Source organism: Jaculus jaculus, chromosome 10 (genome assembly GCF_020740685.1).
Source record: "Jaculus jaculus isolate mJacJac1 chromosome 10, mJacJac1.mat.Y.cur, whole genome shotgun sequence".
NCBI lineage: Eukaryota > Metazoa > Chordata > Mammalia > Rodentia > Dipodidae > Jaculus > Jaculus jaculus.
The window spans coordinates 11773147-11843566 of record NC_059111.1 but is presented as its reverse complement, the minus strand read 5'-3'; the positions used below and the strand labels follow the sequence as shown (position 1 = coordinate 11843566).

Here is a 70420-nt window from a genome sequence, read left to right as displayed (position 1 = left end):
GAGAGAGGGGAGAGGGAGGGAGAGAGAGAATGGATTCACTTGGGCCTCCAGCCACTGCAAAGAACTCCAGATGCATGTGCCATTTTGTGTATCTGGCTTCCGTGGGTCTTGGAGAATCAAACTGGGATCCTTTTGGCTTTGCAGACAAAAGTCTTAACTGCTAAGCCATCTTTCCAGCCCCAGATTTTTTTTTTTTTTTCGAGGTAGGGTCTCACTCTAGCCCAGGCTGACCTAGAATTATGTAGTTTCAGGGTGGCCTCGAACTCACAGCGATCCTCCTACCTCTGCCTCCTGAGTGCTGAGATTAAAGGCATGCGCCACCAGGCCCGGCTCCCACATTTCTTTTTTTAATTTCATTTTTTTTGTTTTTGTTTTTGTGAGGTAGGGTCTTGTTCTAGCCCAGGCAGATCTAGAATTCACTATGTAGTCTCAGGCTGGCCTTGAGCTCGGTGATCCTTCTACCTTGGCCTCCTGAGTACAGGGGATTAAAGGTGTGTGTCACCACACCCAGCCCGTGCATATTTCTTAACTTCTCTGTACCCCTCATGAAAATCATTGCTGATTATAAGCATTTCTCCAGCTACTCAGATACCCTACAACAATGCTAAAAAAGGATGGGCAGAACCCTTCCCCCCCAAAAATAAGTCACCTCCTTAGTGCCAAACAATTCAGAAGAAAGGCCAATTAGGCTCTGAGGCAACAGGAACCAGGATGAGGGATTATTAAAGAGGTCCACTGAACATGGCTGTGGAGGCCAGGCCATTATCTATGGAGAAGTTACATCCAGAAGACAAATTTGGGTTTCTTTTTGATCATAAAATCTATTTGCCACTACCTGGCCAGTCTTTAGGCTCCGGAGGCAAGAGGCTTAACTGTTAAGCTCTCTCTCCAAGCCCCATGTATTTGAGAGTGACGGGGGGGGGGGGGGGGGGGGGGGGGGGGGGGGGGATGGGCACACCAGGGCCTCCAGCCACAGCAAATGAAATCCAAATGCAAGTGCCCCTTTGTGTATCTATACCTTACAAGGGGCCTGAGGAATTGAGCCTCAAACTGGGGTCCTTCGGCTTCACAGGCAAGAGCTTAATTGCTAAGCCATCTCTCCAGCCTTTTTTTTTTTTTTTTTTTTCTCCCTTCAAGGGTGGTCTCACTCTAACCCAGGCTGACCTGGAATTCACTCAGTAGTTTCAGGGTGGCCTTGAACTCTGCTTATCAAGTGCACCACCATGCCTGGCTTTTTTTTTTTTAAAGATTTGTTTGTTTTTCAAGGTAAGGTCTCACTTTAGTCTAGGCTGACCTGGAATTAACTCTGTAGTCTCAGGGTGGCCTTGAACTCATGATCATCCTCCTACCTCTGCCTCCCGAGTGCTGGGATTAAAGGTGTGTATCACCACCACCCGGCTATTTTTTTTTTTAATTTAATTTTTATTTTTATTTATTTGAGAACGACAGACACAGAGAGAAAGACAGATAGAGGGAGACAGAGAGAATGGGCGTGCCAGGGCTTCCAGCCTCTGCAAACGAACTCCAGACGCGTGCGCCCCCTTGTGCATCTGGCTAACATGGGACCTGGGGAACCGAGCCTTGAACCGGGGTCCTTAGGCTTCACAGGCAAGCACTTAACTGCTAAGCCATCTCTCCAGCCCTTTTTAAAGATTTTTAATAAATTTTGTTTATTAGAGAGAGAGAGAATGGACATGCCAGGGTCTCTAGCCACTGCAAACAAACTCCAAACACATGCACCACCATGTGCATGTGGCTTACATGGATTCTGGGGAATTGAACCAGGGTCCTTAGCAAGTTCCCTAACTGCTTAGCCATCTCTCTAGCCCTAGCTTTGGGTTTAACTGGAGGGCAACTTGCACTTCCTAAGTGTCACCTCATTTGACTGTACACAACCATAAGGAGCAGATACTATCCCTCCATTTCACAAAGGAGGAAAGCAAGGCTAATTATATTAGAGTCCCTAGCCTATGCTCCAAGTCATAGAAACAAATATAAAAGGCAACAAGTACAGGCCTAGCCCAGCCCAGAACTTGGAAGTTCTAACTATTCTGTAAGAAATCAGATCAGGCTGATGGTACACACCTTTCATCCCAGCACTCAGGAGGCAGGGGTAGGAGGATCGCTGTGAGTTCAAGGCCAGCCTGAGACTACATAGTGAATTCCAGGTCAGCCTGGGCTAGTGTGCAACCTTACCTTGAAAAACAAAACAAAGGAAGGAAGAAAAGACTGGAGGCCCTGGCATGCTCATTCTCTCAATCTGTCTCTCTTCTTCTCTGTCAAATAAACAAACAAGTAAATAAAAACATTAAAAAAAGGAAAGAAATCGTGGCCCGTGCGTTTGGAGTCTGTCTGCAGCACAACAAAGTCCCAGCACGTCCATTCACTCTCTTAAATAAGTAAGTCAACAAATAAAATACTTACAAAAAGAAAATGTGTGTGTGTGTTGTGGGGGGTGGGGGTGGGGCTGGTGAAGAGATGGCTCAGCAGTTAAGGAGTTTGTCTGTGAAGCTTAAGGACATTGGTTTGATTCCCCAGGACCCACATAAGGCAGATGCACAAGGTGGTGCATGCATCTGGAGTGGGTTTCCAGTGGCAGGAAGCCCTGGTGTGCCTATTCTCTTTCTCTTTCTCGCTGGACCCCCTTCTCAAATATATAAATAAAAATGTTAAAAATGCCGGGTATGGCCATGCATGCCTATAACTGCAGTGCTGGGGTGGGGGCGGGGGCAGTGGAAACAGGAGGATCACTGAGGTCCTTGGTCAGCCAATCTAGCCAGAAAACAGTGAGCTCCAGACTGTCTCACAGCAATGAGGCAGTAGAGTGACAGAGGAAGATACCTGAGCTCGTCCTCTAACAAAGAAGGTACCACCAGGCATCACCTGCAAACAATCCTTCTATCAACTACAGCAACTGGGGGTGTGGCAGTAAGAGGAACTTGGGGGGGGGGACCATAAACTCCATTTTAGGTTGAAGCTGGGCAACTTTTGGTTGGAGATTCAAATGTTGGGTACAGACAGTTATTATTATGATTTTTTTAATTCAATTCCCAGAGTTTCCACTTGCTAGGACACAAGAGAATTTCCTAGGTTCACCTCCCAGGCATTTAAATGCATTATGAGGCAGGCCCCAGGAACTTAATTTTTTCCCTCCAAAAGTAATTCTGGTCTGCAGACAAGAGTGGGATGGGCTAGTTTGAATGACAGTTAGGGTCCCTTTGATATAGATTCTGTGATCTGCTGTGCCCTACACCCAATGCTGGGGAAGCTCTTGGATTAGGTTATTGTAAGAGTTCCCCATCATATGTTCTTCTGGGGAATTAATATAGCAGTAAAGATAGATAAGTCAATTGTGGTGGCACACGCCTTTAGTCCCAGCACTCGGGAGGCAGAGGTATGAGGATTGCTGTGAGTTCAAGGCCACCCTGAGACTGTATAGTGAATTCCAGGTCAGCCTGAGCTAGAGCGAGACCCTACCTACCTCCAAAAGGAAAAATAAATAAATAAATAAAGAAGAAAAAGAAAGAGGACACAGGAACCACACTGGCACCTTCCTTCAGTAGTGGAGTGGGCTGTCACTTGCCCCATTGCACAATGGTCAAGCATAATGATTCCTACTTCAAGTCTCTTGGCCTTTCCTGAAAACTCACCCTCTCAGAGCCAACCTGCCACATCTGCCAGAAAGTTCTGTAGTCTTACCTAAGGGAGAAGGTGCATTTTCCAAGGCTCTGGAGACAGGGACGCCAGTCAGGCAAGCAGGCCAAAGAGGGGCTTTCAGTGACCTTTGGTGAAAGCTTAGTAAGTACTGTTTAGTGGATGCCAGAACTTAAAATGCATTTCTCTTTTTTAATATATTTTTTTGTTGTTCATTTTTATTTATTTAGTTGTGAGTGACAGAGAGAGAGAGAGAGAGAGAGAGAGAGAGAGAGAGAGAGAGAGGGAGGGGGAGAGAGGGAGAGAGGGAGGGAGGGAAGGAGAATGGGTGCGCCAGGGCCTCCAGCCACTGCAAACTAACTCCAGATGCGTGCACCCCCTTGTGCATCTGGCTAATGTGGGTCCTGGGGAATGGAGCCTTGAACCAGGGTCCTTAGGCTTCACAGGCAAGCGCTTAACCGCTAAGCCATCTCTCCAGCCCTTAAAACGCATTTCAAACAAAAACCCACACACACTATCTAGATAAAAGATTACTCAGGGTTCCATACAAAAAGATCTTTGGGGGCTGGTGGTTAAAGACACCTACCCACACAGCTCCACACTCTGGGTTCAATTCCCCCGTAAAGCTACGTGCACAAAGTGGCACATGCATCTGGAGTTTTTGCAGTGGTCAGAGCCCCTGGTATACCCCTTTCATATTCTCTCTCTGTGTGTGCTTATAAATAAATAGATTAAATAACAAACAAACATGCTAGGGATGTGGCTCAGTTGCCTAGCAGGCATTAAGACCTTTAACTACAGTACTCAGGAGGCAGAGGGAGGAGTTTGAGGCCACCTGAGAATACACAGTGAATTCCAGATCAGCCTGGGCTAGAGTGAGATCCTACCTGGGGTGGGGGGTGGGGGAGGAACCTGAGTTCAATTTCTAGTACCACATAAACTGGAAGTGGTGGTGCTGTAATCTCAGCATTTGGGAGGTGGATGCATGAGAATTACAAACCCAAGGTTATCCTCAGGTACACATCAAGTTCCATGCCAGCCTAGTTAGTATATATGAGACCCTGTTGTACTTTGCTTATGGTTCTAGAGGCTAAGAAGTCTCAGGACATTGTAGTTGCACAGAAACTCACAGGGGAGAAGAGTAGGGGTGCTGGGTGCTGAGAGGTTCAAGTAGGTAGCTCAGTGTTGGGGCCAGAAACCTTTGGCTTGCTTAGACATTCCTTTTGGGCCTTTCTTTCGAGGTAGGGTTTCACTCTAGCTCAGGCTGACCTAGAATTTACTATGTAATCTCAGGGTGGCCTCGAACTCATGGAGATCCTACCTCTGCCTCCTAAGTGCTGGGATTGAACATGTTCAACACCACGCCCGGCTGGGTTTTTCTATATTATGGTATTTCTTCACTTTCTTATTTTTTTAATATTTTATTTTATTTATTTGAGAGAGGGAAAGAGCAAGCGAGCAAGCAAGCGAGCGAGAGAGAGAGAGAATAGGCGTGCCAGAGCTACCAACCACTGCAAACAAACTCCAGATGCACATGCCACCTTGTGCATCTGGCTTACGTGGGTACTGGGGAATAAAACTGAGGTCCTTTGGCTTTGCTGGCAAGCGAACGCTAAGCCATATCTCCAGCCCCCCCCCCTTTTTTTGGTGGTGGTTGTTTTTGAGATAGGGTCTCCTCTGGCCTAGGTTGACCTAGAATTCACTATGTAATCTCAGACTGGCCTTGAACTTTTTTTTTTTTGGGGGGGGGGGAGAGCTTCATTCTAGTCCAGGCTGACCTGGAATTCACTATGTAGTGTCAGGGTGGCCTTGAATTCATGGTGATCCTCCTACCTCTGCCTCCCAAGTGCTGGGATTAAAGGGGTGCGCCACCATGCCCAACTTAAAACAGTATTTATTTGACACAGAGTTTGAGTGAGCCAGGGCCTCCACGCCCGGCTTTGTGTTGCTCTTTTTTTTGAAAAGGGTCTCCAACTGGCCTGGAGCTCACTAATCAGACTAGAATGGCCAGTGAGTGAGCTGGAGGGTTCCTCAGCATCTCCAGGGTGGGATTACAAGGTGGGCTGTGCCCCGCCCGGCATTCTACCTGGATACTGAGAATTCAGTTCAGGTTCTCATGGTTGTAAGGCAGGCACTTTACTGACTGAGCCATTTCCCCAGACCTTCTATGTGCTTTTTCTGTCCAGGTTCCTAGTATTCCTTTCTCTGTCCCATTTGGGGTTGAGGAAAGCATACACTGACATGTTAGTATAAAAATACTTTTCCTGGGGCTGGAGGAGAGATAGATGGCTTAAAGTTAAGGCACTTGCCTGCGAAGCCTAAGGACCCAGGTCTGATTCCCCAGTACCTACTTAAGCCAGATGCACCAGGTGGCGCACGCATCTGGAGTTCATTTGCAGCAGCTAGAGGCCCTGGTACACCTATCCTCCCTCTTTCTGCCTCTTCCTCAAAAATACTTTACAGGGGCTGGAGAGATGGCTCAATGGTTAAGCTGCTTCCCTGCAAAGCCCAAAGATCTGGGTTTGATTCCCCAGTACCCATGTAAAGCAAGATGCACAAGGTGGTACATGTGTCTGGAGTTCATTTGCAGTGGTTAGAGGCCATGGTGGGTCCACTGTCTCTCTCATATAAGTAAACTAAAATTAAAAAAGGGGGGCTGGAGGAATGGGTTAGCAGTTAAGGCATTTGCCTACAAAGTCAAAGAACCCAGGTTCGATTCCCCAGAACCCATGTAAGCCAGATGCACAAGGGGGCACATGAGTCTGGAGTTCGTTTGCAGTGGCTGGAGGCCCTGGCATGTCCATTCCTCTCTCTCCCTCCCTTTCTCTGGCAAAAAAGAAAAAGAAAATCAATGGGCACGGTAGCCTTTAATCCCAGCACTTGGGAGGCAGAAGTAGAAGGATCTCTATGAGTTCAAGGCCCCCTTGAGACTACATAGTTAATTCCAGGTCAGCCTGGGCCAGAGTGAGACCCTACCTCAAAAAAACAAAAAAAGAATTTTTTTTTTTGGCTTGGTCTGGCGACTCATGCCTGTAACCCCAGCACTTGAAAGACTGAAGTAGGAGAATGGTCCTGAGTTCTAGGCCAGGCTGACCTGCAAGATGAGTTCCAGGTCAGGCTGGTTTAGAGTGAGACTGCCTCAAATCTGAAAATAAGCTAGAACAAGAAAACTCTTTCTCAGTGACTTTTCCATGGAAACATTCTGATTCTCCTGCTGCCTCCACCCAAGCACTGAGATTACAGGCGTACACCAAGCACAGAATGTGGTGCTGGGGATAAAACCAAGACCTCACGAGGGATGAGTCTGAGCTGCAAGGACCCAGCTCTCTGACCTTGACCTACAACTAGAAGTAGGATCAAGGGCAATGATGACAACCAGGAAGAATTACATTAATGTCCCCCTTTTACAGGATGGGCACTTGGCTAGTTAGTAACTCACGGAACTTCCCACAACCAGAGCCCCACCTAAAGTTCCCCTCTAGCTTTCTAAGCCATGCAATGCCATCTATAGCTGGGAGACTTCCTGCAATTCTTATGAACAAGTTTTCTAATCTATAAACTAGAGATTACAGGACAATGGAGGGATTAGGCGAAATGGCATTTTAACTGTGTAGGTGGGACAGAATCTTGTCCCCTTCCCCTTGCCTTCCTGTAAGTAAAAGGGCAAAGTCAACTTTACTTTTTTTTTTTTGGTTTTTCGAGGTAGGGTCTCACTCTGGCCCAGACTGACCTGGAATTCAGTATGGAGTCTCAGGGTGGCCTTGAACTCATGGCGATCCTCCTACCTCTGCCTCTGGAGTGCTGGGATTAAAGGCGTGCACCACCACGCCCGGCCAAAGTCAATTTTTCAACAACAAAGAAAAGTAAGCCCAGGAACACCTACCCTTCAGCCTCAAGGTCATCCTCTCTCCCCACACTCTATCAGGCCTTCCTGGTGGGAAGGAACTCAAGTCAGAAGGGAGGGTTTGCCCTGGAATTCACCTACCTAAGAATGCAGTATGAAATACGTACAGACACGAGCCAGAGAAAGCGTCAGACACCAGGTAATCCTGAAGCCTCAGAGCAGTCCTCTTTTCATTCCAACAAAGGTTTGTTGGAGATGTGCTAGAGAAATAGCCTCCTCCAGGTCTTTGCTGGAGGCTGGGGCACTGCAGAGGGTTCACACTCCTTCAGAGGGAGAGAGCTTCCCAAGGTAGCCCAGACTTCAAAGACAAGACACCCCCGTCACAGACTCAGCAAGCAGAGAAGGCACTGCGGGCCTAGGGGAGGAAAGTGAGTGCTGAGGCAGGGCAGCCGGTGTGGGCGTCTCTCCAACCCAAAGGGAGTCAGGACGTGAGCTCAGAGGTGACCTGGAGCTGGGCACTGGGGAAGGGGGCAGCAGAAAAGGCCTCCTTTCTGCTGGAGGCTGGGCTACTGGGTCACAGCTGGGGTAGATACAAGTTCCCAACCTGCAAGCAGGCAGCCAGAGTTGTAACCCCCGAATTCCTATCTCCAGCCCCACCAGGATCACCCAGGCAAACAGCCTCACAGGTCCTCAAGAGTGTGCTGGGCTGGAGGACTATCGCGCTTAGAGGAAGCTTCTGGGGCACTGAGAAACCTCATAAAAAGTGCTGCTAAACCGGGCGTGGTGGCGCACGCCTTTAATCCCAGCACTCGGGAAGCAGAGGTAGGAGGATTGCCATGAGTTCGAGGCCATCCTGAGACTAAATAGTGAATTCCAGGTCAGCCTGGGCCAAAGTGAGACCCTACCTCGAAAAAAACAAACCAAAAACAAAAAACTGAAAAAAGAAATAATACAAATGCCAAACAATATAGGTGAAATAAAGGCAAGACAATGAAGTTTAAATAACCATTTTTTTCCAGTGGTCAAGTAGTCAAGTGCTGCTTCCCCAACCCCAACTACTAATCAGGATTAGGACTTCAAGAGTGTTCTCACATACAAAGCAAGTTCCATGTCAGCCCTGGCTACATGATACCTTTACACAAAAAAAAAAAAAAAAAAAAGTGAGAAAAAAAAAAAAACGAGTGAAGAACTTAAAAAAAAAAAATCAAGGGACAAAAAACCCTCTTAATGTTCAGAAAAGATTGTAATTTTGGTTTTTAAAATATGTATAGCCGGGCGTGGTGGCACACGCCTTTAATCCCAGCACTCAGGAGGCAGAGGTAGGAGCGAGCATTGCAGTGAGTTGGAGGCCACCCTGAGACTACACAGTGAATTCCAACTCAGCCCGGGCTAGAGTGAGAGCCTACCGAAACCAAAAAACAGGGGGAAAAATGTATAGAGCGCAGGGCAGATGGCTCAGTGGTAAAAAGCACTTGCTTGCAAAGCCTGGCCTCCTGGGTTTGATTCCCCAGTATCCAAGTAACAGGCAGATGCACAGTGGCTCATATGTGGAGTACGTTAAGAGGCAAGAGGCCATGGCATGCCCATACTCACTCACTCACTCACTCAAGTAAATGTTTTAAAAATATATATGCATAGGACTGGAGAGATGGCTCAGCAGTTAAAGGTGCTTGCCTGTAAAGCCTAATGGCCTGGGTTCAATTCCCTAGTTTCCACATACAGCCTGATGTAAAAGGTAGCACATGCATTTGGAGTTCGTTTGTAGGGGCAAGAGGCCTTCGCATACCCATTCTCTTTCCTACCTCTATGTTTGCAATAAACATAAAAATAAGTATTTTAAAAAAAATTAACACGGATGTATAGAAGAGAAACTAGAAGTAAATAATTTTGTTGTTGTTGTTGTTTTTCGAGGTAGGGTCTCACTCTGGCCCAGGCTGACCGGGAATTCACTATGTAGTCTCAGGGTGGCCTCACCTCTGCCCCCCAACTGCTGGGATTAAAGACGTGCACCACCACGCCTGGCCTGGAAATTATAATCATCAGAAGGCAGAATTGATCTCTAAACTATTCCATACTTCTAGTATTTACAAAGACTGTTTTATGTCATTAGAAAGTAAATGAATATTATTTTTAAGGCATCCTCAGCCCAGCTTCCTATCATGGAAGATGTTCTGGGTGGGTCCATAGCGGTCCCTATGCCATTTGTCACTTCTTTGGGTCTCAGCTTCCCACCCGTAAAAGGAGACTGCAATACAAAGTGAAGACCCTGTCTGTCTCTGAAAATTTCCAATCCACCATGTGGGCTCTTCCTGTGGGGAAAAAACAGGGCCACAGACATATTTGAGGGCAAGAGAAAATGGGAAAATTCCTCTTTAGCAAAGCAAGGAAGGAGAGAAGAAAGAACATTCTTGGGCCCGACAGTGGGGATGATCTGCTGGAAGGATTGGGGGGGGGGCGGAATAAAGCCAGACAGGGCGGACGACTGTGAAAGACAGCGGTGCCCCTTGAAAAGGCTGGAAAAGTTGGCACAGCACCCATAACGGATTGATAACGGATTGAACCAAATGCTAACAATGGGGTGATGGAAAACTAGGGTGTGCCTGGCCTTTTCATCAGTTTTAAGTACAGAGTGGTCCCCAGGCAACAATTTTTGCCTGGTGAAAGATATGTCATGGGGAAAGACACTGCCCGTTTTTAATCCTCAATGTGCTTACCTGTGAGATGACAGGTTAGGATGGGATGCTAAAATTACCGGGGAGACCAAACCACTGAAGACGCTCTCAGGTACGGTGGGGCAAACCTTGCTTACCAGGTCTGCCCACAGTATTCTCTGGGGCATCCTAAGAGATTCAAGAATGCGAACCCAGGTTTTCCAGCGCAGCTGTGGGCGGCTTCCCGCCCCAAAGCCAGGCACGGACACATCTGGCTCGCCCGGGGTTAGGTCCGGGAAGAAAGGTTTACACCCGGAGCACATCTGACCCGGGTCCCCCGTCCCTTTACCTCTGGGTGGCAGCTCCTTCAGGTCGGGGTTGGGGGGGAGACTCCGGGTCGGGGATCCCCCGGATCTCAGCAGGAATTCACAGTCCCGGGCATCTGCCCGGTCCCCAGGCGGCTCCGCCCGACAGCCCCGAGCCTCCACCCAGCAGCGGGCGGGGGTCCCATCCCGACCGGCATCACCGACGCAAACTCCAAATCCAGCCCACCAACGGCGTGTGTGTGTGTGTGTGTGTGTGTGTGGGGGGGGGTGTCTCCCATCCCCCAGCGAACTGGAGCGGACAAGGCTTGGGAAGTGAGAAGACCCGAAAGTGGGGGGTGCGGGCGGCGAACGGGACCTTCTAGATCATTCCAGGCTACTCTCTTAATAACCATTAGGGAAGGGGTCTCCTCCTCACCCTCACGCCGGGACCACAGAGAGAGAGAGCCGGGAAGGAGCTTGCATTTCTAATTCCCACCCCCTGGGCTGGAAGCCCGAGGCCACGGAGGGGAAGTGATTTCTTCAAGGTCACCCAGTTTGGAAAACAAGGCCGAGCCGGGGCTAAAGATCAGGTGTTCGCTACCCTTCCTCCCTCCCTCCCCCCGCTCCCCACCACCCAGCCTTCATCACCCCGGAGCCCCGCGCCCCGCAGCGCGGGCGCAGAGGAGGAAGACTTAAGATGGGACGGGGCAAGTGATGTTGGGGAGGGGGGTGTGAACCGAAGTGCACAGAACAGATAAGCCCCAGATCAGGCCACAGACCAGAGACCACGACCCCCACCACTACGAAACAAACAAAACAAAACAGAAAAAAACCCTAGCGGCGGATGCGCGCGGGATGCCCAAGCGCCGGGCAAAGCCCGCTCCAACCTCCCTCGCAGGCTGGATCGGGCGCGGCGGCTCCTTTAAGAAAGTTCTCCGAGCGAGTTCATCCAAGTTTAAAAAACTTTTTTTTTTTCCTCTCTCCCCGAGAGGGAATGGTGGAAGGAAACGGGGGGGGGGGGCGAGAAGAGAAAAAAAGAGAGGAGAGAGGACTTACCAAAGGGTCCGACCGCGCACCCCACGCGGCCGGCGCGCCCGCGGCCCCGGAGCCGGGGCGAGCCCGCAGTGGGCGGCGGGGATTGGCTGCGCGTTCCCCGGGAGACCGCGGGAGGGCGGGGGAGGGGCTGGCCGGGCCCCAGCTGAGGCCGGTTCCGGCGTCCGCCCCCCGCCCCCTCCTCCTCCTCCTCCTCCACGGACGGACGGACGGACGGACGGACGGACTCTCGGGCCGCAGTGAAAAAAGGCAGAGGCGGCGGGCGCGCGGGGCTGCGCTGCGCACCCCGGTGTCTCTCTCCCCACCCTTCCCTCGTCCGCCCGCCCGCGCCGCACCCGTGCACACTTTGATGTGACGACCCCCCCCCACCGCGCACCCCACCCCACCCGGCTCCCCGACACTCGCGCCGCCCGACGCCGCGGCTCGGCCGGCCTCCCTCCCCGCACCTCCCGGGGAGGGGGAGGGCGCGCACCGCCCGCCTCGCCCACCTCCCCTCGGCGCCGGGGGTTCGAGCTCGTCCTCCTGACCCCCGTTCACCATGAGCAGCAACCTGAAGCCGGACGGCGAGCTCTGCACCGGCACGGGCTCCGGCGGCGGCGTTGGCGGCGGCGCCCTGGACGAGGAGGTGAGTCCGCCCCGCGCGGGGTGCCGGCGGCTCGCGGAGCGGCACGAGGAGCAGGGCGCGCCGGGCAGGCGAGGGGCGGAGGACGCGGTGTGTTTGCGCGGGGTGTTTGGGGGGAAAGGACACCCCCCAGGACCTTGGCGCGCCGGGCCAGGTCGCCTTCCCCGGAGGAGCCTGCCCGCTCGCCCGCTCGCCCTTCGCCCCCGGGGAGGAGCGGCCCGTGGTCCGGCGTGCGGGGGGCGGGGGCACCGCGCGGCCTGCACCGGGCGTCCCGCGCCGGGGGTTCACCCGCCCGCCGGCCCGCGGCGCCCTCACCTCGGACTCCGGCCCCACCCCGCCCCCACCGCTTCCTCCCCGCCGTTGCACCTTTGGGGTGCCCTGGGCATCCTCACCGTCCACCCTTTTTTTTTTTTTTTTTTTCCTTTTCCCTTGCACTTCCCGACCCCTTCCTCATGACCTTGGAAGCCCGGCCGGCCCTCACCTTGATTCACTAGGACTGTGATGCAGGGTGGCGAACGGGCTCTCCTTTCTCTCTGGAGCATGACTTGGGCTTTGGCCGGGATGAACAGGAGATTTAATTAAATTAAGAGTTTGGAAAAGAGGTGAATAAACACACCCAAGCCTAGCCAGGACCCCGAAACACTGGGAGCTGCGTGGGATCTTCCAAGGAGAGGTGACATGGTCTTGTTCACCCACCCTGTGCTTTTTTTTTTTTTTTTTTTTTGAGAGGGGTGTGAGATGGCCTCGTGGAATACTTGCTAGCCGCCTGGAGATTTATTTTAATGGGATGGGGAAAAGGACGCGTCCTAGGGAGTGGATAAAAGGACTTGAAGGTATCAGGGAATGAGCTAGGCAGGCAGAAGTGGCATGGAAAGGGGACAGGGTTTTTTTGTTTGGTGGGTTGGTTGGTTTTTTTTTTCGGTCTCACTGTTGCCCAGGCTGACCTCGTATTCACTATGCAGTCACGGTGGCCTCGAACTCACGGCGAACCTCCTACCTCCGCCTCCCGAGTGCTGGGATTAAAGGAGTGCGCCACCACGCCCGGCTTTTTAAAATTATTATTATTTTTTATTATTTTGTTCCCTCCAGCTTCTGCTGTGTCACTCCTGAGCTGAGAGACCCTTCCTGCCCCGCCCTGGCATGTTTTTTGCCCAGGAAACCAAGGGTCACTTATCCAGCCTGAGCTCCTTTCCCCTTGGTCTGGGCTAGAAACCGCAGGGGCCCTGGTACTGCAAACCCGTGGTGCCCAATGGACGCGTTGCTGGGCTGGGCCCAGCACGGCCAGCTTCCTCCTACCCTCAGCAATTCAGAGGCCAGCTACCAGCCCCAGTCCACCAATGAATGGCGTGCCATGTTGAGAATCTAGGTCCCTACTCCTGCTTTCCCTGGGAGAAGGCTGGGCATTAAGAGGCAGCTCTTCACTCCGAAGGTGGCTTTGGCTTCTGTGGGCTTTGTCTTTGGACCTAAATGCCTCCAGGCCAAGGCGTTCGGCCCTTCTCCCACCCCATCCTGATGCTTCATGGTTGCTCTGAATCTCCCCTTGGGATATGAGGGAGTAACAGGGTTACTGGAGTATTTGGGGGGGTCCCTGCTTGCTTTGGGTTGAAGTTGGACCAGGACGCTGAATGCCACTTAAGCAGGGACTTCCTACTGTACCTGTCCCTCGGACACCCGCTGCTTAGTGAACCATATAGCCAACGTTAGAGTTTTGGAAAAAGGTATTGAAGGTCTTGATCACTTTTTTCTAATTGCCTTTTGGGGAGGCACACCTCCTTTGTAGCAGGGGAACCCCCCCCCCCATTCCCATCTCAGCTGGATGGAGCAGCTGCAGTCCTAAGAGCTACCATCCAAAGACTGTGTTGGCAGTGGTGGTCCGTGTACAATGGCATGGCTGGCCCAGGCCGAGTGTTCATCGATAGCCGTCGGAGGTTAGCTAGAGCCAGCCTGGAAAGCTGGGAACTTGTTGGGCCTCTTGACGCTCGCCTTAGATCCCGGCACTTGGGAGGCAGAGGTTGGAGGATTGCTTGTGAGTTCAAGGCTAGCCTGGGACTACACGCAGTAAGTTCCAGGTGAGCCTGGGCTAGAGTGAGACTCTGTGGGTTGTGGAGGGGGGAGCGACTAGGAAATTTCTGCACCCTACAAGACCTCCTTTCCCTAAAGGTATTTGAGGCTGTGGGGAGCTACCCCTGGAGTTCCCAGCTAGCTCCTGCCCTGCCCTTGGGGCTTCACCCATGCCACAAGCATTGGGCTCTTAGTCTGGATCAAAGGTTAGGAATGCTAGTGAAAAGCTTGCAAGCCAGTGGTGTGGAGGACTTGCCAGGAAGTGGTGGTGTGTTGAACACAATGGGATGTTGGTTCCATGAGGTTGGAGGAGAATGCTCCTTGAGATGTGGGTGAGTGGGGAAGGTGTACTCTCAAATCGGAAGCAAGATGATTCCAGGTTAAATGCCAGCCTGGGTTACATAGTAAGAACCTGTCTCCAAAAAAAGAAAAAAAGCTAGGGAACAAGATGTGGGTTGTGGGAGCTCATGGCTTGTTTGGTAGCTACCAGTGGTTTAATGTGTTGCAGCAGTGACCAAAGGGCCTCATTATGAAGAGCCTGAGATCATATGGAGTGAGGAAGAATTGCCATTTTCCTGCCACTTGGGAAGGAGATGTGTTAAAAGCTTTGATGCCCTTTTGAAAGCCAAGGAGACCGCAGCGGGTACGAATGCGCTGTTCAGTCTAAGGTGATTTCCATCCTCCAAGAGCACCAGATGAGACAACAGAGCCTGAAAGCCCTCCTCCAGGCAGCTGAATCCCAGGCCTCAGTGTGTCCCATCTTAATGACTCCTTGTGGCTGGGGAGGGATGGCTGGGGAGCAGTGAGGGTGACCATGGATGTAGGGATTTATTGCCACGATCGATCTTGGTACTTAGTCCAGGCCGGTCTGGAGCTCAACAGTGTAGCCCCCTCAAATTCTTTATCCTCCCACCTTAGTCTGGTAACTGCTGGGATTACAGGTAAATGCTACTGTGCTTGGCTGGTCTTTTTAAAAATTTTATTTATTTATTTAAGAGAGAGGGAGAGAATGGGCACACCAGGGCTTCTAGCCCTTACTAATGAATTCCAGACACATGCTGCGCCACCTTGTACATCTGGCTTATGTGGGATCTGGGGAATGGAACCTGTGTTCTTAGGCTTCACAGGCAAGTGCCTTAACTGCTAAGGCTGTTTTTTTTTTTTTAAGCTACTTTATTGAGACATGATTGACATGCTGATATATTTAACATACATAATTTGGTGAGTGTGGAGATTTTTTTTTTGTTTGTTTGTTTTGTTTTGTTTTAGTTGCTAGGAATTGAGCCCATGCTAGACAAGTGATTTATTGCTGAGCTACATCCCAGCTCCTACAGTAGCTTTTTTTTTTTTTTTTTTTTTTTTGAGGGGATGGGGGTTGGAAGTAGGGTTTCACTCTAGCCCAGGCTGGAATTCACTATATAGGCTCGTGGTGGCCTCTAACTCACAACGATCCTCCTACCTCTGCCTCTCCAAGTGCTGGGACTAAAGTCATGCAACAATTTTTTTTTTTTGTTTGGGGCAGTATTCACTGTAGCCCAGGCTGTCTTGAAATTCACTCTGGTTTGGAATTCATGATGATCCTCCTGCCTCTACCTCCCTAGTGCTGGTACTACAGGCATAGCGACCACATGTAGGCTGGCCTCGAACTCATAATGATTCTCCTGCCTCTCCCTCTCGAGTGCTGGGATTAAAGGTTTGTGTCACCACGCCTGGTTTATGGTAATTTTTAATTAGGGAGAATCACTGGTTAGTGGGGGGTGTGATATTGGATTCTTGAGTTATCAGAAGTTTCTTGCAAACTGTGAAAAGGCAGAAGTTAATGGCAGCTACAAATTGACCTATGGTTACTGCCTCCCCCGGGGTAGCTGGGACTAGAGGATGTGTCCTCAGAGAGATGTCAGGAGACTGCCAGGCCCCTGATGCGATATCCTCGCTAGGATGGGTAAGAGTGTTAGGTCCCCCAGGGTGGTGGATGGAAAGGCCAGGGTTAGTCTAGATGAGTATAAAGGAGTTTCAGGGCCAAATGTGTGACTTGGGCACTCAATCCTTTTATTTTCTCCGATAGCAAACACTTTTGAGAGGCTGTGAAGAGATTGCCAGAGGTGCTTGCTTGCAAAAGCCTGCCAGGCTGGGTTCAGTTCCACAGCCACACGTGTAAAGCTGGACAGGCATTGATTCACAGCAGTGAGACATCCCAGTGTGCCCACACACACATGAATAAATACAAATTAAAATTTTGCTTTTGTAGTTAGAAAGCTGAGTGTAAGTAGCCACACCTGTAGTCCCAGCACTCAGAAAGCTGAGGCAGGATTGACTCAAATTGAGGGCAGCCTGAGCAACCCAAGAGATGCCAAGCCAGCATGGGGCTACATAGATTCTGTCCCCCACATCCACTCCCCCCACCCCCCCCCAGAAAAAGCCAGCCCATAGCTATAGTCCCAACATAAAGAGGCTGAGGAAGTGGTAAAAATCGCCATAGGTTTCATGGCACATGCTTACCATCCCCACACTTGGGAGGCAGAGGCAGAAAGATTAGGATTTTAAGGTCATTCGTGGCTATCTTATCAAGTTAGGAGCCGGCATGGGCTACAAAAGATCACTCTTGAGCAAAAAACAACAAAAGAGACCACATACATTTTGTTGACAGGCTTTTGAGTGTGAGAGCAGAGACATTTCTATGCTTCTGGGCACTTACCTAGTATCCTGGTCCAGACGGGGACCACCAGGATGGATTCTGGGAAGAGGTCAGGTCCCCCTCTCTAGGGGTTTTAGGGTGCATCCTCTCTGCTTAAATAAGCTAGTGGAGAGACTGCACTGCTAATAGCACACCTGCCTAAGGTGTTAATGTCAAGCACTGTGTTGAGCACACCTCCACCTTAACTCCAGCCTTCCCAACCCTGTGAAGTACACATTACCGCCACTTCTGCCAACGAGGAGGCTGAAGCAAGGGCGCTTAGGCGATGTTCATAGACCTATTGAGTGAGGAGGTTAAGATTTGAGCCCACAGTTAGGATTTAGTTACATACCGTGTCTGCGTTCTGTTTTACAGTACAGTTTTGTGAGGTGGGATGGAGTGGGGAGGAAAAGATGTCAGGTTTGTTTGTTTTCTGTTTTTCTTTTAAGCTTTTACTATTTTATTTTTTTAAATTTTTTAATTTTTTTTTCTCAATTTTTATTAACATTTTCCATGACTATAAAAAATATCCCATTTTTTTATAATCATGGAAAATGTTAATAAAAATTTAAAAATTAAAAAAAATATCCCATGGTAATACCCTCCCTCCCCCCTTTTTTCCAGTTTTTCTAGGTAGGGTGTCACTGTAGCTCAGGCTGACGTGGAATTCATCTGTAGTCTCCGGGTGGCCTCGAACTCATGGTGATCCTCTTACCTCTGCATCTGAGTACTGGGATTAAAGGTGTGCACCACCACACACCGCTTTTTTTTTTCTTTTGAGGGTGGAGGGGGTCTCGAGGTAGGGTCTTGCTCTAGCCCTGGCTGGCCTGGAACTCAACAGCAATCCTCCCACCTCTGTCTCCCGACTGCTGGGATTAAAGCCGGGCATTACACCTGGTAGCAGACTTTCTTTCTTTTTTCTTTTTTTTTCTTCTGTGCTAGAGAGCAGATGCAGAGCATCGTGCGTGCTAGGCAAATGCTCTGTGTCTGAGCCGCACCTCCAGTCCCACAGCCAGAGTTTTAAAGTGTGGACCTCTGAGCAATGCCTGGGAGGCGGTTTTCTTAGGCTGGTAGCATGCCAGGACTGGACACATCAGGTGTCTTCCTCTCTTGTTCTCCCCATGTCTCTGAGACAGTGTCACTGAGCCCGACGATACCCTTTCTCCAATCAGATTACTGCCTCGTGAGCCCCAAGGATTCTCACTCTGATCCCACAGGATTGGGGTTGTAGGTGTGCATGGCCACACCCCACTGTTCACATGGGTGCTGGGGAATCAGACCCTCATGCTTGTGTGCGGGCCTCCAGCCACTGCAAATTAACTCCAGACACGCCCCCCCTTATGCATCTGGCTAATGTGGGTCCTGGGGAATCAAGCCTCGAACTGGGGGTACTTAGACTTCATAGGCAAGTGCTTAACCGCTAAGCCATCTATTCAGCCCCTCAGCCTCTTTTAGGTAAGGGTGTGTATAATGTAGTTGAGTGCAGGCACCTGGGTGTTGGTCATTGCCTTTGAGGCAGAGTCTTGAGTTTGCCTGGCCCTGAGCTTCCCTTCCGGCAGATTCTGTCTCTTAATTCCCTTCTGGCCCTAGGGTCCTTTCTGCCTTAGGTGCCTGGGGTCACAGGCATTAGCACAACAATGTCTGCCTTTATGTGGGTTCTGGGAATCCAAACTCAGGTGCTGCACACTTGACCAGTGATGCTTTATCCCCTGAGGTATGTCCCCATCTCCACTACGGGCATTCTAACTAAAGAAAGTGGGTGGTGCTTATTCTCAAGTGAGTGACTGTCTTTCTGGAGACCTCCTTTTTCTCTCCTTTCCCACCTGTGGGCAGCCTGGCTAGTGTGCTCCTGAGAGAGACAGCTTTTAAATCCCACTCAGCATTTGAGCATTGTGGCTTCCTTTGTCCCCCCTCGCCGGGTTGGCCCAGGCAAGTCCCATACATAGGGACACAACATGGCTGAAGAGGCCACCTTGGACAGGTGGGTCGAGAAGTCAGTCCCTCCTGCCCCAACAGGCCTTTGCTGCTAGCTTCCCCTGTGCCATTGGTCGTGGGCAGCAGCCACATCCATCAGGTGCTACCCAGAGCTGACCGTGGCTACCCCGGAAGGTCTTCACACCTCAGCACTGCAGAAATCCTGCTGCTCTGAGGTGTGACGCACATCTGCGTGCCAGGAACCCGCATGGCCTCCCGTATTCCTCCCCTGCATGGAACTTAGTAAACTCTGAGACGAGTTAGCTGACAGAAGAGGCCTGAGTGGATCCAGATGTGCCACGACAGGATGGACCCCTTCCACCTGTCAGGACCACCCAGGGCCCAGTGGGATGAGTGACTCAGGAGTACAGAGGTGGAAGGATTTGCTTGGGCCGTTGGATGCTCACAGCCGGTTGAGCAGAGAGACTGTCGACAATCCTGAGCCATCAATGCAGCATTGGCGCCTAGATCCCTCAGGGAGGTGGGGCAGGGCCTGAGCTGGACCAGGCCGTGGTAGAGATGTCTGGAGTACTTAGCCCTTGGTGGTTGTCTGTCATCTTCCTCCACACACAAATGGACCTTGTGCTTTTATTAGGGTTTTGGGGAGAGAAGAATCCATAGCATATTAGAAAGAAGTTAAGACCAATTTTTGGGAACCCTTTTTTATGTTTTGAAAAAAAATTGTGTGTGCGTGTGTGTGTGACAGGTGGAAGGGGTCCGTCCTGTTGTGGCACATCTGGATCCACTCAGGCCTCTTCTGTCACACACACACACACACACACACACACGTACATATATACATGTAATTTTTTTGAGGTAGGGTTTTGCTCTAGCCCAGGGTGGCCTCAAACTCACCACGATCTTCCTACCTCTCTGCCTCTGTAAGTGCTGGGATTAAAGGCATGTGCCACCATGTCCAGCTGTTTATATATATAATTTATTGGAGAGAGAGGCAGATAAAAGAGAGAATGGGCTTGCCAGGGCCACCAGCCACTGCAAACATACTCTAGATGCATGTGACACCTTGGGCATCTGGTTTACATGGGTACTAAGCTCTCTCTCTAGCCCTGTTCCCCCCCCTTTTTTTTTTCCGAGATGGAGTCTCAGGGTGGCCTCGAACCCACAGTGATCCTCCTACCTCTGCCTCCCGAGTGCTGGGATTAAGGTGTGCGCCACCACACCTGGCTGCCCTACTCCCTCTTGATGTAGAGTTGTTCATATCCAGGTGCTGTTGGAATGGAGGATGCTAACAAGTGAGTGACAGAGGAGCCCAGAAGCAGTTTCTGCCTGGGAACAGAAACCCTCTCCTGTCAGGAGCTTCACTGCCTTCGTTCAAGGGCTCAGCAGGTGTGGGGCTCAGCTCTGTGTGTGCAGAATGATGGCGTGGCATCATGTGCTTTAAGAGTTGGCACTGGGCGCTAGGGAGATGGGTTAGTCAAGTGCTTGTTTTCCAAGCGTGAAGACCCGCGTTCAGTCCCCAGAACCCACATCAAAATGGGCACATGGTATTGTGCTCTTGTAATCCCAGCCCTGGGAAGGTGGAGACTGGCTTCTCCCTGGTGCTCAGTGGCTGGCCTGCCCGGTGAGTTGTAGGCCAGTGAGAGGGCCTGTCTCAAGCAGAGGAGAAGGAATGACACCTGAAGTTACCCTCGTCCACATGCACATGCCCCCCCCCCACGTAGATGCACACTTGAACACACACATTTTTAAAATACTTTGTTTTTATTTATTTATTTTGATAGAGAAAGAGGGTGGGAGAGAGAATGGGCGCACCTGGACCTCCAGCCACTGCAAACAAACTCCAGACATGCCTACCCCCTTGTGCATCTGGCTAATATGGGTCCTGGGGAGTCAAACCTGGGTCCTTTGGCTTTGCAGGCGAACACCTTATCCGCTGAGCCATCCCTCCAGCCTAAACACATACATTTTAAAAACGTTCATGGAACCGGGAGGTAGGATTGCCATGAGTTCAAGGCCACCCTTAGACTACATAGTGAATGCTAGGTCAGCCTGAGCTAGAGTGAGAAAAAAACAAACAAAAGTTCTGTTACTGAATTGGGAACCAGTCCCTCCTGGGAGGCAGTGTGTAGCAGCGTCAGGAGCTGCTGCTATGCCAGGCCCATAGGCAGGTTACACCTCCACTCTGAATCTGGCCCCTGGCTCTGTCTGGAACCACATGGAACATCGACTCCAGCCAGCCTGCTGAGGCTCTTGGTGTTTGCTGTGAATGAAGCACGGGTCATGCACAGGATGGGCTTTGGCCGGGTGTGTGCTCACAGAACACAAACCCTTCTCTTCCCAAAGCTGGGAGTAGCTTGAGGAAGGAGCTCCAAAGCCACCTTACTTAGTGCTTTGTGACCCACCATGTCACGCCCCTTAGACAATTTATCCCCTCAGCCTGGTTCTGCCCAGTCTCTGCTACCTCCAAGATATAGCGGAGAAGCCCCAAACATTGCATGAGACTTGGATTTAAGTCTCCAGCTCTGCCACTGGCCAGCCAGGTATCTAATCCCTGAGCTGGTCTCTTTGTCTGTAAAATGGAGGCCCATACCTGTTCCACCTGCTCCATGAAAGGGGCATCATGTTCAAGAACCAGAGGTTGGTTTGTGTGAATGAATGTCACTTACAAAGTGTGGCCTAGAATGGGACCTCACACTCAGCCCAGCCTCTGATGACTGTGATCTGGGGTTGGAGTTCACAGGGTGGGGGAAAGCCTGAGGACAGAGCCTGTTAGCCCCACTTCACACAGGGTTGGGTCTAGCGGTGGTACACTGTGGGTTGGGGTGTAATTTGGGTAGACACTGCCTGGAAAAGATGCAGACGGTGTCTTAAGAGACCACCGAGCCACCCCAGAGCTCCTTGAAGGAGCCAGGGCAGCATGTCAACAGCACTGGCGTCCAGGGAACGCACGTCTCTAGATTCGCGTCCCCTCTGGCTGCGTGCCTCTTGCTTTCTCTCCCTGTGTCCTTGTTTAGTGCCTTATAAGTCCTGGGTCTGCAGGCCATGTTGCCACATTCCATCCACCTCGCGTCAAGTGGCCCCACTGAGAAGGCCGCCTTTCCCCTGGGAGGGGTGAGGGCAACCTGCTGTGCCAAGCAGAAGCCTGGGACCCAGGCAGAGCCCTGTTTCACCCCAAGAAGAAACGTGGCCACCGAGAGCGCGGGTGTGACTGCTCTTGGGCCAGCAGTGACTACACACACACACACACACACACACACACACACACACACACACACCCTCCCTCTCTTTCTTTCCCTCTCTCCCCCCCATCTGTCTGTCTCTCCCTCTGTCTGTCTCCCTCTCCCTCCCTCCCCGCGCTTGCTCTCTCTCTCTCCCTTCTTGTGTGTCTCCCTCCCCCCACTCTCTCTCCCTCGCCCCCTCCCCCCTGCCCTCCCTCCTCTCTCCCCCTCCCTCCTCTCTTCCCCTCCCCCCCCCCCTCTATGTCCTGGCCCTGGCTTCTGCCTTCTTAGCTTTTTTTTTTTTTCTTTGTGGGCAGAAGGAAGCATTGAAGCTCTTGGTAGATGACCTTTAGACTCAGTTGTAATCGCCATCTACCTCCACACCAAGAGTCAGGTAAGATAGGCTCCGGAGCACAGGGGGACCTCTCAGGTCCATGAGTTGAGGGGCTGTCTAGGGAACACGGTGAAACCCCATCCTGAAGAGGAAAGAATGCTGGAGGGGGAGGAAGCAGGCAGCGTCGCCCGACGGGAGAGAAGGCCATGGCCGCCATCCCTGGCTGGTGACAGCTGGGACTTCACTCGAAGCTTCTTGGTAACTGTTGAAGCCTGAGCGTGGTGTCTTGGTTCTCAGTGGGAGCTCTTTGCCTTGGGGGAGCCACATCAGATCTGAGTTGAATGATGACATCTTGCAGCTCATAAAGCCCTGTGGTCTGAGGCCACCTGAGCCTCATCCTGCATATCCATCACCACCCCAAATCCCTGGCACCTGCCCAGAATCAGTGGGCACAAGGCAGCTCACACACAGTGGGTGGGACAGTCAGTCTTTCCTTTGATCTTATTTTTATTATTACTTGCAGGGGAGGGGTCTGAGACAAGAGCTTACTATGTGGCCTCAAACTCATGATAGTTCTGCCTAGCTTCCTGAATGCTTATTACAGTGTGAGCTACCGTCCTGAAACCAGCTCTGTTTCGGACTAAGCACAGCATTGCCCCCACCTCTCATTGTTTAGAAAGGTGCTGTGGGGCTGGAGAGATGGATGATGGCTTAGTGATTAAGGCACTTGCTTGTGGAGCCAAAGGACCCAGCTTCGATTCCCCAGGACACACATGAGCTAGATGTACAAGGTGGCACATGTGTCTGGAGTTTGTTTGCAGTGGCTGAAGGCCCTGAAGTGCCCATTTTCTCACTCAAATAAAAATAAAATGTTTTGAAAAAAGAAACACAGGTGTTGTGTCTGCTAAAGGCAATGGGCATGGTGGTGCAAGCCTTTAATCCCAGCAGAGGTAGGAGAATGGCTGTGAGTTCCAGGCCACTCTGAGGCTACATAGTGAACTCCAGGTCAGCCTGGGCTAGAAGGAAACACTACTTGGGGGGTGGGGGGGAGCTCAAGGGTGCCTGAGGCCTATCCCACTGGGGTCTGAGGAAATTAGCATAAAATCAAGGTCTGCTAAAGAGCATTGACTGAGGAGCCAACCACCTGGGATCCTGAAGCTACTACCTCTTACATGTGCAGTGACTGGACCCCTGGGCTGGGTTTCTTCCAGCTCAGATAGTCTTTATTTGGGTTGCTGCTGAGGGTTAGGAGTGGGGGAAGGATAGGAAGGGTTTTAAGGGTCTTGTTTTTCAAGTTTGGTGTCCCCCCCTCCCCCACCCCCTTCCAAGTAGTGTTTTCCACCCGGGAGACCTCACTCCCGGCTGTGCGTTGGCAGACCTGGAGCCAGTAGTTGCTAGAAACTTGATGGAGTGGAGGAGGGCTCAGCATTTTTTTCCTTTCCAATTTGAATTCTAACTTTTAGAGATGCTAAAAGATTTCTGGGGGTGTAGCTCAGTGGGGGGGGGGGAGCGCTTGCCTAATATGCACAAGGCCTTGGGTTCAATCCCCAACACTACTGGAGACAAAAAAAAAAGGTAAAATCAAAACAAGGGGAAATTTAGCCAGGGCGTGGTGTCTAAGGTAGGAGGATCGCCTTGAGTTCGAGGCCACCCTGAGACTCCACAGTAAATTCCAGGTCAGCCTGGACTAGAGTGAAACCAAACAAGGGGGAAAAAAAAGAGAAGAAAGAAATTGAAAGAATCTGTGTTCTCTCCTCTCCTCTTGGTTCACTCTGACAGGATATTAGATATTACTGTGTAGCCCAAGCTATCCTGGATCCTCTTCCTCCAGCTTCACAACTGCACTACCATACCCAGTTTAAGAATCAGGTTTCATTAAAAAGGAGGGGGGCGGGGAATCAGGTTTCATTGCCGGGTGAGGTAATGCAGGCCTTTAATTCCAGCACATGGGAGGCAGAGGCATGAGAATCTTTGTGAATTCAAGGCCACCCTGAGACTACAGAGTGAATTCCAGGTCACCCTGGGCTAGTGAGAGACCCTACCTAGTGGGGTGAGAAAGAGCAATTTTCAGAGTTGGGCTGTGTTGTGGCTCACACCCCCCCCCCCCCAGGTACAGTCTTGTTTCTATTTTATTTATTTGCAAGCCAAAAAAAGACAGAAGGGATGTGCCAGGGCCTCTAACCACTGCAAACGAACTCCAGATGCATGTGCCACCTTGTGTATCTGGCTTAGATGGGTACTGGGGAATGGAACCTGGATCTTTAGGCTTCACAGACAAGCTCCTTAACCACTAAGTCATCTGTCCAGCCCTCGAGGTAGAGTCTTGCTCTAGTCCAGGCTTACCTGGAATACACTGTTTAGTTTTCAGGGTGGTCTTGAACTCACAGTGATCCTCCAAGTGCTAGGATTAAAGGTGTGTATCACTATGCCAGTCTGTGGCTCATAAATTTATAATCTTAGCACTCACGCTGGGGAGACTGAGGATTGCCATGACTACAGAATGAATCCCAGGTCAGACAGGAATAGATTGAGACCCTGCCTAAAAAAAAAAAAAAAATTAAAAAGATTACCAATTTTCAAAAATCATGGTTTAGCAGTGAACCCACATAAGCCAGATGCACAAGGGGCACATGTGTCTGGAGTTCATTTGCAGTGGCTAAAGATCCTAGCGTGCCCATTCTCTCTGCTGCTCCCTCCCTCCCTCCCTCCCTCCCTCCCTCCCTCCCTCCCTCCCTCCCTCCCTCCTCCCTCCCTCCCCCCCTTTCAAATAAGTAAATAAAATATTTTTTAAAATAATCATTTTTAAGCCAGGCATGGTGGTGCATTTCTTTAATCCCAGCACTTGGGAGGCAGAGGTAGGAGGATCACCTTGAGTTCAAGAGTGAATTCCAGGTCAGCCTGGGCTAGAGTGAGACCCTACCTTGAAAAACAAAAATCATTTTTAGGGCTGGAGAGATAGATGCCGTGACAATTAAGGTGTTTGCCTGCAAAGCCAAAGGGACCTCTGTTGATTTCCCCAGGACCCACATATGCCAGATGCACAAGGTGGTACACGTATCTGGAATAGGCTGGAGACCCTGGTGTGCCCATCCTCCCTCCTTCCCTCCCCTCTCTCACTCTCTCAAATAAATAAATAAAATTTAAAAATCATTTTTAGCCAGATGTGGTGGTGCACACTTTAATCCCAGCATTCGGGAGACCCTACGCTCGAGGTTAAGACCTACGGAGGGCAGACTGCTACCTAATGTGTTGGTGGGATTTTGAAGGTGCCGAGTAGCTCTGGTGGTGATCTTCAGCATCCTTGTGGTGAGGGGTCTGTCTGTGCTATACATCATGGTCCCTTGAGTCCAAGGTAGCTGTCTTGCCCTTGCTGTGGCCAGGGTTTGAAGATGGCCGTAGTTGTCTGTCCTTCAGAGTTAAAGGAGAAGGTTTACTGATCATGGGTGTAGTACCACTGGATTTTTTTGTTGTTTGTTGGTTTGTTTGTTTTTTGGTTTTTCAAGGTAGGGTCTCACTGTAGCCCAGACTGACCTGGAATTCACTATGGGGTCTCAAGGTGGCCTTGAACTCACGATGATCCTCCTACCTCTGCCTCCCGAGTGCTGGGATGAAAGATGTGTGCCGCCACGCCCAGCTGAGCCACTGTTTTTAAGAGCAGTTTTTACCTATCACTAACAAAATCTGGCGTTTAAAGAATTTATCATCTTGGGCTGGAGAGATGGCTTAGTGGTTAAGCATTTGCCTGTGAAGCATAAGGACCCCGGTTTGGGGCTCAATTCCCCAGGACCCACGTTAGCCAGATGCACAAGGGGGCGCACGCGTCTGGAGTTTGTTTGCAGTGGCTGGAAGCCCTGGTGCGCCCATTCTCTGTTTCTCTCTGCCTCTTTCTCTGTCACTATCAAGTAAATAAATAAATAATTAAAAAAAGATTCATCCTCTTAAGCTACAATAATTGAACATTAAATGTTTAATGCTTGTTATGAAGGAGGCCTTTGAGGTGTGAAAGGTGAGAGAGAATGGGTATGCCAGGGCTTCTAGCTGTTGATGAACTCCAGACGCATGTACCGCCTTAGGTATCTGGCTTTATGTGGGCACTGGGGAATTGAGCTCAGGTTGTTAGGTGTTGCAGGCAAGTACCTTAGCCACTGATCTATCTCACCAGCCCATGGTTCAGTTATTTTCTTCCAGGTAGTTCATTCCTCTTCCTCCCCTGCAGGGCCCTGCGTGAGAAGTGTCTGCTGGGCTGATTAAAAACAAAAACAAAACTATATCCTGCCTGGAAACCTGCTTCACACAAACCCGAATTTGTACTGTTAGACAGGAACCTTGGGGGTCACTAACACCTTGTTTGTGAAAGCATGTGTTTCTTGAAAGCTTTAATCTTTCCTTAAGCTCTTTAAACAAATGTGAGTTTCTCTGAAGGGAGACTTCACTGACCTTTCCATGTGGGCCTGTTCACTAGAAAGTGAATCAAAGCGGCACACACCTCTAGCCCCGCACTTAGGAGGTGAAGGCATGAAGATCCAGGAGTTTGAGGCCAGCCTGGGCTGTTTGAAATCCTGTCTTTGGCCAGAGAGGTGCTTAGAAGTTAGGGCATTTGCCTGTGAAGTTTAAGGATTGAGGCTCGATTCCGCACTGCTGGCACACACATCTGGAGTTGTGTGCAGCAGCTAAAGGCCCTGGAGCACCCATGCATATTCATTCATTCATTCACTCCCTCCCCCCCCCCCCCAGTAGAAATAAAATGTTAAAAAGTATATTAAACAGAAATCCTTTGTCTGTCATGGAGGAAATCAACCATTCTCTAATTAGACTGGAGGCCTACTCCCCGGGAGGGAATACGCGCCTGATGCTGAAAAAACAGAGCTTGGGCCAGGCACATGCCTTTAATCTTTTGTGGGTTTTTTTTGAGGGGAGGTTGCCTTTCCAGGTAGAGTTTTGCTCTAGCCCAGGCTGACCCAGAATTCACTGTGTAGTCTCAGGGTGGCCTGGAACTCACAGCAGTCCCCCTACCTCTGCCTCCTGAGTGCTGGAATTAAAGGCGTGCACCACCACCAGCAGAGGAAGGAGGATTGCCAGGATTTTAAGGCCACCCTGAGACTACATAGTGAATTCCGGGTCAGCCTGGGCTAGAACAAGACCCAACCTTGAAAAAAAAAATAACAACAACAGAGCTTGGGCTCTCTCTTTCTTTACCTTTCTCTAATAAATAATATTTTAATCTGGGTATGGCGCATGCCTTTAATCCCAGCACTCGGGAGGCAGAAGTAGTTGGATCGCCGTGAGTTCCAGGCCACCCTGAGACTCCATAGTGAATTTCAGGTCAGCCTGGGCTAGAGTGAGACCCTACCTCAAAATACAAAACAAAACAAAATGTATTTTAAAAAAATGAAAACTACCGAGCTGGGTGTGGTAGAACAAGCCTTTAATCCCTTCGAGGCCAGCCTGAGGCTAACAGTAAGTTCCAGGTCAGCACAGTAGATGGTCTTTGGCAGGAGTGGTTGCTTTGAAAAAAAGAGACACCTCAATGTTAGCCTGCCTTTTGTGCTTTATGAGAAAAGGGCTAGGCAGTGAGGGAGCCTCAAAGATCTAGAATACCCCAGAAATCAACCAACAAGGGGCAGCCTGCCGTCCGCACTTCACTGGTGGGAACTGCCCAGGAAAAGGACCTAGCAGGCTTGTGTAAGAGGCAAGCAGCCTGGGGAGTCCCAGAGCCTCCGGGCAGGGATGTAGCCATGGCATAATTGGTTGTTCCTGTCTGCTCCAGACCCGTCCTTCCTGAGGCCTTATGTTTCTCCTTCCATTCCTCTGCTCACTCCACCACGGGCCCAGCACTGTCTGTTCTTACCCGCCCTGAAGGCCACCATTCTGAAAAGTCTGTGGTCCGCCATTTATTTTCAGTGTAGGAAGGACACAACGATCCCATGTGCTGATGGCAATGCAGAAGCACGAGTGAGAAAGAGGGACCCAAGGAAAATGAGTGGTACGTGTATTTTATTTATTTATTTGTTTGTTTATTTGAGAGAGAGAGAGAGAGAGAGAAAGAGGCAGATAGGGAATGGACGCATCAGGACCTCCATCCACTGCAAATGAGCTCCAGATGCATGCTCCGTGTTGTGCCATCGGGTTTACGTGGGTCCTGGGGAGTGGAACCTGGGTCCTTTGGCTTTGCAGGCAAATGCTTTAACCACTAAGCCATCTCCACCTCATTTGGTACTACCTAGCAGCCTGGGAGTTGTGAACCACCCTCATACTTTCTTTAAGTACTTTAAAACTTTTTATGTGTTCACTTTTTTTTTTTTTTTTTTAAAGATAGGATTTCACTCTAGCTCCAGGATGACCTTGAACTTCTGATCTTCAGGTCTCCTGTCTCCCAAGTGCTTAGATTACCAACAAGTCCTGCTACAACTAGTTTTATGTGATGCTTATCATGGTAGGAGGTTTTTGGGGGGGGGGTTGGCTTTTTTTGTTGTGGCATCAACAAGCCAAATCTTCTGATGCATCCCACCCACCCCCTTCTGATAGCAAGCCCAGTTAGCACGCTGAGGCTGGCTCCACCACCTAACACCAGAGGAATGGTGATGGTTGGCCAGGCCTTGAGAGATGGCTATCTATTCTGAAAGATCTTGTCTGTACCATCTACTTTTGTTGTTTTTTTTTTAAGGTAGGGTCTCGCTCTAGCCCAGGCTGACCTAGAATTCACTCAGTAGTCTCAGGGTGGCCTTGCACTCACAGTGATCCTCCTACCTCTGCCTCCCGAGTGCTGGAATTAAAGGCATGACGCTTTTGATACTTTTGAAGAAATTAAGTGACAAGAGAGTGCTTAGGACATTGTAGGGATGAAACACCACGCCTGCCTCCATCTGCTCTTTTGTCCCACTGTTCTGAGTGCCATCTTTCCCTCAACTGGAGCTAGATGATCTTGATACTTTTAACCTGGGACATTGCCCCCTGGGGAAGAGGAAAATTTAAAGAATCCAGTAACCACCTAAGGTTGTCTGCAGACTGACCTGGTCCTGGAGCAGCCTTACTAGACAACCTTGGAAAACAAGGACCCTAACAGTGAGGACCTCGGGCAAGTACATGCTTAGGCAGCTGGAAAGAAAGAAAGCATGTATCTCACTGAGCCTGTGGTGTGCATCTAGAGAGGGAAGCTGCTGGCCTTGGAAGTGGGCGGTTGACAGATGAGCAGAAAGAGGAAGCCATTTCCCCCAGGCCAAGCCTACAGCTGGGGTGCTTACAACCTGCTTGCTTTCCCACTTGCGGTGCCATTCCCCTGTGCTGGGCCTCCTGTGGGTCGTTGGAAGGCACAAGTGCAGAGACAGGGAGACCTTGGATGACAAGGTTTGACTGGAAGAATCTTGACACTAGGCTCCTGGCTCTTAAGGCTTTATGGGGTTCAGGAGTCAGCTTAGGCTGGCGGCAACCTTGGGAGACCAGGGCCCCTGCGGGACTTCAGGGGAAGGAAAGGGGTGTGAAGGAGGGATGGCCTTCAGCTAAGGGGCACCGAAGGGCTGGGCAGGGAGGGGCAGTGCCGACAGCTGCCGCGAGGTGGGCTGTGTGTTGGTGACCCGGAGTGCATGGTGCCTCTGTGTGGTCCGATGGAGTTAGAAACGGACACTGGGTGGCTCTGGAACTCTCTGCAGCCTGTCCAGTGTCTGTCTGGTCACACCAGCCTTACCGTCGTAAGGAATAAGGGCCATGTGAACTCACTGGTTACTGAATGGGTCCTGACAAGTCTGCACCCTGCTATGAGCTGACGCGGCTGCCCAGACCGATTGCTGGTGGCACAGCCATCAGTCAGGTACCCGCTCTGGCCCTTGAACTAAGCTGCAAGTGACTAAAACCTGGCTTGGTGACAGGAATATGAGTCAGAGTCTACCTGCAAAGCTTAAGGACCCAGGTTCCATTCCCCAGTACCCACGTAAATCCAGATGCACAAGGTGGAACATGCATCTGTAATTTGTGGCTAGAGGTCCTGGCACACCTGTTCCCCCCCCCCCTTTCTCTGCCTTGCTTTCTGTCAAATAAATAAAACAAAAAGTTAAGAAAAAAAAAAGCAAGGCATGGTGGTACATGCTTTTAATCTCAGCACCACTTGGGAGGCAGAGGAAGGAGGGTCACCATGATGAGTTGGAGGCTGCCTTGAGCCTATATAGTGAATTCCAGATCAGCCTGGGCTACAGTGAAACCCTACCTAAAAAAAAAAAAGACAAAAACAAACAAAAGGCTGGAGAGATAGTCTAGTGGTTAAAGCAGTTGCCTGCAAAGCCAAAGGACCCAGGTTCAATTCCCCAGTACCCATGTAAAGCCAGATGCACAAAGTGGTACCTGCATTTGGAGTTCATTTGCAGTGGTTAGAAGCTCTGGTGCACCCATTCTCTGTTCTCTCTCTCCCTCCCTCCCTTTCTCAAATACTAGTGTATACTGGGATTAGCAGCAAAAGTATCACCTGTTCCCAGGTACTAGTGCATCTTCGGCTAATAGAGCTCACCAGGGTTTGTGGTCTCAGAAAGAATGGTGCATTTACCCATCTTACCTCTGACCCCAGCAGGGTCTATACCAAGGTATTGAGCAGATGCTTGATGAATGAGCCCTCCAGCGTGACCCTGTAGAAAGGAAGGTGTACTGGAAGGACTTGGACAGATTCAAAGCTATGAAGCTGGTGTTGAGAGGAGGCCCAGCGCATAGTGAATTCCTTTCTGCTCTAGAATAAGCATCCCAGAATAGCTTTTTTTTTTTTTTTTTTTAAATTAGTTTATTTGAGAAGGAGAGAGAGAGAGAGAATGGGCACACCAGGGCCTGTAGCCACTGCAAATGAACTCCAGACACATGCACCACCTTGTGCATCTGGCTTACGTGGGAACTGGAGAATCAAACCAGGGTCCTTAAGGCTTCTCATGCATGTGCCTTAACTGCTAAGCCACTTCTCCATCCCGCTTTTTAAAAAATACGTATTATTTATCTGACAGAGAAAGAGGGAGGAGGAGAGAGAATGGGTGTGTGTGCGCCCCCTTGTATATCTGACTAACGTGGATCCTGGGTAGTCTAACCTGGGTCCTTTGGCCTTGTAGGCAGACACCTTACCCACTAAGCCATCCCTTCAGCCCCCAGAATAGCTTGAATTGGGCCCAACACATTTGTAGGTGAGTGTCATACCACAGTGACAAGGTTGGACAGCCCTGCTCTAGAAGGATTCTGGGTTCCTGCGTGATGGAAGGGGAGTTACCCCCACCCTTCCTGACCACTGTGGTCTCTGCCTCCAGGTCCGGACACTGTTCGTCAGTGGTCTCCCTGTGGACATTAAGCCCAGAGAACTCTACTTGCTTTTCCGGCCGTTCAAGGTGAGATGCCCCTAATATTGGGGCCAAGCAGTAAGAAATGGATGTGGTGTGGATTGAGTTCCATGAAGGCATATCAGAAACTGGTCACAGGCTTGGCTTTGTCTGGTTTTCCTGAATCACTTGTCTTCCACCACTCTGTTTACTCATCTGTAGGGTCTGTAAAGAATCCTCATAGGAGCCGGGTGTGGTGGCGCACGCCTTTAATCCTAGCATTCGGGAGGCAGAGGTAGGAGGATCGCTGTGAGTCAGAGGCCAGCCTGAGACTACATAGTTAATTCCTGGTTAGCCTGGGCAACAATGAGACCCTACCTAGGGGGAAAAATAAAAAGGAATCTTCATGGGCTGAGGAGATGGCTCGGTGGTGAAAGGTGGTTGTTTGCAAGCCTGGCAGCCAAGGTTCAGTTCTCCACTATTCACTTTAAGCCTGATGAGACAGTGTTGCGTGTCTGTAGCATTTATCTGCAATGGCAAGAGAACCTGGCACACCCCAAAACACTCACACATGCACAAGTTTAAATAAAAAAATCCTCTAATAGTCTTTGTAGCCATGTGAAGAATCCTTGAGATTCAGTGTAACCTTTTCCATTTATAGACGAGAAAACTGAAAGTGAGGCCTCTGCTCTGGGATTACAAGTTAGTAGAGCACGCGGGAGCTGACACATGAAATGATGAGTGCCCCGCGTGCTGTTAGGCCATGTGATTTGGAACACAAGGGCAGCAGCCTGACGGGTGCAGGTCAGAGCAGCTCATCTCTGGGGAGAAAGATGTGAGGGTATTGGAAACTCTGGGGAAAGATGAGGCTGATGCCATGGGCAGGGTGCTCCTGACCCCTGTAATGTCCACCTCTTTTCACAGGGCTACGAAGGGTCCCTGATCAAGCTCACCTCGAGACAGGTAATTTCTCTCCTAGATTTTCTTCCTTCCAGCCCAGGCTAACCGCTGAGTTGAACATGGAACTGATGTTTCCCTGTTGTTTGAAAGACATCTGACAGACTTCCTCGCTGTCTTGCTTCTGCCCTGCACTGACAGGACAGTCTCCACACGGGTCCCTTTGCCTCTTTTTTTAAAGTTTATTTTAATTTTATTTATTAGTGAGAGAGGGAGAATGAGAATGAATTGGCACATCAGGGCCTCTAGCCACTGCAAATGAACTCCAGACATATGTGCCACTATGTGCATCTGGCTTATGTGGGACCTGGGGAATTGAACCTGGGTCCTTAAGCTTCACAGGCAAGCACCTTAACAGTTAAGCCATCTCTCCAGCTCCCTCCCCCCCCCCCCTTGCCTTTTCACCAGCTGACTGGGCCCATTCAGTGTCTGTTCTCTGTGGCTCTGGATTTAAAGATCACTGTCTGGACCCCATGGCTGATGACCGTGGAGATGGTAGCCAAGTGCTGCCCTGCAGGGGGACAGGATCCATAGCCCTCAGACCACTAGGAGTTCTGGAGTTAAAAGTTTGCAACCTTACTTTTATGCATTTAATCCCAGCTGAGGTAGGAGGGTAGTCTTGAATTTAATACCAGTCTGGAGCTACAAGAGTTCCAGATTAGCCTAGACTAGTGTGGAACCAATTTTGGGGAAAAACAAGCAAATAATTAAATAGATACATAGGTAGGTACGTAGGTTGTTTCTGTGCTGGGAAGATAGCTCAACTGGTAATCTTACCTCACAAGCATGAAGATTTGAGGTCAGTCGCCAGCACCCAGGTAAAATTCTGGGCATGGTAATTACACATGCTTATAATCCTACTATTGGGAAGGCAGAAGCAGGATGATCCCTGGGGCTTTTTCTAGCCAAATTGATGAGTTCCAGGTTGATAGAGACCCTACCTAAAAAAAGAAAAGACAAGTTAAAAGAGCAGACCTCTAGATTCCACGTGCATGCACACCACGTGAAGATACATATGCACCCAAAGTCGTCCACTAGGGCTGAGGGTGTAGTTTGTGGTGGAGACCTGCCTCGCACATGCCAGCTCCTAGGTGGTAACCGGTGGGAGACTCTTCTTTGTGGCTGGGGCTCCAACCCCAGACTTCGCATATACCAGGCAAGCACTGCCCTCTGAGCTACAACTCCAGCCCTGTGAAGAAGCCGGGCGAGGTGCAATGCGGGGGGAGAGATCAGGATGTTCTTTTCTTTCTTTCCACCAGCCCGTTGGTTTTGTGATCTTTGACAGCCGGGCAGGAGCAGAAGCAGCCAAAAATGCATTGAACGTGAGTAGGCCTAGCGCACTCCTGTCTCTGACCCACAGACCTCTCAGGCAGCGAACGCCGCGCTGTCCTCTGCAGATCACCTTCCCCTCTGCACACTCAGATGCGTAGACTTTATGTTTTAGCCTGCCCATGGCGGGGTTGCTGCCTCCTGGACATGTGACAGTGCCGTTACTCAAGAGGTCAGCAGCGTGGCCTCTGTATGAAAGTCTTTGGTTTGAGCCTGTTTCTGGGGCCTTTTGTATGGATGACACTTGACAGTATGGGCTGGTAGAGGAGTGTCCCCCCCCCCCCACTTTTTTTGTATATTTTATTTATTTATTTATTTATTTGGGAGAGAGGGAGGCAGATAGAGGAGCATGGGCATGCCAGGGCCCATAGCTACTGCCATCAAACTCCAGACAGATAGACTTACATGGCACTGGAGAGAGATTGAACTTGGGTCCTTAGGCTTCGCAGGCAAGCACCTTAACCACTGAGCAATCCTTCCAGCCCTCTTTTCTTTTTCTTTTTTATATTTTATTTATTTGAGGGGGGCCAGATAGAGAATGGGCACGCCAGGGCCTCCAGTCACTGCAGACAAACTTCAGATGCATGTGTCCCCTTATGTGGTACACCTGGCTTGTGTGGATACTGGAGAATCGAACCTGGGTCCTTAGATTTTTCAGGCAATACCCTTAACCACTAAGCCATCTCCCCAGCCCTTCCTTTCTCTCCCTTTTCTTCCTGCGTATGCAGGGTATTCGCTTTGATCCTGAGAATCCACAGACCCTGAGGCTAGAGTTTGCCAAAGCCAACACCAAGATGGCCAAGAGCAAGCTGATGGCAACGCCGAACCCCAGCAGCGCCCACCCTGCCCTAGGAGCGCATTTGATCGCCCGAGACCCCTGTGAGTGACACCTGAGCTAGCTGTCTTCTCCTGCCTTTTGGCTTCACGCTGGGGGAATTGCACATGTTGACATCCTTAAGAGAGTCAGCTGTAGCTGTCTGCCCCTTTGAGGGGAGCGGGGAGTCACTTTTTATCCAGTCTGTAAAGACTTCCTGGCATGTTTCTTCCACATAGACTTGGCTGGATCTCAGGAGGACTGGGCTCCTGACCTGTCAGGAGGGTTGCCCAACTTCCTTGAAGCCTATTGCTGTTTCTCTTACTTGAGGTGGGCGAAGACCTGCCTGAGAGCTTCTGGAAGCAGATAATGTGTTCCCCATGCTAGACCAAGTTCAGAGGGCTTCCTTCCAGGACTTGGGGGTTGGTGAATCTAGTCAGCTATAATTCTGGAAGGGGGGGCTGGAGAGGAGACCGGTGTTCTGACAGTGGAGGCTGTTGTCTCCTGTTGCAGATGACCTGATGGGGACTGCTCTGATCCCTGCATCCCCAGATGCCTGGGCCCCTTACCCTCTCTACACCACAGAGCTGACCCCGGCCATTTCACACACTGCGTTCACCTATCCAGCGGCCACTGCCGCCGCCGCCGCCCTCCATGCTCAGGTAAGTGCTTTGGGTGAAGAAGTGGGAGGCTTTATGCCAGTGGGACCTGCCTGCCTGGTCATGCACTCCTGTGTCTAGCTGCGGGCGTGAGCCACCACCACGCCAGCTTCTCTGGCTTTGATGATGCTCAGACACTGTCCACTTGGCAGGAAGAGGGTGCAGGCACCTGTAGGGGGAGGAGGGGCCCCAGGCCAGGAATTCTCTGTCAAGTGCTATCAGTTTTCCGCTGCTGGCCACATAGACCTTTACTGTGGTCTGGCTTGGCTGAAGGTGCAGGTTCTGGAATAAACTATAGGGAGAGGTTTCATCGTGTGTGTGTGTGTGTGTGTGTGTGTGTGTGTGTGTGTGTGTACACGTGTGTAAGAGCCCTCACAGTGGCCATGTTAGGACATGTCCAGGCAGCCACAGGAAGGAGATCAAGGGGCAGTCCCAAGCCCACCCCAGCCTCTGGTCAGGCCAGTGACAGAGAACTGAGCCTCAGAGTGGTGAGCCTTACCAGGTGGGGACTGTTGTGTTGGCAAGAGGGAACACATGTCTCCACCTGGCCTGGGCAGCAGGGGAGGGGACAGGAAGGAGAGGACAGAAGAAGCCAGAAAGCAGAAGCCACAGGTTGGAAAAGCTGAAGGCTCCGCCCGTGAGCTGAGTGTGTCTGTCCGTTTTCAGACCCTTCGCACTGTACTGATGTAGAAATTTCGGGCCAGCTGCCCCTTGTCTTGGGAGGCTTTACCTCCAGCAGGGAGATCTTCCTGGCCACCACAACTTTTTTTTTTAATATATTTTATTTATCTGAGAGAGAGAAGGAGGCTGATAGAGAGGGGATAGGTGTTTCAGGGCCTCCAGCTACTGCAAATGAACTCCAGATGCATGTGCCTCCTTGTGCGTCTGGCTTACGTGGGTCCTGGGGAATTGAACCGAGGTCCTTTGGCTTTGCAGGCAAGTGCCTTAACCGCTAAGCCCTCTTTCCAGCCCCACCATGACTTTGGATTGTAGCACAAACAGGTGGCACATATGGTGGCTTAGAGAGAAGGCCCGGGTATTAACACAGGAGTGGAAGGTGGGGAGCAGGGAAGTGTCCCCTGCGTGTGCAAGCGGGGCAGGCTGGGGCTCTAACTGCGGGGCCTTGGAGCTGCTGGGTGGAACCACCCTCCTCACGGGGCTCCTCATCTGTGATCCCAGCTCTGCCACCAAGTAGCTGCGTGATCTTTACCCCTGGACCTCTGCGTCCTCATCTGTAAAATGAGAGGACTGCACTGGGCCGGGTGTTTGGGAGCCAGGGACAGCGGTCTGTCACATGAGCCTGGGGAGACGCCCTTGCCCTGATGGTTGGGCTGGTACCCTGCTCCCTGCTCTGAGCCTCTGCAGCCCCCGTTTCCTTCTCAGGTTCCTCTGCTCTGCAACTCCAGTCTAGGTCCTGGCTCTGTCTCAACGACTGTGTGACCTTTGACAACTAGTTGAACTGACGAAACGAGTATCTACTTAGTGATGGAGTGTGATGTGTCTGTATTTCTGTAGGATCTTTTGCTGCTGCAAACAAAAGCCAGACTATTGTACCTTTGTCTGTCTGTCTGTCTGTCTCTCTTTTACATGGCACTTTGCATTTGGCATTAGGTGGGTTCTGAGGAATTAAACCCAGGCCAGCAGACTTTGCAAGCAAGGTTCTTTAGCTGTGGAGCCATCTCTCAAGCCTCTTTATTTTTATTTCCTGGATTTAAAATTTTTTTTTAAATTTATTTGCAAGCAGAGAGATAGAAAATGGGCATGTCAGGGTCTCCAGCCCCTGTAAATGAACTCCGCATGCATGTGCTGCTTTGTGCATATGGCTTTACACGGGTACTGGGGAACTAAACCTGGCTTTGCGGGCAAGAGCCTTAACCATTGAGCTATCTCTCGCCCTATTTTTCTGGTTTTTGACAGGATCTCATGTAGCTTAGGCTGGCTTGAATGCCTGATACTCCTGTTTCACCACATCTGGCTTTTGAATGGTTATTGTTAGCCTAAAGGAACTGCCTTAGGGCTGGATAGATCTAACTTGACTGTGAAAGCCGAAGGACCCAGGTTTGATTCTCCAGGTTCCAAATAAGCCAGATGCACATGGTGGTGCTTGTGTCTGGAGATCTTTGCAGTGACAGGGGCCCTGGCACGTCCATCCCCCTCACCCCCTGCGCCCTGCGCCCTGCGCCCCGCAGGATTTCACTCTAGCTCGGGCTGACCTGGAATTCACTATGTAGTCTCACACATTGTCCAGTTCTCTGAGGCTAGAGGTCGGAGGCCTTGTTTCACCTGAGTTTCTGTTTTTTGTTCCTGGAATTCACTACCTAGTCTCAGGGTGGCCTCAGTTCCAGGTCCGCTTGAGCCTAGAGCAAAACCCTACTTTGAAAAACAAAAAAGAAAAAAAAAAGTGGCCTAAACTAATTGGGCATGGTGGCTCATGCTTACAATCCTGGAACTGGGAGAAGCAGAAGTAGGAACATTGCAGAGACAGGGTGAAAACCTATCTTAAGCAAAAAATGATGGCCGGGCTGGAGAGATGGCTTAGTGGTTAAGGTGTTTGCCTGTACAGCCAGAGGTTCCCAGTTTGATTCCCCAGGACCCACGTTAGCCAGATGCACAAGAGGGTGCACATGTCTGGAATTCATTTGCAGTGGCTGGAGGCCCTGGCGCGCCCATTCTCTCTCTGTCACTCTTAAATAAAAAAAATAAATAAATAAATTAAGAAAAAAAAAAACCTAATAGCCTAAAAGCAGGATGCCTCATCACCTCTTGAGTCTTCCCAGGTGTAACTTACCGTGGCTCTTTTTCCCTTAAGCTTAGGTCAGCTACTTAACCATTGACCTTAACATCACATTAACTCCTGTGCCCTTGTCTTCTTATCTGGGTAATGGGATGACAGGAAGAGAGGGATGGAAAGGAGAGAAAAAAGCAAACCTCTTCATTATTATTATTTTATTTATTTATTGTTTATTCGAGGGAGGATCTCGCTCTAGCCCAAGCTGACCTGGAATTCACTATGTATAGTCTCAGGGTGGCCTTGAACTCATGGTGATCCTCCTACCTCTGCCTCCTGAGTGCTGGGATTAAAGGTGTGTGCCATCCCACGCCCGATCTTTTTGGGTCAAGTCTTTGTGTGTTGGCGGAGAGGGGCTGCTTGTTTGGTTTGGGTTTTCAAGGTAGTGTCTCACTCTAGCCCAGGGTGACCTGGAATTCTTAGGGTGGCCTTGAACACACAGCAACCCTCCTACCACTTCCTCTTGAGTACTGGGAAAGAGAATGGACTTGCCAGCGCCTCCAGCCACTGCAAACAAACTCCAGACGCATGCGCCCTTTGTGCGTCTGGCTAACGTGTGTCCTGGGGAATCAAACCTGGGTCCTTTGGCTTTGCAAGCAAACACCTTAACCACTAAGCTGTCCCTCCAGCCCTATTTTAATTTTTTTTATTTGAGAGGAGGCAGGTAGGATAGGCACTCCAGGGCCTCTGCAAACAAACTCCAGACACATGCGCCACCTTGTGTATCTGGCTTACGTGGGTCCTGGAGATTCGAACCTGTGTCCTTAGGCTTTGCAGGCAAGTGCTTTAACCACTAAGCCATCTCTCCAGTCCTTGTTTTAATTTTTTAAAATTATTTCTTGTATTTTTGGGTTTTCAAGGTAGGGTCTCGCTCTAGCTCAGCCTGACCTGGAAGTCACTCTGTAGTCTTAGGCTGGCCTCGAACTCACAGTGATTCTCCTACCTCTGCCTCCTGAGTGCTGGTATTAAAGGCAAGCGTCACCATGTCTAGCATGACTGGTGTATCTTCTCAGTCAGACCTAAGATCTAAGAGAAGCCGAGGTCATGTCCTGTCCTTCTGTGGTTTGAAACAGCCCTCCAGTAGCTGGTGGGGTGTTCTCTCGGGAATCCTTGAGAGGGCACTGGTTGCAGGGTCCCTCCTGGTGGCCCTGGGCTGGGGAAGGAAGGAACCATGGTACTTTGAGATGACTTGTGACCCCCTCAGAGGCACCTCCAGAACATGCAAAAGCAGCCCTGCTAAGTGCATTCCATTCACCTCAGCGGCCTAGTTGTCCTGAGCCCGTAAGTGGCTGTCCCCCTTCCTTTTCCCCAAGGAGTTGCTGTGTCAAGTGCCTGCAGAGTGAATATGGGACAGAACAAGCAGATGCTGGTGGTGGGGAGGCCTTCAAGCCACCCCACTCCTTGGCTCCCCGATGTGGGAATGGGCAAGCAGAAGGTTTCCTGAGGCCCTCACGCGCTCTTTGGCTCTGCCTGCCTTGAGGCTGCTCCAGCTGGGTGAAGGGCCGGGCGTAGCCGGGCCTGCGAGGCGGTCCACCGGGCTTGTCTGTCGGCAGTGAGGCTTGCTCGTGTAACCCTCTCATGTGGAATGAGTCTTATGTCTGACCAGGTGTCCAGCTGGGAGAGCACCCCCACCCAGAAAAGGCCAGAGAAACTTCCTCCCACACTGCCGCCAGCTGGAAGGGGAAGGGGGCACAATAGGAAATGTCGTGGCCCTTTGAGGAAGGGCCACCCGGAGGCTCTTCTTGTACACTGTGGAGAGCGCTGCTAAGGTGTGGTGTGCCCGGTGGCCCCGGGTCAGCTGTACTCTGGTGACCGCAGTGCTCCGTCCTCAGGGCCCAGAACAGGCTGTAGTATTGGTTCCATGGCTGGGGACCTGTCTCTTGCTATGTGCCAGGTAAATACATGTGTCAGGGTAGGTCGCCCCTTGCTTTCTGTGCCTGTGTTGGGAAGATGTGGTGGCCAGAACTGTGTGCCACACAGAGCAGCACCAAGACTGGGCAGAGACACGGGAGGCAGCGCCCGGGAAGCGGCATTCTCACATCTGCTCTGCTTACCCAAGACTGAGGAACCACGGGCAGCCAGGTGTGCAGCTGGGTCCTGCCTGCCCAGTCTCTTAATTCATTCTCTACAGTGGTTCTCAGGTGCCACTCTGCCCTTTTGTAAGGGGACGCTGGGCTCTCCTCTTGGACACTCGCCCTCACTCCCAGGCAGCCGTGGGTCAGACTGGGGCCAACCAGCTCCTCCCTCGCTGTGTGTAACTGGGGTGGGTACCTTTCCTGTAGCCTTATCCTGGCAGCCAACTCAGCTGTACTTGCCTGCCCCATGGAGGGAAAAGGGCACACGCCATTCTCCATTCCCTCCCTCCCTCTCTCTCTCTTTTTTCAAGGCAGGGTTTCACTGTAGCCCAGGCTAACCTAGAGTTCACTATGGAGTCTCAAACTCACTTCAATCCTCCTACCTCTGACTCCCAAGTGCTGGGATGAAAGGCGTGCGCACCACGCCCGGCCACGCCGTTCTCTTCACTGTCACTGAGGATCTAGCTTTGGAGCTACTGTTCTGTGAAGCCTTGTAGAAGTGCTCAAGTTTAGGTGGCTGTCAGGCCCTGGCAGAGATGGTCTGGAGCTGCCATCCCCCTAGACAAGAGCTTAGCTGGCAGGTTGCCAGTGTCTGGAGACACCCGAGGCTGTGATGGAGGGCCTGAGAGATAGGAAGGTCAGAATGGGCAAAACAAGCTGTGCCTCGTCCATGCCGGGACCCATGATGCGAGTCGTGGGCCTTAAGAGACGAGCCTGATTTTGGTTTTAATGTGTTCTACCTCCTGTCCTATTGGCTTTCACAGCCAAGTCTGCTGCGTAGTTGGCTGAAGAAACAGACACAGAGAAATAGCACAAAGGAACTGGAGATTGGCTTGGTTACTAAAAGTGCTTGCTTGCAAAGCCAGGCGCACAAAGTGGCACACACATCTCGAGCTCATTTGCAGCATCAGGAGGCTTTGGCATGCCTGTACTCACTACTGCCTCTCTGTGTCTCAAGTAAAAATATTTTAAATAAAAGGAGGAGGCTGAGTGCACACCTTTAATTCCAACACTCGGGAGGCAGAGGTAGGAGCATCACCGTGAGATTGAGGCCAGCCAGAGACTACATAGTGAATTCCAGGTCAGCCTGGACTAGAGCGAGACCCTACTTCAAAACAAACAAACAACAAAAGTAGGCGACTGGGACTGGCCCAGGGACCCCAGCGGCCGGGTTTCTGCCGAGGGCAGGGTTCACAGCTGCTCCTGATGCTGGCTTCTCTTGCAGGTGCGCTGGTACCCCTCCTCCGACGCCACTCAGCAGGGATGGAAGTACCGTCAGTTCTGTTAGCTCCTCAGTAAGTGCTGACCCCAGTGGTCAGTGTGGCCACGGGTCCTCCCTCTGCCTGCCTCCCTGGGGCGCCTGGCTGCCTCTTCCGTCCTCCCACCTCACCCTTCTGCTCATGCCCACCTCCTCCCTCCCTTCAGGTCTTGTCATCGGGGAGTGGCTCGGGGGCTGTGTGTTGGGGCAGAACAGAGCCCTTGCCCTTCCGCCGACCCCCGTGGCCTGTGCAGAGTCGCTGCCCCCTCCAGACACTGTGAATCTTAAGCCTGACCCAGTGGGCTGCTCCTCTCCCCTTCGTCCTCAGCCCTGCTCCGAGGCCTTCAGGGAGGGTCGCCTGGACCTTCTTGCCGGGACAGCCAGACAGACCCAGTTCAGAGGCGTCACTGGGACCCAGTGCAGCCTGGCCTCCCGCCCAGAACTTGCTTCTTTAGCTCCCCCTCACAGAAATGAGGCATTTAATTTTGCATGTTTTCTGGCATGAATTTTTGACACTGGTGTCTATGTGTGTGTACAGTTTGTTCCCACATTGCGTCACCGTAGTGACAGGTCCCGGCACACTCAGGGCTCATGCTGCCCGGCCCCGCTCTGCACGTCCCCCACTCCTCTACCCACCCTGCTTCAGGGAGGCCTGAGCCCTGGGACCACTCTGCCTTGAGGGCGCCCCCCCCCGCCCCCCGCCACCCATACACACACACAGCTCCTTCCAGAGCCCGTCCTCGCCCGCCGCAGGTCTGCTGTACCCGCCTTTCACTTCAGACCTGAGCCCTCCATCGGCTCCTTCCCAGAGGGGCCGCAGTGTAAGAAAACCCCTCTCCCCAGCACACCCTACCCTGCCGCTGCTTCTCATTCTTCTGAACCTCGAAACCAACCAAAACGTGAAAACTATTTTTGTATCCTGTGTAACAAAATATTTATGGATCATAAAGGATTTTTCATGTGTTTACCATTAATTATTGAAGAGATCTTGTTTGCCCTGTCAGATAAGTTTAGTGTTTAGTTTGAGGCATGAAGAAAAGGGTTTGCATTCTTCAGCATTAAGCCTTTGTGTCAGGCGTTGGTTTAAGGAGAAGGAAATGAAGGATAACTTGTGCAATTCTGTTTTATTTTGTGAGCGTGTCAGTGCCTTGCCTTTAGCCCTGGCTCTGACTGTCTTGCGTTTCAGACACGGGAGGCCGTGTGGCCGTTGTCCTGGCTGACCCTGTGAGAATGTGAAACTGGATCGTATATAAAATGCAAAATAAAAAACTCCAAAGAGCTGCTCTCCGACCTTTGCTTCCTGCTCCCATGGGACGCAGGCCGCCTGTGGAGGGCTGACCAGAGAGAGGCTGGGAGAACTTGGAGCTCAAAGGCCTTGAAGGGCAAGCAGTCTATGAGGGATCCTACAGGTGGAGCTGTCAGCCCACCCTGTATTTGATAATTCCCCTCCTTGTTATGGGGTTCTGGGGAGGGGAGACCCATATTGTGTGCACCCGCCCTTTCTGGGCTCTAGGTGTTTCTTCTGTTGTGTTTTGTTTTTAGGCAGGGCCTCACTGTAGCCCAGGCTCCTCTCTAATCCAGAACTCACAATCCATCACCACTCCTAGATCTGACCTTTTGTTTTGTTTTTTGTTTGTTCATTTTGAGGTAGGGTCTCTCTCTAGCCCAGACTGACCTGGAATTCACTGTGTAGTCTCAGGGTGGCCTCAAACTCACAGCAATCGATCCTCCTACCTCTGCCTCCCGAGTGTTGGGACTAAACGCGTGCCTTTTGTTTGCTCAAGTCCTGCAGTAGAGAACTGCTGGGCTCCCTGCTTTGACTCTGACCTTGGAGTGAGGCTGGCTGAAGGGAAGGGAGGAGAGAACCCCCAAAGGGCAAAACTAACCCGTGCTGTAGACTGCACACTTAGTCCACTTCCTGGGAAGCCAGCAAACATATGAAGGGCCCCAGAGTTGTGCTATGCCGGGAGCCTGGGCTGACGTGACAGGGGCCAGGATTCCTGACACTTGGTTTCTCGGTTTCCTCTTCCGTTAAGTGATGGCTTGAGTCTGGAGGGTGGAGTGCAAGCCCTGTCAGCTTGCATCCACCCTAGACAGCGCGCGGGTGGGGCCGTCCTCCTACCCATGTTCCAGCCCTGCTCTGAGGAGACCTCGAGCCACTGAGGCTGGCTCTGATTGCTCCCATGTCTGCCTGACCCCTTCTGCATCCTGCTCCTGCCCAGGTCGGGTCTAAGATGTTATGCTATGCACAGGTCAGTACGTCAGCTGATCAAGGCGTAGGGCTGACATGTGCTGCAAGGCGAGAAGAGAAGCCTGGCCAGGCCCTGGCCCCGTGATTGAGGCCAGTACCTAGATTCTGGAGGGATGCAGGGATTCAGTGACGCCCAAGCATATGCCAGCCAGAGCAGGGTTGAGCCTTTGCCATCTTGTACCCTCACCTCGTATTTCGTCTTGCCAAATAAAGAAGGCCTTTCCAGACTGAAGCCCCTCCTAGCATGGTGGAGAAGCTGTTAGGAGCCCAACAGCCCCCACCCTGGACCAAGGCCTGACCTACTTCAGTTGTCCGAATCCACTGTGTCTTCCTGCAGTGCTGAATTATTTAGCTGGGGCGCCTGGGCCCGCCTGTTAGAGAGGGAGAGGGGCTGAGGAAGCTGCTTCATAATGGAAAGGCCTCTGCGCCCGTGGCTTCCCTCAGGGCCTCCTGCACGCCCGACTGAGCAGGGCCCAGGCCTGAGTGCGGGGGGGGGGGGGGGGGGGGGGGGGGGTGCGGGGAGCCAGTGGAAGGGAAGCATGTGGACATTCCAGCTGGGGCTTTTTTTCCCCCCAAAAATGGGCCCTCAGCAGAAAAGCTTCCATGGTCACTCATGACTGGACTGAACTTGAGTTGATGAGCCCCCCATAGTTAGTTAGGCAAGGCTTCAATACGGCTGGGGTCTGGAAGCAGTTCAGTCCAAACTGTCTGTGCCACGCGCACTCTCCCAACCACCTTCCTCCTCCACCATGTGTGTTATCCTGGTCTCTGGCAGCAAATGAAGGATTTTGTTCCCTTCTGACAGAAGCTAGCTGTCAGAATGCCACGTGCCTCAGGTGCCTTCCAAGCAGCACTGAGCCCCCTCTCCCTAAGGTCAGGGAAGCCGTTGGTGCCCAGCCCCCTTTGCGTGAACCCACATAGATGCTGGGTATGCCGTCACCGTGCTCCTAGTGGTGGATCCAACAGATTCCTGGGGCTTGCTGGCTGGCCAGTGTAGGCTGATGAGTGAGCTCGAGGCCAGTGAGAGACGCGGTCCCAAAAAGAGGCGGATGGCGTACCTGACTGAAGACGGCACTCGAAATTGTTCTCTGGCCTAGACACCCATCAGTACAGGTAAACAGTAGTCCTGCTGCTGCCCATTGCCTGTCTGCCTGAAGCTAGTTCCTGCAGCAGACCCTGTGCTTAGCGGTCCAGCAAGTTTTGAGGGATATATGTGACTCTTTTTTGAGGGCCTTCCCGGGAGGGTGGGCTCAGGCTCCATCCACACTGTGTGGCTTACACACTCTAGGGACCTGTGCAGGCTCAGCTCTCAGGCCATATGGGACCAGGTGGAGGACCAGGACTCATTTTTTTGTCTTGTCCACAAGAGAGTGTCTTTTTTGGGGGGTTCAAGTAGGGTCTCATTGAAGCTCAGGCTGATGTGGAATTCACTATGTATATGAATGGTGGCCATGAACTCACAGCAATCCTCCTACCTCTGCCAACCAAGTGCTGGGATTAAAGGTGTGCACCACCACGCTTGGCTTTATAAGAGGTCTCTTGAAGTCTTAACACCCTTTTGATCTTCAGAAGTTACCATTTCTATCAGCTTGCTTTAAGCCCCTCAGAATAAGGTTAGGGAAAGTGCCAGCAATGAGCCCTCAAAGGGAAGAGGGAAAATACAGAACACTACTACAAAGGCATTGGGCCCAGGGAGAAAAATCCTTTTCCTGGAACTAAAAGCCCCCTGCCTTCACCTAGTGGGCCACACTGCTGCCTGGCAGGTTTTCTGGCGGGGGGGGGGGGCTGCAGACACCAAGTGGCCACCAAAATTTTTTATCTGTATGTGCAGAAGTGCCAGGGTCTCTGTGCTGCTCTCAGCAGACACCTCTCTTGTTTTATGTGGGAGGCTGGGGAATTGAACTCCTCTCCAGTAGGCTCTGCGGGTAAGCGGAGGAGCCACTCTTGGGAGGCGGGCAGCAGATCACTGCCCCAGCAGTGGTGCAGAGCTACCCAGAAGGGACACGCATCCTGGTGCCTTAGCTGGCCTGGCCACCTTGGCTGTCACCCATGGCCTCCCTCATCCTCCGGCCTCAGGTAACGATTGAGTTACCGGAGTTTGGAGAAGGGTAGTGGATGAGATTGGATGTCCCTTCCTGGCCTTATCAAAGCCCTTTTCTGGGTTGATTGCAAGGAGTTGCAGTAGTCCAGTTTAGAAGCCAACCTCTGATGGTTGCATTAGACAAGCTGTGAGTTGTTTTTTGTTTTTGTTTTTCCCAAGGTAAGGTCTTGCTCTAGCTCAGGCTGACCTGAATTCACTATGTAGTCTCAGGGTGGCCTCGAACTCATGGCGATCCTCCTACCTCAGCCTCCCAAGTGCTGGGATTAAAGGCGTGTGCCACAACGCCTGGCTAGCTCTAAGTTTTTTTAAACTTGTGACAAGGGACAGAAGGGAAGTCCTCACTTAGAGCCTCACGCAGTTTAAGGCCCAGGAGCTGGTTGTCCTTGGCCAGCCTAATTGTCAGTACCTGTCCTGTGTTCTCCCGGTAGCTGAACTCCCTCTCCATATTCTGGATGTTCAGTTGCCGTACCATTGCAGGCTAATTTCTTTTGGTTTGATTTGATTTATTTGAAATAGAGAGAGAGGGAGAAAGAGAGAATGGACATGCCAGGGCCTTCAGCCACTGCAAACGAACTCCAGAGGCATGTGCCACCTTGTGCATGTGGCTTATGTGGGTCCTGAGGAATCGAACTGGGTCCTCTGGCTCTGCAGGCAAACACCTTAACTACTATGCCATCTCTCCAGCCCTAATTTCTTCTTAAATGTCTTAAGTGGCTTCTTTTGATTGGTGATCCCTTGGACAGGAGTAAGGGTCTTCCTGCCCTTGCTCTGTTGGATCCTTTTCTTTTATATTTTATTGATGTCTTTATTTGCAAGGAGAGAGAGACTAGGTGTGCCAGGGCCTCTTGGTATTGCAAACCAACTCCAGGTGCAAGTGCTACTTTCTGTGCCCGGCCCTACGTAGGTTCTGGGGAGTCGAACTCTGGGCCAGTAGGGTTCACAAGCAAGCGCCTTTAACCACTGTCCCATGTCCCCATTTTGGCTGACCTGCAACTTACTCAGAAGCTCAGGCAGGCCTCAAACTCATGGCAGTTCTCTTACCTTAGCCTCCCAAATGCCTAAAGAGGTCACCACCGTTCCTAACTGTGTGTTGGATTTTTCTATGGACATGGCCCTAGGTTTGGGGTAGAAGACATAATAGTATGATTCCTTTTCCTCGGTGGAAACGGTGGCTGTGGAAGGAGGTGAGCAAGAGGTGCTGAGCATCAGGAAGTGAGGGGAGGCAGCTGAGTTCCTGGCCGACTTCGGGCTGGGTATCATCTTAAGTGTTCTCTGCCCGTCCCTAGACTGCTGAGCCCTGCTGCCCTATTTAGAGACAGAAAGAAGCCCTTGAACCCAGACTTTCGTAGTCTGGCCTTTTACCTAGCAGCTGGGGTTATTGGGTCTCTAAGACCCACCTAGCCCTCAGCTTGTTCCTGTCTGTAATACATGAGCCCACCTACGAGGAGCCTGGAGTGGGAGAGGCCGGGCTGGGGAGATGCTTCAGTGGGTAAAGCAAACTGGATCCTCAGGTAGTGAATTCCAGGTCAGCCTGGGCTACAATGAGACCCTACTTCAAGAAAATAAAAGTAAAACCAGGGCTGGAGAGATGGCTTAGTGTTTAAGCATTTGCCTGTGAAGCCTAAGGACCCTGGTTCGAGGCTCAATTCTCCAGGATCCATGTTAGCCAGATGCGCAAGGGGCCGCACACTTCTGGAGTTCGTTTGCAGTGGGTGGAGGCCCTGGTGTGCCCATTCTCTCTCTGCCTCTTTCTCTTTCTGTCCGTAGCTTTCAAATAAATAAAAATAAATAAAGCTAGCAACAAAAAAAGGTAAACGTTGCTAGGCACTTGGGAGGCATCATTGTGAGTTCAAGGCCACCCTGAGCCTGCGTAGTAAAGTCCATGTCTGCCTGGGCCTGAGTCCTAAGCATTCCTGGGCTTACTGTCCAGTTACTCAAGCTCAGTTGGTGAGTTGTAGGTCCAGCAAGGGAAAAACTAGATACTGACTGAAGACATTGCCCATTCATTCTTTCTCATTGCCTTTCTTTCATTTTTTTTAAGGGTTGGAGGGATGGCTTAGCAGTTAAGGTGTTTGCTTGTAAAGCCAAAGGACCCAGGTTAAATTCCCCATGACCCACGTTAGCCAGACACATAAGGGGATGCAATGTGTCTGGAGTTGGTTTGCAGTGGCTGGAGGCCCTGGCACACCCATTCTCTCTGTATGTCTCTTTCTCTGTCAAATAAATACATAAATAAAAATTTTTTTTAAATTAAGTTTAAAGAGTTTTTGTTCATTTATTTAAGTGACAGGCAGACAGAGAGAAAGAATGAATGGGCATACCTGGGCCCCCTGCTGCTGCAGACAAACTCCAGATGCATGCACCACCTTGTGCATCTGGCTTTTGTGGGTACTGGGGAATTGAACCTGGATCCTTACTTCACAGACAAGCACATTAACTACTAAGCCATCTCTCCAGTCCATCATTGTAACAACACTGAGCACCTCCCCACGCTCTACGTCTGATACCTGCTGAGGTAGAAAATGAGATGCAGTTTCTGTCTCCTGGACTACACTTGGGAGCTCTAAGCCATGCAGCTATTCAAGTGGGAAGTAGCTGGGGAATGTCTGAGCAGCATCCAGGAAAGAGAAGGATTAGGCTCGTGGTCCAGAGGGCTCACTTTCCCTCCTCTTCCTCTGGCTGTCTTTCTTCCTGCCATGTCCCGTGCTGGATTCTGACTGCATCCTGTCATGTGGTTCTGGGCCTGGCTTCTCCAATATATCTGTTTGTTTTTTGTTGTTGTTTTTTGTTTTTCCGAGGTGGGGTCGGTCTCTAGCTCAGGCTGACCTGGGAATTCACTATGTAGTTTCAGGGTGGCCTAGAACTCTCGGCCACCCTCTTACCTCTACCTTACCTAGTGCTGGAATTCACTATGTGGTTTCAGGGTGGCCTAGGACTCTCGGCCATCCTCCTACCTCTACCTACCTAGTGCCCGGCTCCCAATGTATCTGTTTTATCCAGACCCAAGTCCTCATTCCTAAAACCTTAGCATGTCCCCTGGAAACCATCTCCTCTCAGGAAAGAAAGACGGAGGAGAGCCAAAGCTGAGAGCCTTGTTCTCCACCAGGCTGTCCCTCAACACTGCACCCCCAATATTTACCTACCCATTCACGGCTTGCGAAGTCTTTGGGCTGATGCCACCCATGACCATCCTGCTCTCTTTTGACCCCTTCTTCCCTATGCTTTCAGGTCAGGACATGTGCTCACTGTGCAGACTCTAGAGTATGGCAAAGGATGTCCCTGTCACACTGAGCAATACCTTATCCTCAACAGGAAACCTCAGGATGACTCTGCTCTGGTCTCATTTTCTAATGTGGCACTAGGAATATTTTGGTTTTTTTGTTTGTTTTGGTTGTTTTTTATTTTTTCTTTGCTTTCTTGAGGTAGGGCCTCACTCTAGCTCAGGCTGACCTGGAATTCGCTGTGTCATCTCAGGGTGGCCTTGAACTCACAGCGATCCTCCTACCTCTGCCTCCCAAGTGCTGGGACTAAAGGAGTGTGCCACCATGCCTGACTATTCTGTGGTTTTTTTGCTCGCTTGCTCTTTTTTTATTTTTTTTTATTAAATTTTTATTTTTTTAAAGCATATATATTAATTTATGAGAGACAGAGGCAGATAGAACATTTGCACGCCAAGGCCTCACACCACTGCAATCAAACTCCAGATGCATGTGCCACCTGTGCATTTAGCTTACATGGGACCTGGGGAATCAAACCTGGGTCCTTAGGCTTCGGAGGCAAGCTAAGCCATCACTCCAGCCCTCCCCCTTTTATTTTCGAGACAGTGTTCTATAATTACAGGCATTTGCCACTACACATGGCTAGAAAAATGAGTTTTGGCTTGCTTTTTTTAAAATTAGGCTTAAAAAGAAAAAAAGAGGGTCTGGAGAGATAGTTCAGTGGTTAAGGTACTTGCCTGCAAAGCCTAGTTTCCTGAGTTCAATTTCCCAGTACCCATGTAGAGCCAGATGCACAAGGTGGTGCATGTGTCTGGAGTTCCTTTGCAGTGGCAAGAGGCACTAGTGTGCACCATTCTCTGTGTATCTCTCTCTCTATGCAGATAATTGTGATTTTATTTATTTATTTTGCAAGCCGAGAGAGAAAATGGGCACACCAGGGCCTGTAGCCACTGCAAACAAACTCCAGATACATATGCCCCTTGTGCATCTGCCTTATGAATCGAACATAGGTCCTTTGGCTTCTCAGGCAAATGCCTTAACCACTAAGACATCTCTCCAGCCCCTTTTTGTTTGTATGTTTGTTTTGGTGGGGAAAGAAGAGGTTTACTTTGGCTTACAAGCTCGAGGGGGAAGCTCCATGATGGCAGGGGAAAATGATGACATGAGCAGAGGGTGGACATCACCCCCTGGCCAACATAAGGTGGACAATAGCAACAGAGAGAATGTCAAACACTGGTATGGGGAAACTGGCTATAACACCCATAAGCCAGCCCCCAACAATACACTCCCTCCAGGAGGCATTAATTCCCAAATCTCCATCAGCTGGGAACCTACCATTCAGAACACCTAAGTGTATGGGGGGACATCTGAATCAAGCCACCACATTCTGCCCCTGGCCCTCATAAACTGATATCCATACATGATATAAAATACAATGCATTCAGTCCAACTTTAAAAGCCCCCATAGTTTTCATCAATCCCAGTGATGTTCAAACCTCCCCATAGTCCAAGATCTTTCAACTGAGCCATAATACCAAAAAATCCCACCCCCAAAAAAATACCATAATGGCACAGAATAAACATTCACACTGCAAAAGATGGCATTGTGTATAACAAAGAAATAATCAGCCAATAAAAAATTTAAAACAACCAGGGCAAATATCAAACTCTGTTGCTTCAAGTCCAACAACTCTAGCCAGGGACAAGTGTCCAAGTCCGATAATTCTAACCAGCAACAAGTCACTGGCGTTCCAATTCTGCCCTTCCAGCTAGGCTACTCACAGTCCTGGAAAATTTCATCCGGAACTGACAGCTTCCCTTAGCAGCCATCTCGTGGTCCCAGCATCTCCACTGGTCTCCACTGCTATCCACGGTTCCTCCTCATGGCCCCAGGGGGTCTCCATGCAGGCATCCTGCAAATCCTGCTTCACACTGGCCATGTTCATTTCCAAAACACAAGACTGTGTTGCAAACTCAATGACCCTGCATTTCTTATACTCCACAATACCAGATAGGTGCCAATTTGTTAATCCAGGGGGGAATAAAGCAGACTTTGAAGAACAGGACACTCGAGCACTCAGGCCCCTTCAAAAGAATCTATATTCTTCCTCTTGCCCAGTCTCAAAGGTTGTAATCTCTCAATTGCAGCTGAATGGGCAGCAGTTCACCCAAAGACACACAGGTGTCTAGCAGAAATCCCACTCCTTGGTACCACTTTACTGTTGTACTCAGATTCACATTGCTAGTAGAAATCACCCAACCAAGAGCAGCTTGTGGGGAAAAAAGGTTTATTTTGGTTTATAGGCTCTAGGGGGAAGCTCCACAATGGCAGGGAAGGCAATGACATGAGCAGAGAGTGGACATCACCCCCTGGCCAACATAAGGTGGACCACATAGAAACAGGAGAGTGTGCTTGTTTTGGTTTTGCAAGGTAGGGTCTCACTGTAGCCCAGGCTGACCTGGAATTCACTATGTAGTCTCAGGGTGGCCTCGAACTCACGAAGATCTTCCTGCCTCTGCCTCCTGAGTGTTGTACATAAAGGCATACACCACCATGCCTGGTCATAAAAATAAAAAGTAAATAAAATTACCCAGCAAATTAGAAGCCGGGAGTGGTGGCACATACTTTTAATCCCAGCACTCCTGAGGCAGAGGTAGGAGAATCAGGATCACTGTGAGTTCAAGGACACCCTGAGACATCATAGTGAATTCCAGGTCAGCCTGAGCTAGAGTGAGACCCTACCTAGTGGAAAACAACAACAACAACAAAAAAAAACCAGATGTGTTTATATTTTGTTTAGTATGTGAGGTGCATGTGCATACCAACATCAGAAGAGGACATCAGGTGTCCCCCTCTATCACGGTTCTATTTCCTAGAGGCGTGGTCCCTTGCTGAACATGAAGTCACTGTTTTTCAGCCTAAGTGACTGAGCAGCGAGCCCCAGGGCAGCTCCTCTCTCTACCCACTACCCACCTCGGTGCTGGAGTTCCAGGTGTGAATGGGCACACCCAGCGTCTGTGTGGTGCTGGGAATTGAATTCAGGTTCTCGTGCTTCCACAGAATGCACTCTTAGCCACTGACCATCTCCCAGCTTCTAATTTGACTTGTTTTCAAAATTTGTATTTATTTATTTATTTGAGAGAGAAGCTGACAGAATGGACATGCCAAGGCCTCTAGCCACTGCAAAGGAGCTCCAGATGCATGCACCACCTTGTGCATCTGGCCCACGTGGATCCTAGGGAATGGAACCTAGGTTCTTTGGCTTCACAGGTAAGTGCCTTAACCACTAAGCCATCACTCACTCCAGCCCTAATTTGGCTTTTTTGGGGGGAGAGGGACAGGGTTTCAAGGTAGGTTCTCGCTCTAGCTCAGGCTGACCTGGAATTCACTCTGTATTCTTAGGGTGGCCTCGAACTCACGGTGATCCTCCTACTTCTGCCTCCCGAGTGCTTGGATTAAAGGCGTGTGCCACCATGCCCAGCAAGTGTTCTTATTTTTTTAAAACTAGTCACCAAGTTAAGGTAGACAAACTTTTCTGCAGCCTGCTGTGGGAGGAATGACAGTTGACATCCCTTGCTTAGCTGTGTGACCTGGATGCTGCTGGGATTAAAGGTGTGTGCCACCACTCCCGGCTTCTAATTTGCCGGGTTTTTTTGTTTTGTTTTGTTTTGTTTTGTTTTGTTTTTCGAAGTTGGGTCTCACTGTAGCCCAGGCTGACCTGGAATTCACTATGTAGTTTCAGGGTGGCCTTGAACTCATGGCGATCCTCCTACCTTTGCCTCCTGAGTGCTGGATTTGAAGGCATGTACCACCACACAACCGGCTTCTAATTTGGCTTTTTTGAGAGAGGGTCTTATGTAGCCTGGGATGTCTTGGAACTAGCTGAGGATGACTTTGAGCTGGTTTTCATTTATGAACCCTGGCCTTGGCCCTGGCCTTATGGAGATCAAGGTGAGGTTTCGCCTCTCAGACCAACTGTGAGGCTAGGGTGCCCTCTTGTGGCGACAAAGGTTCACAGGCCTCTGCTGTTGATCCACCAGGATGAACTTGTCCTGGATTTGGGCAGGATTCATTTATTCCGTCCCAGCCAGGCATATCCCGTGAGACAGTCGGGCAGCCAGTCACAAACACGGAGTCCCTGGGTCTTTGTACATTTTTTATTCTAGGCAGTAACAACGACAGCACCAGAGACAGATACGTCTGTGGGGGTCCCTGACAGATTTGATTCAGCCCTGGGGGGGGGGGGGGCAAAAAGATGCACCCAAGTTCATTCAGATATGCAGAGCTGACATAAACCTCACATGGGGCTGGAGAGACAGCTTAGTGGTTAAGGCACTTGCCTGTGAAGCCTAAGGACCCAGGTTCAATTCCCCAGTACCCACATAAGCCAGATGCCCAAAGTCAGCATGTGTCTTGGGTTCATTTGCAGTGGCTAGAGAGGCCTTGCTGTGCCCATTCTCTCTTAATCCCTCTCTCAAATAAATGAAGCAAAAAATATTTAAAAACTCAGGGCCTGCCAGGCATGATGGCTCATGCCTTTAATCCCAGCACTTGGGGGCAGAGGTAGGAGGATCACCATAAGTTTGAGGCCACCCTGAGACTACCTAGTGAATTCCACGCTGAACTGGAGTGAGACCCTGCCTGAGAAAAACAACAACAAAAACCTCAGGGCTAGAAAGATTGCTTAGTGGTTAAGGCACTTACTTGCAAAGCCTGACAGCCTGGGTTCAGTTCCCCAGTACCCATGTAAAGCCAAGTGCCTAAAGTAGTGTATATGGAGTTCATTTTTAGTGGCAAGTGGCCTTGGCATGTAATTCTTAATCCTCTTTCTCATGGCAAATAAATAATATATTTTTTTAAAGAGCCAGGCGTGGTGACACATGAGTTTGAGGCCACCCTGAGAATACAAAGTGAATTCTAGGGCAGCCTGGGCTAGAGTGAGACCCTACCTATCTCGAAAAATCCAAAAAGAGAAAAAGAAGAAGAAAAAATAAACCTGGTGTGGTGGCTCACACCTTTAATCCCAGCACTTTGGAGGCAGAGGTTTGAGGCCAGCCTGGGACTACAGAATGAGTGCTGGGTCACCCTGGGCTAGAGCGAGACCTTACCTGGTGGTGGAGGGGGGAGCTCAAATATGTAGAACTGACAGAAAACTGGTGACACATGCCTGTAATCCCAGCACTTGGGAGACAGAAAGATTGCAAGAAATTCAAGGTCAGTCTGAAATGCATCATACCAGGACAACCTAGTCTGTAGAGTTAAAGCCTATCTTGGGAGGCAGAGGTAGGAGGATCACCATGATTCAAGGCCACCCTGAGACGACAGTGAATTCTAGGTCAGCCTGAGCTAGAGTGAGACCCTACCTCGAAAAACCCATACTAAATAAATAATAGAAAATTTTAAGAAAATAATAAAAATAGCACCACTCAGGAGGCAGAGGTAGGAGAATCATCGTGAGTTTGAGACCAGCCTGAAAATACAGAGTGAATTCCAGGACAGCCTGGGCTAGAGTGAGACCCTACCTTGTAAAACCACACATGCAAAAAAAAAGAAAGAAAGAAAGGCTGGAGAGAGGGCATAGCAGTTAAGGCACTTGCTTGCAAAGCCTAAGGAACCAGGTTCGATTCCTCAGTACCTACATAATAAGCCAGGTGCTCTAGGTGGTGTATGCATCTGGAGTTCATTTGCAGTGGCTAGAGCCCCTGGTGTGCCCATTCTCTCTCTTTCTCCCTCTCTCAAATAAGCAAAATATATTAAAAAAACAAAAACAAAAAACTTATAGCCAGGCATGGTGGCGCATGCCTTTAATACCAACACCTGGGAGAGAGAGGTAGGAGGATGGCCATGGGTTCACTGCTTTCCTACCTCAGCCCCCATATTTTCTTTTGCTTTAATCGAAGTAGGGTCTCATTGTAGCTCAGGCTGACCTGGAGTTTACTATGTAGTCTCAGGATTGCCTTGAATTCATGATGATCCTCTTACCTCTGCCTCTAGAGTGCTGGGATTAAAGGCCTGTGCCACCATGGCTGGCTCAGTTTTTGTTTGTTTTTGTTTTTGTATTTGTTTTTGCAATGTACAGTCTCACTCTAGTCCAGGCTGACCTGGAATTCACTCTGTCGTCTCAGGGTGGCCTTGAACTCATGGCAATCCTCTTACCTCTGCCTCCCGAGTGGGTGGCACACACTTTTAATCCCAGCATTTGGGAGGCAGAGGTAGGATCATTGTGAGTTCAAGGACACCCTGAGACAACAGAGTGAATTCCAGGTCAGCCTGGACCAGAGTGAGACCCTACCTCGAAAAAAAAAAAAAAAAAGTGTGTGCCACCATGCCTAGCTCAAATAATTTCAGCTATTTATTTGAAACAAAAAGGTAGAGGGAAAGAGAAAATAGGCATTCCAAGGCCTTGAGCCACTGCAAACAAATTCCATCCAAATGCTTATACTATCTATATAGCCCCATTTTTTTTTTTTTTTTTTTTTTTTTTAGCTGCTTCTAGGTAGGGTCTTATTCTAGCTCATACTGACCTGGAACTCTGTAGTCCTGTGCTGGGTCCAAACTCATGGTGATCCTCCTACCTCAGCTTCCCAAATACATCTTTATTTCTGAGGAAGAGCCAGAGAACCAGAACTAGGCTATGGATATGCCTGCAGTGACCCTATGAGGCCACCAGGGTGCAGGGTCCAGCTGAAAACGATTTTTATGGGTTTTGTTTTTGTTTGTTTTGTTTTTTGAGGTAGCGTCTCACTTTAGCCCAGGCTGACCTGGAATTCACTATGTAGTATCAGGGTCGCCTCAAACACTTGGGTCTATTTATTTTTGTTTATTTTTATTTATTTATTTGAGAGCAACAGAGAGAGAGAGAGGCAGAGAGAGAGAGAGAGAGAATGGGCACGCCAGGGCCTCCAGCCACTGCAAACGAACTCCAGATGCGTGCACCCCGTTTGTGCATCTGGCTAACGTGGGTCCTGGGGAATCGAGCCTTGAACTGGGATTCTTAGGCTTCACAGGCAAGTGCTTAACCACTAAGCCATTTTTCCACCTCTCGATTTTTAATTTTTGTTTATGAGGTTCTGAGAATTGAACCTACAGCCTCATGGATGCTAGGCAACCACTCTAGCACCATAACTATATTCCCATCCCCACTATTGGTTACTTTCAAAAAACAAGTTTAGCCGGGCGTGGTGGCACAAGCCTTTAGCCCCAGCACTGAGGAGGCAGAGGTAGGAAGATCGCTCAGAGTTCAAGGCCACCCTGAGACTACATAGTGAATCCCAGGTCAGCCTGAGCTAAAGGGGGACCCTACCTTGAAAAGCAAAAACCAAAAAAAGAAACAAAAAGGAAAAATTTTCTCTGGATAAGTACATAATTTTTTTTTTCTATTTTTGTTGTTTTGAGGTAAAGTTTCATGTTAGGCTAGCCTTGGACTTGATTTATAGCTGAGAATGGCCTTAAACTCCTGATCCTCCTGTCTCTACTTCCTACATACTAGAACTATAGGCATGTGCCACCAGGCTGGGCTATGTTTTGTTTTTAGGGTTTAATTTTAATTAATTAATTTTTTATTTTATGTTTTTACTATTTAATTTATTTGAAAGGGCATAGAGACAGAATGAGAGAGAATGAGCACCTGGGCCTCCAGCCACTGCAAATGAACTCCAGATGCATGTGATCCACCTTGTGCATCTGGCTTACATGGGTACTGAGGAATTGAGCCTGGGTCATTAGGCTTTGCAAGCAAGTACCTTAACTGCTAATCCATCTCTCCATGGAGCACCCACACACACACACGGGTTTTTAAAGCCTTATTTATTTATTTGAGAAAGAGATAATGGGCATACCAGGGCCTTCAGCTTCTGCAAACGAACTCCAGATACATGTGCCACCTTGTGCATCTGGTTTATGTGGGTTACTGGGGCATCAAACACAGTGAGGGAGCTGAAAGTGACCAGGTCATGTAGGGCAGGGATTAGAGATAGCTATAAGTAAACTGGCTGGGAGTGGTGGTGCACACCTGTAATCCCAGCACTTGGGAGGCAGAGATAGAAGGATTGCCATGAGTTCAAGGCCACCCTAAGATTACCTAGTGAATTCCAGGTCAGCCTGGGCTAGAGTGAGACCCTACCTTGAAAAAAAAAAAGAGAGAGAGAAAGCCGGGCATGGTGGCGCACACCTTTCATCCCAGCACTCGGGAGGCAGAGGTAGGAGGATCGCCATGAGTTCAAGGCCACCCTGAAACTACAGAATTAATTCAGGTCAGCCTGGACCAGAGTGAGACCCTACCTCGAAAAACCAAAAAAAAAAGATAAATTTGTAAGTAAACTGGGGTCATACTAACAAGTACAAGTCTGAGGCATTGCAGATTATTATTTAATCAAGTTATATGTACTTATAAAAAAATCAAAGCTCTGTGCAGGGAAATAGCTCATTGGTTAAGAGAACTTGCCTTTTACGCATTTTATACTTGCTTGCAAAGCCTACTGAGCTGGGGTTTAGTTCCCTGGGACCCACTTAAAGGCAGGTGCACAAGATGGCACATGTGTCTGGAGTTCGTTTTCTATAGCAGGAGGCCTAGTTGCACCCATTCTGTCTCTCACCCCCTCTGTTTGTAAATAAAAAATTTGTAAGCATAAGAGCCTTTTGGATCAGATTCACAAGTTCAATTCTCAGAACCCACTTAAAAATTAAGTGTGAAGCTAGGTGTGGTGGTGCATGCCTTTAATAGTGAATTTTAGGCCACCTTGGGCTAGAGTGAAACCCTACCTTGAAAAAAAAGGCAAGTGTAGGCTGGGCATGGTGGCGCACACCATTGATCCCAGCACTCGGGAGGCAGAGGTAGAAGGACCACAATGAGTTCGAGGCCAGCCTGAGATTATATAGTGAATTCCAGGTCAGCCTGGGCTAGAGTGAAGAGACTTTACCTCTAAAAACAAACCAAAAAAAAAAAAAAAAAGAAAAGCTTAATGGATATTCCTGGACCCATTGCCTCATTTCCTGTTCCCAGAGGTGACCTTAGATTTCTGTTTAAACTCCCTCAGATACATATCTTCGTGTTCCACCAGAGCCATGTTCCACTTTTGGGGTCTGGTTCTTACATATGTGCAGGGGAGTTGAACCCAGGGCAGCAACTTTTTAAGCAAGCACCTTTAACTGCTGAGCCAATGCCCCAGTCCCTGGTCTGGTGTTTTCATGACAGAGTCTTGTTATCCTTGAACTGTGATCCTCTTGCCTCAATAGGCCGTGGGAAACTGTGTTCAGTGTTACTGATAATCTTTTCGTTTTTCACTAAATTGTAGAAATTAGGATTTTATTTTTTCCCGAGGTAAGAGTTCACTGACCTGCAGTTAGTCTCAGGGTGGTCTCTACTTCACAGGGCTCCTCATACCTCTGCCTCCTGAGTCCTGAGATTAAAGCTGTGTGCCAGCATGCCCAGCTAGAAATTGGGATTTTTTTTTTTTTTTTTTTTTGAAGAAGTGTCTCACTCTAGCTCAGGCTGACCTGGAATTCACTGTGATCCTCCTTCACTGTGTAGTCAGTCTCAGGGAGGTCCTTGAACTCTAGGCAATCCTTCTGCCTCTGCCTCTGCCTCCCGAGTGCTAGGATTAAAAGCATATGTCATCAGGCTGGGCTAGAAATTGGAATATTAAAAAATTTTTTTTTCGTTTTTGTTGGTTTTTGTTTTTTGAGGTAGGCTCTTACTCTAGCCCAGGCTGACGGAATCCATTATATAGTCTCAGCTGGCCTTGAACTCAGAGTGATTCTCCACTTCTGCCTCCTGAGTGCTGGGATTAAAGGCATGCGCCACCATGCCCAGCTTAAAATATATATGTATGTATGTATGTGTATGTATATATGTGTGTGTGTGTGTGTGTATATGGTGGGGGGGTTTTGAGGTAGGGTCTCACTCTAGCCCAGGCTGACCTGGAATTCACCGTGGAGTCTCAGGGTGGCCTCGAACTCACAATGATCCTCCTTCCTCTGCCTCTCAGTGCTGGAATTAAAGGCGTGCGCCACCACGCCTGGTTTAAAATATATAGATTTTTTATATTTATATATATTTTAATTTTCAAAGTAGGGTTTCACTCTGGTCCAGGCTGATCTGGAATTCACTTTGTAGTCTCAGGGTGGCATCAAACTCAAGGATCCTCCTACCTCTGCCTCCCCAGTGCTGCGATTAAAGGCATGAGTCACCACACCCAGCCTTATAATAGTTTTATTTATTTATTTGAGGGAGAGAGGAAGAGCCAGAGAGGGAGGGGAAGAGGGAGAGAGAGTGGGCAGGCCACTGCAAATGAACTCCAGATGTATGTGCCACACCTTGTGTGTTGAACTTTACGTGGATCCTGGGGAGTCAAACCTGAGTCCTTAGGCTTTGGCCAGCTGAGCCATCTCTCCATCCTGAAATAGAGAATTTTGTGTGAGATCTTGCAATGTTGGCTCAGTAAGTTCTTAAACATGATGTTGAACCAACAAGGGATGTGTCAGGAGGCTGTATTTGGCCTGTGGGCTGCTGGTTTCTGCCTGAAGGCAGAGCCTTGGGCCTTCATACAATCTCTCTTTTTAAAAAATTTTTTATTTTTATTTATTTATTTGAGAGCAACAGACAGAGAAAGAGGCAGAGAGAGAGGAGAGTGGGTGCACCAGGGCTTCTAGCCACTGCAAACAAACTCCAGATGTGTGCGCCCCCTTGTGCATCTGGCTAACATGGGTCCTTGGGAATCATGCCTTGAACCAGGGTCCTTAGGCTTCACAGGCAAGCGCTTAACTGCTAAGCCATCTCTCCAGACCTCCTGCAATCTCATGCTTAGCTCTGAGATGTAAGTGGTGGGGAAGAAAAATTCTGGGTGTCTTAAGTAGATGCCATGGGGGTGACTGGTTGACTCCATACCCCCATGTGTACACCAGCTTTCCAACATCCACTTGGTAACAGAGCTCTGCTAGGAAGTTGAGACCTTAGCAGAAGGTTCCAGAAGCATCCCTGTAAATCCATGGAAGTCAGCCAATCTGTACCCTAGGAGCCAAGAACCCCTCCAGGGAGTTGTTCCTGAGGCCTCCAGTGGCCTTCAGGAATGATGATGACAGGTTCCTGTGCCTCTCTCAGGACACACAGCCCAGTGGGAACAGACTGGTGACAAGTTCTCAAAGGGCTTTGTTCTGTGACCAAAGCCAAGCAAGGCACTCAGACACAAATGAAAACACCCCTGGGCGTGCACGCGTGCACACATACACACACACACACACACACACACACACACACACACATCCTCCTGGTAGTACTGTACACAGCACTCCCGGGACCTGTTCCCACGCAGTCCGAGCAGCAGAAGGCAGCCAGTCATGGGGATGAATCGCGACCCCGCCCCGCCCCCTGCTCCACTTACTCCTGGCCAGTCCACCTCTGCCCTCCCCCCGCGACACACACTCTACTTCCAGAGGAGGAAATAGCTGAACAATGTGGCAGATCAGAGAATGGGCGCAGCGCCTGGAGCCCAGGGCCAAGCTGGGTCCTCCACAGACCAGGGACTCTGACCTCTGGCCACCCTGGTCAGGCGGCCTCTCCCTCCGGCCTTCACCCCAGGAGATCTCACGTGGGGGTGGGGGGACAAGGCCTCCTTCCCTTTGCTCAGTCTCCCCACCGCGTGGAAACCGCCTGTGTCTTCCTCTCACCTTTCTCGGTCACCCTGAGACTCATTCTCTTCGGTTCTCTTACTGTAGCAACCCGCCTTTGAGGGCTTTTTTAAAATTTTTTTATTTTTGTGGTTTTTCAAGGAAGGGTCTCACTCTAGCCCAAGCTGACGTGGAATTCACTCTGCAGTCTCAGAGTGACCTCGAACTCACAGCGGTCCTCCTACCTCTGCCTCCACCTCAGCAGGAGGGATGGAAGTGCTCACAGAGCCGTGGGGACATCCTCGGGGACAGATGGTCATCGCGTCATTTCCATCCTCCTGAGACTGCGGGGCTGGTGGGAACCACTCCTTTTGTTCTTCCCTTTGGTCTCAACCCGTGTTCCGCCCCACACCAGAACCTGCCCGCGAGCTGCCCTGGTTCTCAGGGGCTTCCGGCTGCAGTGCTAACAACTCATTCACACAGGGTGAGGAGGCTCATGCCCGTGTTTCAGCGCAGCATTCAGGAGGCTGACTGAGGCAGGAGGAACAACAGAGTCTAAGAGTTCTAGGCCAACCAGGGCTGCAGGGATACCCCATCCCAGAAACAAATAAAATAAATAAATAGGGCCGAGGAGGTGACCCCACCATTAAAGACACTTCTTGAAAGCCTTCAAAGCCTAATGACCGGGATTTTATTCCAGTTATTTGTATGTAGAATTTTCTACATACAAACGGTTGCTCCCAAGTACAGTTCTCCCATTCTTAAGTTTTTGCTGCTTATGAATAGGTTAACAAATGAGTTTCTCTCTCTTTTTTGTTTTTTGGAGGTAGGGTCTCACTCTAGCTCAGCCTGACGTGGAATTCACTCTGTAGTCTTAGGGTGGCCTCGAACTCATGGATATCCTCCTACCTCTACCTCCTGAGTGCTGGAATTAAAGACATGTACCACCATGCCTGGCTTCTCCTTATTTTTAATATATGTTTATGTATATAATACAGATAAAAATAAAAGGGATGAACTATAAAAAAAAATAATAGGCCAGACATGGTGGCACATGTCTTTAATCCCAGCACTTGGGAGGCAGAGGTAGGAGGATATCCATGAGTTTGAGGCTACCCTGAGTCTCTACATAGTGAGTTCCAGGTTAGCCTGGGCTAGAGTAAAACCCTTCCTTGAAATCCAAACATAAATTAATTACTTAATTAATTAAAAAAAAAGATGAGAACAGGATGTGGTGGCAGAGGTAGGATGATGATCACTGTGAATTTGAGGCCAGCCTGGAATTACAGTGAATTCCAGGGCTAGAACTAGACCCTACCTCAAAAAAAAAAAAAAATATATATATATATATATATATATATATATATATATATATATATGGCTGGAGATAAGGCTCAGCAGTTAAAGTGTTTGCCTATGAAACCTAAAGACCTGGGTTTGATCCCCCAGTGCCCATGTAAGCTGGTTGGTTGCACAAGGTGGAGTATGTGTCTGAAGTTCCTTTTCAGTGAGTGGCTGGAGGCCCTGGCGTGCATGCCATTCTCATTCTCTCCGTTTCTCTTCTCTATCTCTCTGTGCTTGCAAGTAAGTAAGTAAACTATAAAAATAAATAAATAAGCCGGGTGTGGTGACGCACACCTTTAATCCCAGTACTTGGGAGGCAGAGGTAGGAGGATCGCCGTGAGTTTGAGGCCATGCTGAGACTACATAGTGAATTCCAGGTCAGTCTGGGCTACAGTGAGACCCTACCTCAAAAAAAGAAAAATAAATAAATAAATACAATTCAGCAGTCATCATCTAAGAGGTACTGGTTTTATCTATATTCTCTCCCTTCTAATAAATATTTTAATGTTTTATTTTACTTATCTTAAAAGAAGAAAGTGGGGGCTGGAGAGGGCTTAGCAGTTAAGCACTTGCCAGCAAAGCCAAAGGACCCGGGTTTGATTCCCAGTGCCCACATAAAGTCAGATGCACAAGTTGGTGCATACGTCTGGAGTTCCTTTGCAGTGGTTGGAGACCATGGCACACCCACTCTCCCTCTCTCTCTCTTGCTCTCTGTCTCTCTCAAATAAAGTGAGACAGGCAGAATGGATGTGCGAGGGCCTCTAGCTACTGCAAAGGAATTCCAGACACATGTGCCACCTTGTGCATCTGGCTTACATGAGTACTGGGGAATTGAACCTGGGTCCTTAGGCTTCACAGATAAGTGCCTTAACCAGTAAGCAATCCCTCTCCTTCACTTCACTTCATTTTCTTTTCTTTCTTTCTTTTTTTTTTTCTTTGTTTTTTGAGGTAGGGCCTCACTCTAGCTCAGGCTGACCTGGAATTTACTATGTAGTCTCAGGGTGGCCTCGAACTCATGGTGATCCTCCTACCTCTGCCTCCCAAGTGCTGGGATTAAAGGTGTGTCACTGCATCCGGCTAAAACGTAAAATTATTTTAAGGCACAATCACATAGCTATCTAGCCACTGTTGGTAGCATATGTGGTTGTGCTAACAGTGGATGCACACTGTCAGCTTGTGTGATTAGTAAACACCAGGGGCACAGGTCTTCTGACAGCCAGCACACCTGTATTTCTTGTGGAGAATCAAACAAAACTGGGATTAAAGATGTGCTAGGTAGGGTCTTGTTTTTAGGCCAGGTTGACTTGGAATTTCCTATGTAGTCTCAGGGCAACCTCGAATTTACAGTGATCCTCCTACCTTTTTCTCCAGAATGCTGGAATTAAAGGCTTGTGCCCCCACACCCGGGTTTTTTTTTCCCCCTTTTCCTTTTTCTTTTTGATGTCTGTGTTTTGTTTGTTTTTTGAGACAGCGTTTCACCATGTAACCTTGGCTGCCCTGGAATTCGCTAGACTAGGTTGGCCTTGAACTTACCAGGATCCTTTTGCCTCTACCTCCTCACTACTGGGATTACAGGGCATCACCACCAAGCATAGTTTGCTCTGGTCCACTTTCAAGGCCTTGGCAAGAATACTTTACAGGGTTGGATGATTAAGGTTAAATACCCTTTCAGGGCAAGCATGAGGGTCCCATGGGACCTGAGAGTACAGAGTTGAACTCTCCAGATCTCTCATAAACAGCTGGGAGTGGCCACATGTGACTATAACCCCAGTCCCACTTGGGAGGAGGCCTGAGGATTCAAAGAAAAAAGAGGGACTGGGGAGATTGCTCAGTGGTCAAAGGCACCTGCTTGCAATGCCTACAGGCCCAGGTTCAATTCCCCAGGACCCATGTGAAGCCAGATGCACAAAGTGGCATGTGTATCTGGAGTTTGTAGTGGCAAAAGGCCCTGTGCCCATTCTCTCAAAATAAGATTACATACAATCAGGCCAGGGATGGTGGCACATGCCTTGAGTCCCAGCACCCAGGAGGGGAGGAAGAGGTAGGAGGATAGGTGTGAGGAAAGCCTGACACTACAAAGTGAATTCCAGGTCTGCCTGGAATAGAGCAAGACTCTATCTACACAAACAAGCAAAACAAACAAACAAAACAAGACCAGGTGAAGAGCAATGGAGTAGCCCAGCAGACCCCCCCCAGGAGGCAAGCATATGGGGTACCGCCAAGGCACATACATGTGCACGCATCTCACACATATACATACACAGAAGCAAAATAAAAGAGAATACTTGGCAGATGGTGATGGGTCCTTTTGTTAGGAATGACTTCTGTGTGTCATTGTCGTTGTGGACATGGGTGGTCATTGGTTGGATTCAAGGCCTCCTTACAGGCTGCATGATGAAGCCAGGCATGGTGGTTCCCAGTCCTTACGAGACTGAGCTAGGAGGATCACCATAAATTCAAGGCCAGCCTGGGCTACAGAGTGAGTTTCAAGTCAGCCTGGGCTACCCTACCTCACAAAACCCAACCAAACAGGAGGCTGGGGAAATAGCTCTGAGCTTAGAGGCTTGCAAAGCCTGCTGGCCTGAGTTCTATTCACCAGCCACCTTCATAAAGCTGGCCAGGCATTTGTATGCAGTGGCAAGAGACCCTGGCTCACTCACAGGTGTGCCTACACAAAGACCAGCCTTATAAAGGGGGAAGCTGTGCACAGTGGCACACGCCTTGAATCCCAGCACTCAGAAGGCCAAGGTGGGAGGATGGCTGTGAGTTTGAGGCCACTCTGAGACTACATAGTGAATTCCAGGTCAGCCTGAGCTAGAGTGAGAAAATCCTTGAAAATCCCAAAAGAAAAGAAAAGGGGGTGAGGAGGGATCTGCAAAATGGTGCCATACTTAGGAGATGCCTTAAGTAAGCAACTAAGGCATGCTCCTAAAGAAAATCAGGTGTTTGCTTCTTACTGTATTTTGTTTTGTCTTTTTGAGGTAGGGTCTCACTTTAGCCCAGGCTGACCTTGAATTCACTATGAATGTAGTCTTAGGGTGGCCTGGAACTCAACAGCCATCCTCCTACCTCACCCTCCCAAATACTGAGATTGAATGCGTGCACCACCATGCCCAGCTATTTATTTTTATTGTTTTTTTGTCCCCCCCCCCCCCCAAGATAGTGTCTTACTCCAGATCAGGCCGACCTGGAATACACTAAGTAATCACCTCAGGGTGGCCTCAAACTCACAGTGATCCTCCTACCTCTGCCTCTCTGGGATTAAAGGCATGTGCCACCACACCTGGCTACTATTTAATTTTTATCAATCTAAATTTAAATAGCTAGGCTCTATCATATGGGATACTATAGGTTAGAAGAAGGTAGCTGTTCATCTTTGTGAATTTTTTACTTACTGACTTGGCACCCATCTGGGTGGCCACACCTTCAGACCTTAAACTGTGGCAGTGTGATTCTGACATCACATGTGAATCTAGACAAAACACAGAATCAGGAGAGCCTGGCCCAAATTCTTTTCTCCCTGCCCACACTCCCCCTTCCCCCAATCCCCCCCCCCCCCGGGAGGGTCTCACTCTAGCCCAGGCTAACTTGGAATTCACTATGGAGTCTCAGGGTGGCTCCAAACTCAGGGTGATCCTCCTACATCTGCCACCCAGAGTACTGGGATTAGAAGCGTGCGCCACCAGGCCCGTCTCCAAATTCTAACTCCACCACTTAATAGCACGAAAGTAAAGCAAGTAAACTAGCTTGCCTGGTGTAGAAAGGCTCTCAATAAGCATTAGCTGACAGAATAAATCTTCCTGAGGTTTAATTCTCTTCATTTATAAAATGAAGTTGAAAGGCTGTTGTAAAAATTAGTGCTTTAAACCTGTTGTTCAGCAAATGGTTGCTATTATTGACCTGGTGTGCTCTTAGTATTTGCCAACTGATTGCTCAGAAACTGTCCTTCAGGCCAAAAGGTTACTTGTTCACGATGGGCTTGGCACTACAGAACCCGCCCCTTCTAAGGCCCGGAGGGTTGCATGGGTGGACTTACCCAGTTCTGCTATGTACTAATGTAAGAACTAACTTGGCTTGAACTTGAAAGATAGGGATAGCTGAGGAGACAAAGCAAAGCTCTTAAAAGTAAGCCAGACTCTGAATTTGTCCCCTCTTCAATACATTTGTGAGTCATATAATGCTGGGGTCTTGTTTTCTCCACTTATCTTTTCTTATCACTTTGCTTAATTCATCCACGTATACTATCACATTCTTCAGAAAGACAAAGAAATTCTAGCAGATTTGAGCCCAATGCATTGAAAGCAAACAGATGAACAAGAAAATAATCACAATGTTAACCTTCAGGTAATAGAGGTGGTGAAGGTGTATGTGTGTGAGTTGTAGCTACAATAGAAATCCATCTTTTCTTTCCTTTTTTTTTTTTGGTTTTTCGAGGTAAGGTCTCACTCTAGCCCATGCTGACCTGGAATTCACTATGGAGTCTCAGGGTGGCCTTGAACTCACAGCGATCCTCCTACCTCTGCCTCCCGAGTGCTGGGATTAAAGGCGTGCGCCACCATGCCCGGCCCATCTTTTCTTTTTCTAAAAAAAAAAAAAATGTTCGTTTTTATTTATTTATTTGAGAGTGACAGAGAAAGAGGCAGATGTAGAGAGATTAAGAATGGGCACTCCAGGGCCTCCAGCCACTACAAACAAACTCCAGACACATGCGCCCCCTTGTGCATCTGGCTAACGTGGGTCCTGAGGAACTGAACCTAGAACCAGGGTCTTTAGGCTTCACAGGCAAGCACTTAACCACTAAGCCACCTCTCCAGCCTGAAATCCATCTTTTCTAGTTTTTGGTTCTATAAATCTATATATGCAATGTTAGCCCCATATACGAATATGTGTAAGGTTATGTTAAGCAAATATGTGGATATAGGTAAGTGATATTATTTATAGAGATAAAAATCTATTTTAAAAGTAAAAAAAAAAAGTGAGCCAGAGTAAGGGACTAGTCCTGCCCCAGCATCTAATGATCGATAACCTGCATAGTCCTACTGTCACTTACTATTTTAAGCCCAGTGCTTACAAAACAGAGGTAGGAGGATCGCTGTGAGTTTCAGACCAGCCTGAGACTATTTAGTAAATTCCAGGGCTGGCGAGATGGCTTAGCGGTTAAGGTGCTTTCCTGCAAAGCCAAAGGATCTCGGTTCAATTCCCCAGTGCCCATGTAAGCCAGATGCACAAGGTGGCGCATGTATCTGGAGTTCGTTTGCAGTGGCTGGAGGCCCTGGTGTGCCCATTCTCTCTCTCCCTCTTTCCCTCTCTTAAATAAATAAATAAAAATTCCTGGTTAACCTGGGCTAGAGTGAGACCCTAACTCAAAAAACTAAACCAACCAAACAAACAAAAACCCACCCTTACTCTGGCAGCTCCATTGTTCCTTATTCCCTGTGTCCCCCACATCTAAAAACCAAAAAACATATTGTGTAGTATATAATTGTGTCCTGAGATGGTTCTGATGTGGGACATTTGTGATTTGGAGATAGAGCTGGAGACCATAGGGACCTCTGATCTTTGACGTATTCTTTTTTTGCAAAGTTGTCCCTCATTTCCTGCGTTGTCTGTGCCCCCCTTCAGACTGAGTCCTTACCCCATATTATGATGGTCTCTCTGTCTCTCCCTCTGACCAGATTGCAATATCCAAGTCAGGAACCTTGCCTAGCTGATCATTTTGGAGTACCTGCTCGACTTTTTGTTTGTTTGTTTGTTTATTATTTGAGAGCAACAGAGGGAGAATGGGCGTGCCAGGGCCTCCAGCCGCTGCAAACGAACGCCAGACACGTGCGCCCCCTTGTGCATCTGGCTAACGTGGGTCCTGGGGAATCAAATCTGGAACCTGGGTCCTTAGACTTCACAGGCAAGCGCTTAACTGCTAATCCATCTCTCCAGCCTTCAGCTTTTGTTGATCAAATGAACAGATGTTATACAAGGCTGACAGTAACCCAGTGTGATCTGAGAGTACATGATCTCTCTTGATTGCAATCTAGGCTCTGAATAGAGGAATGAGGCTTTGATGATTCTTTGAAATGCCTGTGATTGTGACCTTCAGCGACTGATTTGAGTCATACTAGGGACTGACCTCTTGGCAGTAATCTGTAATAAGGACCCGTTGCAGTAGTGGCTGGGTGAGCAGTGCTGCGTGAGTGCTGGAAGTAGCCTGCACTGATACAACCTGAAGCGACTGCGAGCACAGTAGTGGACAGCTACTGCAAGGTGACTATGATCCTGACCTACAAAGATCTGCTTTAGGTGACCATGTGCTTGGCTAGAAGCTGGGGGCTGGGGGCATTGACCACTGACCTGAGATGTGTCTCCAAGGTAAGATACAGAGATTGTTGTTTACCTCTGGCAGGGAGATGATTGATTTGCATTTTAAACTATGGAAAACAGATATATCTGAGTGCTTAGCTTCAAACTAGAAGTGGTGCTGATATGTGTGGAGTACTCTTGAAGTTCCAACTTTCTTCCTTTTCTTTTTTTTCTTCTACTTCTTTTGGCTTTTTGAGTAGGGTATTGTTTTAGCCCAGGCTGACCTGGAATTCACTATGGAGTTTCAAGGTGGCCTCGAACTCACAGCAATCTTCCTACCTCTGCCTCCTGAGTGCTAAGATTAAAGGTATGCACCACCATGCCTGGTTCTTTCCTTTCCTTTTCTTTCAAGGTGGAGTCTTACCCTAGTCCAGGCTGACCAGGAACTCACTCTGTGGCCCTGGGCTGTTCTCAAACTCAGTAATCCTCCTACGTCATTGTTGCAAGTGCTGGAATTGAAGGTGAGCACGATCAGGATCTAATTTTGTTCATAAAATATCTTCTCCGGGTCTACAAATGGCAATGCCCAGTTCTGCTACAGAAGGGGGGAAAAAAAAGCAGGTGCTTGATGGGGTGGTCCAGTATGTAATCCCAGCCCTGCATTTAGGAGGAGACACATCTCAGGTCAGTGGTCAATGCCCCCATCCCCCAGCCACTAGCCAAGCACATGGTCACCTAAAGCCAGATCTTTGCAGGTCAGGAGGTGGAAGCAAGAGGTTCGAGGAGTTCAAGGTCATCGTCCAAGGGGTTAAGAGGTCAGCCTGAGCTACACAAGTCCCTGTCTCAAAAAAAAAAAAAAACTTTTAATTCCAGCACTTGGGAGGTAAAGGTAGGAGAATCTTTGTGAGTTTGAGGCCACTCTGAGACTACCTGGCGAATTTCCAGGTCAGCCTGGACTAGAGTGAGACCCTACCTCGAAAAAACAAAATAAATAAATAGATAAACGAAAGGTGAGTGAATATCTTGGGTTAAGCCTGAGGATACCACTCGATATGCAGTACATCTTTTTGGGCTGTGCTAAACCACTGCGTCTTGGCTACAGCTTGGCCTAAAGGCCGCCCAGCATCCAGACCCTCCTCCCTCCGCCCCTGGCCCGGCTCTCGGCCGGTGCGCCTGCGCGAAGGCGGGGCGGCCCTTTGTTGTGGGCCCCAGTTTCCCAGGACACCGCGCGGCGCTGGGGTGGGGCTATGCAGATAAGGCCCTCGGGGGGCGGGGCGGTTGCGGCGTCGGCGGCGGCGGCCGGGGAGGGTCAGTTGGAGGCAGGCGCTGGCTGAGGCAGGAGGAGGGCTCCCGGCCCGCGGCCTGACAGGGACTTCTGCCCGCAGAGACCGGCCCGCGCGCGCGACCCCACACCCGCCCGCTCATCCAATCCTACCCACTCCCTGCGCGGTCTCCTCCCACCCTGAGCAGAGCCGCCGAGGATGATAAACACCCAGGACAGGTAACGGCCCGGCCCAGGCTCCCCGCCCCCATCCTCCTCTCCTCGGCCCTCCCCCTCCCCCTGCAGCCGATCCCCGCCCCCTCCGGGGCCCCATCCGCCCCCCGTCGGGTCCCTTACTCACTTGAGCCACCCTGCTCCTAGCTTCAGCCTCGAAACTGGGCCCCTTTCCTCTAGCCCGGCCCATCCCCCTCATCCGGGCCTCCTCCCCCCCCCAAAAGCCCCCACAAACCTGGAGCCAATCTTCCCAGCCGTGCGCCCTTTTCCCTAAGCTCGGCCGAACGGAGCCCTTGCTCCCCAGACTGGGCTTTAATCTCACAGATTACCCGGATTGGTTCTCATCTTCTCCCAATCTTCCTCTTCCTCCTCCAAGTCACTGAATCGCTTGAAATCCCCGCTTCCTAGTGAAAGATTCCTCTCATTGCCCGCCTTACCCCCAGTCGAACTCCATCCATCAGATCTCCACTCCAAGGCCGGAACTCTACTCATCCTCTTCTTCCTCAGACCTGGTAGTCTTCACAAGGATGCCCGACCTCCCCTTGGTTCCTTGTTCCCTCCCTCTAGTTAGGCCCTGTCTCCCCTATCTCTCAACGTCATTCCTTT

General features: G+C 49.9%; 2 protein-coding genes across 2 annotated transcripts in view; both read left to right on the top strand.

Annotated features, from left to right (window-relative positions):
- The first annotated feature begins 12013 nt into the window (after window positions 1–12013).
- Rbpms2 (RNA binding protein, mRNA processing factor 2) lies at window positions 12014–42784 on the top strand. Its single transcript, XM_045160691.1, has 8 exons — window positions 12014–12132; window positions 31618–31695; window positions 32551–32589; window positions 33843–33905; window positions 34641–34791; window positions 35240–35388; window positions 41474–41543; window positions 41674–42784. Exons 1-7 carry the CDS (start codon window positions 12046–12048, stop codon window positions 41534–41536), a joined length of 630 nt encoding a protein of 209 aa, XP_045016626.1. The 5' UTR covers window positions 12014–12045; the 3' UTR covers window positions 41537–41543; window positions 41674–42784.
- Window positions 42785–69585: 26801 nt separating this feature from the next.
- Window positions 69586–70420, top strand: part of Oaz2 (ornithine decarboxylase antizyme 2) — a 14734-nt gene continuing 13899 nt past the window's right edge. Inside the window, 1 exon segment of the mRNA NM_001290037.1 lies at window positions 69586–69820. Within this exon segment, the coding sequence (NP_001276966.1) occupies window positions 69801–69820 (20 nt within the window). The 5' untranslated portion in view covers window positions 69586–69800.

Coding starts and splice junctions, on each gene's coding strand:
- Rbpms2 (XM_045160691.1), top strand. CDS start 12,046: ATGAGCAGCAACCTGAAGCCGGACGGCGAGCTCTGCACCGGCACGGGC. Junction 33,906..34,640: donor CAGCCAAAAATGCATTGAAC/GTGAGTAGGCCT, acceptor CTGCGTATGCAG/GGTATTCGCTTTGATCCTGA. Junction 34,792..35,239: donor TTTGATCGCCCGAGACCCCT/GTGAGTGACACC, acceptor CTCCTGTTGCAG/ATGACCTGATGGGGACTGCT.